Source organism: Oncorhynchus mykiss, chromosome 27 (genome assembly GCF_013265735.2).
Source record: "Oncorhynchus mykiss isolate Arlee chromosome 27, USDA_OmykA_1.1, whole genome shotgun sequence".
NCBI classification, from domain to species: domain Eukaryota; kingdom Metazoa; phylum Chordata; class Actinopteri; order Salmoniformes; family Salmonidae; genus Oncorhynchus; species Oncorhynchus mykiss.
The window spans coordinates 34,906,726-34,978,814 of NC_048591.1; the positions used below are offsets into that span (position 1 = coordinate 34,906,726).

Sequence of the window (72,089 nt, forward strand, 5' to 3'; positions counted from 1 at the left end):
AACAAGGTCCAGTTTGGATCACAGTTGTGTTTTTTTGTAAAAACAAATATGCTGTGTCTGGCCAGCCAATTGGTTGTGTTTTTCAATATGGCTCGTGCTCTCTTATTTGTCAATCAAATGTATTTGGCATCGAGAAAATGGGTGGGCAGGCAGGCAAGTTCCGATTCAGTCGTCAAAACGTGGGTTGGACAAGCAGGCAAGCTGCAGAAGGACGAGCAGGCTACTATTCCCCATCATTCATCAGTGCAATTTTGACGGCCAATGAGCTGAAAAACGTTTGAGAGGGTTTATTTAATGTTCCCTGGTTAGATGTTAGCTCATCTTGCTCTGGCTAGCATTAGTTGTTGATCTTGATGCTGTTGATGTGCATAGGTAACTGAGGGGGATAGAGCCTACCTTGTCATGGTTGTTTGATCAGTAGAATTATGAAGTTTCCAAATGTAAGAGGACTCCTATGGTATTTACACATTTGCAGAAATCAGTGGAGGCTGTTGAGGGGAGGACAGCTCATGATAATGGCTGGAATGGAGTCAATGGAATAGTATCAAACCCATAAACACTGTATGTGTTTGATACCATTCCATTGACTCCATTCCAACCATTATTAATGACCTAGCCTTTGAACAGTTACTCTGTTGCAGCTGCCTGTAAACACTCCGGCCCTGGAAAGGACAGATGTAACGGTTTTCTTCCGTCGAAGGAGAGGAGGACCAATACGCAGCGTCGTTTGTGTTCAACATGTTTAATGAAAGACGATAACGTGAACACTACACAAATACAAAATAACAACCGTGGCAAAACCCAAAACAGTCCTATCTGGTGCAGAGAACACAAAGACAGGAAACAACCACACACAAACCCCAACACAAAACAGTCCTATCTGGTGCAGAGAACACAAAGACAGGAAACAACCACCCACAAACCCCAACACAAAACAGTCCTATCTGGTGCAGAGAACACAAAGACAGGAAACAACCACCCACAAACCCCAACACAAAACAGTCCTATCTGGTGCAGAGAACACAAAGACAGGAAACAACCACCCACAAACCCCAACACAAAACAGTCCTATCTGGTGCAGAGAACACAAAGACAGGAAACAACCACCCACAAACCCCAACACAAAACAGTCCTATCTGGTGCAGAGAACACAGAGACAGGAAACAATCACCCACAACCCCCCAACACAAAACAGTCCTATCTGGTGCAGAGAACACAAAGACAGGAAACAATCACCCACAACCCCCCAACACAAAACAAGCTACCTAAATATGGTTCCCAATCAGAGACAATGAGTAACACCTGCCTCTGATTGAGAACCATATCAGGCCATACATAGAAACGGACAAACTAGACACACAACATAGAATGCCCACCCAGCTCACGTCCTGACCAACACTAAAACAAGGAAAACACAAAAGAACTATGGTCAGAACGTGACAACAGATGTTTTTATTCGGTTTTATTTACTGCAGTGTCTATTAATTGTCCAAACACACGGCTGCTTTTCTATATTGCAATAGAATTTTCACAATTGTCTCACTTTACGTCATTCTTAAACATTCTATGAATTTATGAAAAGGTCAAAATGACCATATCTAAATGCTCGCTTGTCAGAAAATGTTTAAAAAAAAAATAATAAGTAATATTCTTCCTGGGGGTGTATATATGAACAGATTTTAATGAAATGTCATGTTGCTAAAATGCTGTCAGTTCCACTTTGTCTAGAATTAGAACAATATTCAGAATGTGAATGTCACGTTCGTCGTAATGATCGGACCAAGGCGCAGCGTGGAATGCGTACTTTATCTTTTATTGAATGAACACCGAACAAAGCAACAAAAATAACAAACGAAACGTGAAGCTACACAAAATAGTGCTCACAGGCAATTACACATAGTCAAGATCCCACAAACACAAAAGGGAAATGGCTACCTAAATATGATCCCCAATCAGAGACAGCGATACACAGCTATCTCTGATTGGGAACCATATCAGGCCAACAGAAAATACAAAACCCCTAGAAGAACAAAACTAGGGCGTGACATTGAAAAGTTGGCCCAAGTCTTAATACATGGCTCTGCATCTGACTAAATGGGGTGACCAAATACAGTTACTCTGTGGGCAGGCAGTCAATCCAGTCCGTACTCTCATGTCACATTTCATACATTTTGCATGGACACTAGGTTGATCATGTGAACATAAATAAATGAAATATATGTAATTTACCTGACACTTTTATCCAAAGCGACGTACAGTCATGAATGCATACATTTTATGTATGGGTGGAATTGAACCCACTACCCTGGTGTTACAAGCACCAACTGAGCTACAAAAGGAGCCCATTGTGGATAACCTACAGCTTTGAGAGGTACAGTATGCCTCTACTTTTCATAAGAGTTTAGTGCTTTTGTGATTGTCATGCACCTATAGAACTCCAGTACTACTTGAAAAGTAGTCACTTAATTTTCTAGTTCCCTTAAAACTTCCTCTGATGATTTATCCAAACAAAATACATTTTTAGAAGAAATACTGTATATAAAACCTACATTGCTACTGTGTATAAGGGTAGATTGACGTGTTGTTTCATGTTCTTGCAAGACAAGTTTGTTAGAAGTGTACATGATTCTCAGAGGCAACCCGTCTTTCAACAACATACAACAAATTAAGTCTTGAAGGATTACTGTCTAATTAGTGTCTCTCTCATACACTAAGTTCCCTTGTGTGTGATTAGTGAGGAGCGTGTGTGTGTGTGTGTGTGTGTGTGTGTGTGTGTGTGTGTGTGTGTGTGTGTGTGTGCGCGCGTGTCTGTGTTTCTGTTTTGCTGTTATGATTTCACTATGCATGCGATAACAACTACATGTTGCCCATTTTTGTTTATCTAAAATGTATTTATTCTAATGGTGTGTGTCTTCATTGCTATCACACCACAGACTTTCAACCAGTGTTGACGCGCCCAAGAATTCTCAAATAATATTGTTTATAATTTGGGTCATAAAGAATTGTGCTAATTACAGAAGATTATACCGTATACTATGAGGTGAAAATAATATATTGCATTCTCTTATTGCATTCTCTTTTTAAAAGTCTTTTCATGTTGAAAGATAAGGTAACCAAATCATGGTGTTGGCCTTTTTCTACAGTAGCCAACTATGGTTGCTTCCATTATGGTTATGAATGGGCTATGAAAGCTAATCATGAAAGCTTACACACACACTTTGTTATTTTGGTCTGTTTACACCTCAGAACAGTACACCCCAGAACTGTCTATGGGGCTGTTACCTAATTGAATAAATTATTAATGCTGGAACCCTCTGGGGTGGGTTAAAAGACTGCTGCTGCTTTCTGTTCCTAGGGAATGTATAAATGCTTTACTAATGTCATTAGACAAGCTGGGCCTTGGGATTACAATATATTTTTGCGTTGACCCTTAATGATCCCCTGGAACAGCACTGTCTGTGAAAGGGTGACTACACTAATGAATCACATGACAAAACCTACTCACAGATATTGAAAGGTTGAGAGGGGGGGGGGGGGGGGGGGGGGGGCTCAATGGAATTCAATATTAAAAAGGTAGCAGCCTAAGTCATAATTTAAAAAACATAGTCACGACCAAAATGATTGTCACTCTTGATAAAGATGAGCAAAGAAAACTGAGCTACTGTACACTGTATGCAACAAAAAAAAATGAAAAACTATGTTTATTTTATATTAATACAATTGCTCAGAGAACAATATGTTAGTAAAAAAATATCTAAAAAGATATAGGTGTCAAAATGATTGGCACCTGTGTTTTCAATACTTTGTGCACCTTCCCCATGCGCGGATAACGGCACTTTGCCATTTTCTATAATGTTTTATTAGATTGAATAACACATTTGGAGGGATCTTAGACCGTTCCTCCTAACAGAATCTTTCCAGATTCTTGATATCCTTCGATCTGCGCTAATGGACTGCCCTCGTCAATTCAAAATACAGGTTTTCAATGGGGTTCAAGTCCTGAGACAGATGGATATTGCAAAATGTTGATTTTTGTGGTCAATTAAACATTTAATTTTGGATTTTTATATCTGCTTGGGGATATTGTCTTGCTGGAAGAGTCACTTGCGGTCAAGTTTCTTTCAAGGCCAAACCCACCACTGGTGTGCCTGGCTGAAGAGATGTATTTTCATCTACTCTGACCATAGCACCCGGTTCCAATCCAGGTGGCAATGCTGTAACTCCAGGCATTTATATGTGTTGGTTGCTACAAATAAAGGCTTTTTTAAGGCAAGTCTCCCGAACAAGCTTTCTCACTGTGCGTGTGCACAAGAAACACCTTTGTCATTTTCCAGGCAAGTTTACCACTGTTCCAGTAATCTTACACTTCTTGATTGTTGCCCTAATAGTGACAAGTGGTACAATTGGTTTTTCAATCGTTTTTTTGTACCCATTGACTGATTTCTGAAAGTCAACAACGATTTGTTTCTTGTCATTTGTGAGTTCATTGCCTTTCTTTATGGTGATGGATGACAATGGATTTTACATTTGTGTTACCTCATTTTTATACCCCAGTGAAACAGGAAGCTATGAAAGGCCAAAATACAGTTACTTAAAATGAGATTAACAGTAGGACACTAGAAGGTTAATGCAAATAACATTTTGATAACATTTTGTTAGTTGTATAAATTCTTATAAATATATAATCTATCTTTTTTGTTTTTTTGTATTACTTAAGAAAGAAAATATTTCTCTGAGCAATTGTATTAGTATAAAAAATGCACTTACAAAATGTGCATACAGTATAGCTCAGTATTTCTATGATTTATTTTATAGTCTTTTTTGCTCATCTATATCAAGGGTGCCGATAATTTTGGTTGTGACTGAATAAAGAGCAGGGGGGAAGGATGTCCTCACAGGACAAGGTCCTATCTTGAGATCTCTGCATGGAATTCACCATTGTCATCAATGCAAGTTTTATGAGAGAGATTGGGTTGTCTCATGAGGGATTTGGTGCTCTATGATTACAGTTCACTCATGAAAGGACGCAGAGCCCAATTCAACCAATTACAGATAAATAAAAACTCAAAACATGTCCGTCTTTATGTGCCTTATAGACCAATGAGCCAATCAGCATGTATGCATGTTCTAGTGTGCAGTTTTTGGAAACAAATCAGTATGTAGCTGTCTAATGAGAATCATGACGTGGGATTCCTCAAGTGGCTGAGAGAAGGTGGTTCAGAAAGGGGATAAATTCAGAGACATCCAATGCCAGTCGGTTCAGAGTGTCATCTACCAGCTGTGTGTGAAACCTGGCGCACAAGGCTGGCCTGGTAAGTGTTGAACTTAACAATACATTAACATAACTGGACCTTGTAACCAAAAGTATGTTTTCTAGATGATTCACATTATATATTTTCTGTTACAATCAATGCACCAGCTTGACAATGCAGACTGTTTTTATGCAATTATTTTCACAGATATTCCATCATGTAGCAGTAAATACAAACTGAACCGTATCAGTGACCACAGAGTTATTCTGTACTGATAGTGGTACATGGCTGTTATATTCAAGCAAGTGCTGGGAGTTGGTGATGTTGGCCGACATTGAAGAATTGTCTGGCACACTCTCCATTAGAGATTCTGCAAATCATTGTAGATCAATTTACAATATTCTGCCTCTTTTTTTGTTGTAAATTATTTTACAGGAACATGGAGCCAAACAACAGAACAACACATACAGTAACAGAATTCCTCATCACAGGATTGGATGAAGTACAACACCCAAAGGTGGTGGGACTAGCCATTTTGTTCGTCCTATTTCTCATTCTGATCGGAAGCATCACTAACATTTGTGTCATAGCATTCAACAAGCCTCTGCATACCCCCATGTACTTTTTTATTTGCTCGCTGGCAGTGGTAGACATAGTCTACACCAGCGGCATTAGTGTGACAATGCTTAACGTTCTCCTTGGTGAGGAGAGAAGAGTCCCCTATGCACCCTGCATGATACAGTGCTTCCTATTTACTTTAGGAAGCACTATGGAACCCTTCGCTATTGCTCTGATGGCTTATGATCGCCTTATTGCAATTTCATATCCTCTTCGATATCAGACTATCTTAACTAATAAAAACGTATGTTTACTTATAATAGCGACTTGGGCACTAGGCTGCATGTTTGCCAGTTTGTTTACTGGCTTGGTGAACAATTTGCCCTTTTGTGGCTCAAATAAACTCCAATACAGCTTTTGTGAATATGCAGCATTAGTAAGAGCAGCTTGTGTGAATCCTTCATATTATTTCAACGCAATATCTGCTGTGGGGACTGCTATATTATGGGTTAATTTAGCCTTGATATTCTTCTCATACATGAAGATAGTTTATGTAGTGATACAAATGTCTTCATCCAAAGACAGGAGGAAAACATTTAACACCTGTGTCTCCCACATGATAGTGGTGGCTTGCTTCTTTATCCCCAAGGTGTTGTTAATGTTGGTCACCAGGGTTGGTTTGGTTCTCACGCTCTCTCACAGAAATGGCCTAATCATTGGCTCTACTCTGGGCCCCTCTCTTGTGAACCCACTTGTGTATTGTCTCAAAACCAAGGAGATTCGAGGGCGCCTGAAATATATTTTCAAGAGATCTGAAATTAGTCCAAATATGTAATGGTTAGGGTTACCAAAGCCATTTCTTGTTTCTTGCTTGTTCCAAAAAAACGTGATTTAGTCAATATTGTTTCCATGTTATTTCATCATCATTGTAATCATGTTGAATCAATGTTGAGTTTTGATTACATTTACGAAAACTCATCAGTAGCTTGTATCTCAAATTAACCAGTCAGGTTTCAACTCTGAATCAACAAGAGTGTCAAGGTTTGGTTGATTTAGATCACAGGTGTCAAACTCATTCCATGGAAGGCAATGTGTCTGCAGCTTTTCACTCCTGTCTTTTACTGATCACGGGAGGTCACTGGTTAGTTAGGAACTCCCCTCACTTAATATTATAGGTCTTAATTGGTCACTGGTTAGTTAGGAACTCCCCTCACCTCATACTATAGGTCTAATTGGTCACTGGTTAGTGAGGAACTCCCCTCACCTGATACTCTAGATCTTAATTGGTCACTGGTTAGTTAGGAACTCCCCTCACCTGATACTCTAGGTCTTAATTGGTCACTGGTTAGTTAGGAACTCCCCTCACCTGATACTATAGGTCTAATTGGTCACTGGTTAGTGAGGAACTCCCCTCACCTGATACTCTAGGTATTAATTGGTCACTGGTTAGTTAGGAACTCCCATCACCTGATATTCTAGGTCTTAATTGCACCCAAATTGTAAGAAAATAACAAAATCCACTAGACACTAAGCCCTCCGAAAGAATGAGTTTGACACGCCTGATTTAGATTAGTTTGATGTTTTTTGACAACTTAATTAAATGTCAGTCAAAATTGATTTGATTTGACATTTTAGCCCATTAAATGTTATCTACTGTTAATTGCAATTTTATTGAAATGTCAAGTGTTATCGTAAAGCATATGTAGTAATAGACCACTATTAGATTATTGCAGTATTATCTTAAAAATATGATCTGATCTAGACAATTGACTACATTATTGTTGCAGTTCTTAAGATTGCCAGCACCAAAGGCTGCCTCAAAACCCTTTCTATCTGCAGTGGCCAGCTGATCATCATTGCCCTCTATATTCTACCTAGAATTTGTATTTATCTGTCCAGTAATACCGGCATTAGATTCAGCACTGATTTACATATTGTTATTATCATGTTGTATAGCCTGCTCCCTCCTATGATCAATCTACTGATATACTGTTTCAAGACAAAAGATATAAAACAGAGCTTGATGAAAAGATTCAAAAGATGAACTGGTCCACAGAAAGAGAGATGCCACCATTGTTCCTGTACCAAAGATAGCGAAGGTAAGTGATCTAAACTACTATCGCCTGGTAGAATTCACTTCTGACACACTTCTGACTCTGCTTTGAGAGGCTAGTTAAGGATCATATCACCTGAACCTTCCCCGACACCCTAGACTCACAACAATTTGCATACCGCCCCAACAGATCCACAGACGTCGCAATGGCCATTGCACTGCACCCTGCCCTATCCCACCTGGACAAGAGGAATACCTATGTAAGAATGCTGTTCATAGACTACAGCTCAGCCTTCAAAACCATAGTGCCCCAGGTGGTGAAGGTAGGCAGCAACACCTCCGCCATGCTGACCCTCAACACGGGGGCCCCACAGGGGTTTGTGTTGAGCCCCCGCCTGTACTCCCTGTTCATCCTTGAATGCTTGTCCACGCATGTCTCCAACTCAATCATCAAGTTTGCTGAAAACACAACAGTGGTAGGCCTAATACCAACATTGCAGAGACACCCTATAGGGAGGAGGTGAGGGCCCTGGCGAAATAGTGACAGGAACATTACCTCTCGCTCAATGTCAACAAAACTAAAGAGGTGATCGTGGAATACAGGAGACAGCAGAGAGAGAATGCCCCCATCCACATTGATGTGCCGCAGCTTAAAGTTATTTGGCATGCATGCCACTGAAGACCAGAAATGGTCCCTTCAAACAGACAAAATGGAGAAAAATGCACAATAGTGCCTCATCAACCTCAGGAGGCTGAAGAAATGTGGGTTGACCGCTAAGAACATCACAAACTTATATAGATGCACCATCGAGAGCATTCTGTTGGGCTGTATCAAGGCCTAGTACTGCAACTGCACAACCCGCAATCGCAGGTGTGGTCAGCCCAAAGCATCATCAGGGGCACACTAACTGCCCTCCTGGACACCTAAAGCACCCAGTCTCACAGGAAGGCCAAGAAGATCATCAAGGACCCCAGCCACCCAAGCCACGGCTTGTTCACTCCTCTACCTTCTGCACTGAACAAAAATATAAACGCAACATGTAAAATGTTGGTCCCATATTTAATGAGCTGAAATTAAACTTCCCAGAAATGTTTCACACGCAAAAAACACTTGTTTCTCGCCAATGTTGTGTACTAATTGGTTTACATCCCTGTTAGTGAGCATTTCTCTTTTACCAAGATAATCCATCCACCTGTCAAGTGTAGCATATCAAGAAGCAGATTAAACAGCATGATCATTACACAGGTGCACCTTGTCCTGGGGGTGATAAAAGTCCCCTCTAAAGTGTGCAGTTTTGTCATGCATTTCAATGCCACAGATGTCTAAAGTTTTGAGGGAGTGTGCAATTACTGCAGGAATGTTCACCAGAGCTGTTGCCAGAAATTTAATGTACATTTCTCTATTATAATCTGCTTCCACTGTCGTTTTAGAGAATTTGTCAGTACCTCCAACCGGCCTCACAACCACAGACCACGGGTAAACTGGCCAGCCCAGGACCTCCACATCCAGCTTCTTCACCTGCAGGATCGTCTGAGACCAGCCTCCTGGACAGCTGAAGAATTTCTGCACAAACTGTCAGAAACCATCTCAGGAAAGCTCATCTGCATGCTCGTAGTCCTCACCAGGGTCTTGACCTGACTGCAGTTTGGCATCGTAACCAACTTCAGTGGGCAAATGCTCACTTTCAATGGTCACCGGCATGCTGCAGAAGTGTGCTTTTCGTGGATGATTCTCAGTTTCATCTGTACAACTGGCAGATGGCAGACAGCGCGTGTGGAGTCATGTGAGTGAGCAGTTTGCTAATGACAACGTTGTGAACGGAGTGCCCCACGTTGGCGGTGGGGTTATGGTATGGGCAGGCATAAGCTACAGACACAAACACAATTGCATTTTATTGATGGCAATTTGAATGCACAGCGATACCGTGACGGGATCTTGAGGCACATTGTGCAATTCATCCTCCGCCATCACTTCATGTTTCAGTTTGATAATGCACTGCCCCATGTCGCGAGGATCTGCAGACCAGCCACCTGGACAGCTGAAGAAACTGTGTGTATGTACAATCAAATAATTTCTGCACAAACTGTCAGTTCCTTCCAATTCCTGGAAGCTGAAAATGTCCCAGTTCCTCCATGTCCTCCATACTCACCTGTTGTCACTCATTGGGCATGTTTGGGATGATCTGGACCAACATGCACGACAGCGTGTCCCTAGCAACTTCACACAGCCATTGAAGGGGAGTAGGACAATATTCCACAGGCTTCAATCAACGGCCTGATCAATCCATGCGATGTGTCACGCTGCATTAGGCAAATGGTGGTCACACCAGATACTGACTGGTTTTCCAATCCACGACCCTATTTTCTTCAAGGTATCTGTGACAGAGGCATATCTTTCTTCCCAGTCATGTGAAATCCATAGATTAGGGCCTAATGCATTTATTTCAATTGACGGATTTCCTTATATGAACTGCAACTGAATAAAAACTATGAAATTGTTACATATTTTTGTAAAATGTTTGTTAGATTATGTTAATAAGAATTCTGACACCTATCTTTTAGATTTTTTGTATTACTTCTGAAAGAAAATAGTTTAGTATAAAAATTGTAATTACAAAATGTGCATACAGTATAGCTCAGTATTTCTATGATTTATTTTATAGTCTTTTTTGCTCATCTATATCAAGGGTGTGAATAATTTGGGTTGTGACTGAATAAAGAGCAGGGGGAGGGATGTCCTCACAGGACAAGGTCCTATCTTGAGATCTGTGCATGGAATTCACCATTGTTGTCAATGCATGATTTATGAGAGAGATTGGGTTGTCTCATGAGGGATTTGGTGCTCTATGATTACAGTTCACTCATGAAAGGACTCCGGGCCCAAATCAACAAATTACAGTTAAAGGACAACTCAAAACATGTCCGTCTTTATGTGTCTTATGGACCTCTGAGCTAATCAGCTTGTACGCATGTTCAAGTGTGCAGATTCTACACCTGTTTTTGGATACAAATCGGTATGTAGCTGTTTAATCAAATTAAAGTTTATTTGTCACATGCGCCGAATACAACAGGCGTAGAGCTTACAGTGAAATGCTTACTTACAGGCTCTAGCCAATAGTGCGAAAAAAGGTATGTATGTGTGTGTTTGTGTGTGTGTCTAATGAGAATCATGACGTGGGATTCCTCAAGTGGCTGAGAGAAGGTGGTTCAGAAAGAGGATAAATTCAGAGACATCCAATGCAAGTCGGTTCAGAGTGTGTGAAACCTGGCGCACAAGGCTGGCCTGGTAAGTATTGAACTTAACAATCCATTAACATAACTTGACCTTGTAACCAACAGTATGTTTTCTAGATGATTCACATTATATATTTTCTGTTACAATCAATGCACCAGTTTGATAATGCAGACTGTTTTTATGCAATTCTTTTCACAGATATTCCATCATGTAGCAGTAAATACAAACTGAACCATATCAGTGACCACAGAGTTATTCTGTACTGATAGTGGTACATGGCTGTTATATTCAAGCAAGTGCTGGGAGTTGGTGATGTTGGCCGACATTGAAGAATTGTCTGGCACACTCTCCATTAGATATTCTGCTAATCACTGTAGATCAATATACAATCTTTTGCTTCTTATTTGGTAAATTATTTTACAGGAACATGGAGCCAACCAACAGAACAACACATACAGTAACAGAATTCCTCATCACAGGATTGGATGAAGTACAACACCCAAAGGTGGTGGGACTAGCCATTTTGTTCGTCCTCTTTCTCATTCTGATCGGAAGCATCACTAACATTTGTGTCATAGCATTCAACAAGCCTCTGCATACCCCAATGTACTTTTTTATTTGCTCGCTGGCAGTGGTAGACATAGTTTTCTCCAGCGGCACTAGTGTTACAATGCTTAACGTTCTCCTTGGTGAGGAGAGAAGAGTCCCCTATGCACCCTGCATGATACAGTGCTTCTTATTTCATTTTGGAAGTTCTATGGAACCCTTCGCAATTGCTCTGATGGCTTATGATCGCCTTATTGCAATTTCGTATCCTCTTCGATATCAGACTATCTTAACTAATACAAATGTATGTTTACTTATATTAGCCAATTGGGCAGTAGGCTGCATGCTTGCCAGTTTGTTGACTGGCTTGGTGAACAATCTGCCCTTCTGTGGCTCAAATAAACTCCCATACAGCTTTTGTGAATATGCAGCATTAGTAAGAGCAGCATGTGTGAATCCTTCACGTTATTTCAATGCAATTTCTGCTTTGGCGACTGCCATATTATGGCTTACTTTAGCCTTGATAATCGTCTCATACATGAAGATAGTTTATGTAGTGATACAAATGTCTTCATCCATAGACAGGAGGAAAACATTTAACACCTGTGTCTCCCACATGATAGTGGTGGCTTGCTTCTTTATCCCCAAGGTGTTGTTAATATTGGTCACCAGGGTTGGTTTGGTTCTCACGCTCTCTCACAGAAATGGCCTAGTCATTGGCTCTTCTCTGGGCCCCTCTCTTGTGAACCCACTTGTGTATTGTCTCAAAACCAAGGAGATTCGAGGGCGCCTGAAATATATTTTCAAGAGATCTGAAATTAGTCCAAATATGTAATGGTTAGGGTTACCAAAGCCATTTCTTGTTTCTTGCTTGTTCCAATAAAAAGTGGTTGAGTCAAAATTGTTCCCATGTTATTTCATCATTAATGTAATTGTGTTGAATCAATGTTGAGTTTTGATTGAATTTGTTAAAACTCATCAGTGGTTTGTATCTCAATTTAACTAGTCAGGTTTCAACTGTTAATCAACAAGAGTGTCAAGGTTTGCTTGATTTAGATCACAGGTGTCAAACTCATTCCATGGAAGGCAATGTGTCTGCAGCTTTTCACTTCTGTCTTTTACTGATCACGGGAGGTCACTGGTTAGTTAGGAACTCCCCTCACTTAATACTCTAGGTCTTAATTGGTCACTGGTTAGTTAGGAACTCCCCTCACCTGATACTCTAGGTCTTAATTGGTCACTGGTTAGTTAGGAACTCCCCTCACTTAATACTCTAGGTGTTAATTGGTCACTGGTTAGTTAGGAACTCCCCTCACCTGATACTCTAGGTCTTAATTGGTCACTGATTAGTTAGGAACAACCCTCACCTGATACTCTAGGTCTTAATTGGTCACTGGTTAGTAAGGAACTCCCCTCACTTAATACTCTAGGTCTTAATTGGTCACTGGTTAGTTAGGAACTCCCCTCACCTGATACTCTAGGTCTTAATTGGTCACTGATTAGTTAGGAACTCCCCTCACCTGATACTCTAGGTCTTAATTGGTCACTGGTTAGTAAGGAACTCCCCTCACCTGATACTCTAGGTCTTAATTGGTCACTGGTTAGTAAGGAACTCCCCTCACCTGATACTCTAGGTCTTAATTGCACACAAATTGTAAGGAAATAATGAAAATCAGTTGACGCTGAGGCCTCCAAGGAATGATTTGACACGCCTGATTTAGATTAGTTTGATGTCTGTTGACAACTCAATTAAATGTCAGTCAAAATTAATTTGATTTTACATTTTAGCCCATTCTAACCATATTTAATATTATCTACTATTAAATGCAATTTTTGAAATGTCAAGTGTTAGCGTAGAGTGTATGTAGTAATGGATCACAATTAGATTATTGCAGTATTATCTTAAAAGTGTGATCTGATCTTGACAATTGACTACATTATTGTTGCAGTTCTTAAGATTGCTAGCACCAAAGGCCGCCTCAAAACCCTTTCTATCTGCAGTGGCCAGCTGATCATCATTGCCCTCTATATTCTACCTAGAATTTGTATTTATCTGTCCAGTAATACCGGCATTAGATTCAGCACTGATTTACATATTGTTATTATCATGTTGTATAGCCTGCTCCCTCCTATGATCAATCTACTGATATACTGTTTCAAGACAAAAGATATGAAACAGAGCTTGATGAAAAGATTCAAAAGATGAACTGGTCCACAGAAAGAGAGTCTCTGCTGTATCTTAATGATTTAGCTATGTAACTACAAATAGTTTCATACAATACATTTTGTTGTACAGATGCTTAATGATTTAATATTGTTTATAAAAAAATGTATCAAAACAAAAATGAATTTAGCATCTATTTGTATCTAATATATTGATATTTTGCATTGAATTGCATTAATTTGAAAGTGCATTTTTGGATTCATAAATTAATTATATATACGCCTCAAATTCAAATCTGGACCTTGAAGTAAGTTCCATTGTTTATTTGTAGTTTTCCCCTCTAAGGAAGGAATGATTTAAACCTGGGAAATTAATGATCGGCTGCACCATCGAGAGCATCCTGACTGGTTGCATCACTGCCTGTTATAGCAACTGCTCAGCCTCCGACCGCAAGGCACTACAGACAGTAATACGAACGGCCCAGTACATCACTGGGGCCAAGCTTCCTGCCATACAGGACCTCTATACCAGGCGGTGTCAGAAGAAGGCCCTAAAAATTGACAAAGACTCCAGCCACCCCAGTCATAGACTGTTCTCTCTGCTACCGCATGAAAGGCAGTACCGGAGCGCCAAGTCTATGTGCAAGAGGCTTCTAAACAGCTTCTACCCCCAAGCCATAAGACTCCTGATCATCTAGTCAAATGGCTACCCAGACTATTTGCAGTGTCCCCACCCTCCCTCTCACCCCTCTTTACACCACTGCAACTCTCTGTGGTCATCTATGCATAGTCACTTGAATAACTCTTCCTACATGTACATACTACCTCAACTAATCGTTGTCCCTGCACATTGACTCTGCATCGGTACACCCTGTATACAGTCTCTCTATTGTTATTTTACTGCTGCTCTTTAATTACTTGTTACTTTTATCTCTTATTCTTATCTGTATTTTTTTGAAACTGCATTGTTGGTTAGGGGCTCGAAATCAATCATTTCACTGTAAGGTCTACCTGTTGTATTCTGCACATGTGACTAATACAATTTGGTCATGTAGAACAGAAAATAATCAGGCATCTGTCACGCTCGTCGTTGCATGAAGAAGGAGTGGACCAAAGCGCAGCGGGGTACGTGTTCATGATAATTTATTAAAACTGACCAGAAAATAATCAGGCTTCTATCACGCTTTTCGTTGCATGAAGAAGAAGTGGACCAAATCGCAGCGGTGTATGTGTTCATGATTATTTATTAAAACTGAACACTAGAACAAAATAACACTTGGAACAAAACGAAACAGTTCTGCCTGGTGCAAACACAAAACAGAAAATAACTACCCACAAAACACACGTGGGAAAAGGCTACTAAGTATGGTTCCGAATCAGAGACAACGATAGACAGCTGTCTCTGGCCAAAACAAAGAAATACAAAACATAGAAAAATGAACATAGAATGCCCACCCAAATCACACCCTGACCAAACCAAAATAGAGACATAAAAAGCTCTAAGGTCAGGGCGTGACAGCGCCAGACCTCGTAGGGTCGAATTTGAATAGCCCTGATATATAGCCATTGTTTCTTCAACAATATAACTTATAGATGCGTCAAGAGTTTAGTTGAACAGTCACACCACCAGCACAACCTAAATATAAGCTTGTTTTACTCCAATATTTGTAAACAATTTAAATGTAAGCAAACACTGAATAGCCTTAAAACATGGTGACAATAAAAAAAATGATATCATGGATGGTCATTCCTTGCATCCATAGTTCTGTCTATGAATTTGAGAGTGGTTGCATTTCTCCTGGCCTAAAAAACAAAACACAGGCAGGGTGTCCACTTTGATTTTGTTTCTACTAAGGATTCGATTTATAAGGTGTCTTGTTATAAGGATTCCTGAATACTCTTTATTGTTGCAGCAGTGCCATAATGGGCTGTAATTCCTTTTGTTTTCCCAATCTGGAATACATCAAATGTCGACCACATTAGCTGCCGAGAAAATTTTCTTTGGTTATTTTACCCCCAAGCCGAAACAGCGACGGCTCACATGGAACTACACTGGTCTTTGTGCAAACTGGAAATGGCATATCCTAATACGGCATTTAATGTTGCTAGGGACTTTTATAAAGGAAATCTGAGGATAATGCTCTCAAAATTCTACCAAACATATCTCCTGTGCTAGACGTGGAGAGAACCTGCTTGACCTTTGTTACTCTCCCTTCCGGGTCGGCTACAAGGCCCTCCCCCACCCTCCCTTCGGGCAAATCAGATCACACCACCATCCTGCTCCTACACATGGAAAGATGGCAGGATTCACAGAAAACATTTTTGAAAACCACTCTATTTTACCACGGTAAGGTGACTGGGAACATGGACGGGTACAGACAGATTAGCGTTGACCTCTGACCTCTGGCAAAGTCTGGCCGGAGAGTTTATGGACATACTCAATTTCCCCCTATCCCAGTCTGTTGTCCCCACTTGCTTCAAGATGTTACCATTGTTCCTGTACCAAAGATAGCGAAGGTAAGTGATCTAAACTACTATCGCCTGGTAGCATTCACTTCTGACATCAGGAAGTGCTTTGAGAGGCTAGTTAAGGATCATATCACCTGAACCTTACCCGACACCCTAGACTCACAACAATGTGCATACCGCCCCAACAGATCCACAGACGTCGCAATGGCCATTGTACTGCACCCTGCCCTATCCCACCTGGACAAGAGAAATACCTATGTAAGAATGCTGTTCATAGACTACAGCACAGCCTTCAAAACCATAGTGCCCCAGGTGGTGAAGGTAGGCAGCAACACCTCCGCCATGCTGACCCTCAACACGGGGGCCCCACAGGGGTGTGTGTTGAGCCCCCGCCTGTACTCCCTGTTCATCCTTGAATGCTTGTCCATGCATGTCTCCAACTCAATCATCAAGTTTGCTGAAAACACAACAGTGGCCTGATTATCAACATTGCAGAGACAGCCTATAGGGAGGAGGTGAGGGCCCTGACGGAATAGTGACAGGAACATTACCTCTCGCTCAATGTCAGCAAAACTAAAGAGGTGATTGTGGAATACAGGAGACAGCAGAGAGAGAATGCCCCCATCCACATTGATGTGCCGCAGCTTAAAGTTATTTGGCATGCATGCTACTGAGGACCAGAAATGGTCCCTTCAAACAGACAAAATGGAGAAAAATGCACAATAGTGCCTCATCAACCTCAGGAGGCTGAAGAAATGTGGGTTGACCGCTAAGAACATCACAAACTTCTATAGATGCACCATCGAGAGCATTCTGTTGGGCTGTATCAAGGCCTAGTACTGCAACTGCACAACCCGCAATCGCAGGTGTGGTCAGCCCAAAGCATCATCAGGGGCACACTAACTGCCCTCCTGGACATCTACATCACCCAGTCTCATAGGAAGGCCAAGAAGATCATCAAGAACCCCAGCCACACAAGCCACGGCTTGTTCACTCCTCTACCTACTGCACTGAACAAAAATTTAAATGCAACATGTCAACTGTTGGTCCCATGTTTAATGAGCTGAAATTAAACTTCCCAGAAATGTTTCATACGCGAAAAAAAAACTTGTTTCTCTCCAATGTTGTGTACGAATTGGTTTACATCCCTGTTAGTGAGCATTTCTCTTTTACCAAGATAATCCATCCACCTGTCAAGTGTGGCATATCAAGAAGCTGATTAAACAGCATGATCATTACACAGGTGCACCTTGTCCTGGGGATGATAAAAGTCCCCTCTAAAATGTGCAGTTTTGTCATGCAATTCAATGCCACAGATGTCTAAAGTTTTGAGGGAGTGTGCAATTAGCTTGCTGACTGCAGGAATGTCCAACAGAGCTTATGCCAGAGAATTTAATGTCAATTTCTCTATTATAATCCACCTCCACTGTCGTTTTAGAGAATTTGTCAGTACCTCCAACCGGCCTCACAACCACAGACCATGTGTAAACTCCACATCCAGCTTCTTCACCTGCAGGATCGTCTGAGACCAGCCTCCTGGACAGCTGAAGAAACTGTGGATATGCACAACCAAAGAATTTCTGCACAAACTGTCAGAAACCGTCTCAGGAAAGCTCATCTGCATGCTCGTAGTCCTCACCAGGGTCTTGACCTGACTGCAGTTTGGCATTGTAACCAACTTCAGTGGGAAAATGCTCACTTTCAATGTTCACCGGCATGCTGCAGAAGTGTGCTTTTCGTGGATGATTCTCAGTTTCATCTGTAAAACTGGCAGATGGCAGACAGCGCGTGTGGAGTCATGTGAGTGAGCAGTTTGCTAATGACAACGTTGTGAACGGAGTGCCCCATGTTGGCGGTGGGGTTATGGTATGGGCAGGCATAAGCTACAGACACAAACACAATTGCATTTTATTGACGGCAATTTGAATGCACAGCGATACCGTGACGGGATCTTGAGGCACATTGTGCAATTCATCCTCCGCCATCACTTCATGTTTCAGTTTGATAATGCACTGCCCCATGTCGCGAGGATCTGCAGGCCAGCCACCTGGACAGCTGAAGAAACTGTGTGTATGTACAATCAAAGAATTTCTGCACAAACTGTCAGTTCCTTCCAATTCCTGGAAGCTGAAAATGTCCCAGTTCCTCCATGTCCTCCATACTCACCTGTTGTCACTCATTGGGCATGTTTGGGATGATCTGGACCAACATGCACGACAGCGTGTCCCTAGCAACGTCACACAGCCATTGAAGGGGAGTAGGACAACATTCCACATGCTTCAATCAACAGCCTGATCAATCCATGCGATGTGTCACGCTGCATTAGGCAAATGGTGGTCACACCAGATACTGACTGGTTTTCCAATCCACGCCCCTATTTTCTTCAAGGTATCTGTGACAGAGGCATATCTTTCTTCCCAGTCATGTGAAATCCATAGATTAGGGCCTAATGCATTTATTTCAATTGACGGATTTCCTTATATGAACTGTAACTCAATAAAAACTTTGAAATTGTTGCATATTTTTGTTCAGTGTAAATGCGGAGACAGTACAGGTGCATCAAATCTGGGACCGAGAGACTGATAGATTATGAAAGAAAATATTGTTCTCCGAGCAATTGTATTAGTATAAAAAATGTATTTACAAAATGTGCATACAGTATAGCTCAGTATTTCTATGATTTATTTTATAGTCTTTTTTGCTCATCTATATCAAGGGTGCCGATAATTTTGGTTGTGACTGAATAAAGAGCAGGGGGGAAGGATGTCCTCACAGGACAAGGTCCTATCTTGAGATCTCTGCATGGAATTCACCATTGTCATCAATGCAAGTTTTATGAGAGAGATTGGGTTGTCTCATGAGGGATTTGGTGCTCTATGATTACAGTTCACTCATGAAAGGACTCCGGGCCCAAATCAACAAATTACAGTTAAAGGACAACTCAAAACATGTCCGTCTTTATGTGTCTTATGGACCTCTGAGCTAATCAGCTTGTACGCATGTTCAAGTGTGCAGATTCTACACCTGTTTTTGGATACAAATCGGTATGTAGCTGTTTAATCAAATCAAAGTTTATTTGTCACATGCGCCGAATACAACAGGCGTAGAGCTTACAGTGAAATGCTTACTTACAGGCTCTAACCAATAGTGCGAAAAAAAAGGTACGTGTGTGTGTGTTTGTGTGTGTGTCTAATGAGAATCATGACGTGGGTTTCCTCAAGTGGCTGAGAGAAGGTGGTTCAGAAAGGGGATAAATTCAGAGACATCCAATGCAAGTCGGTTCAGAGTGTCATCTACCAGTTGTGTGTGAAACCTGGCGCACAAGGCTGGCCTGGTAAGTATTGAACTTAACAATCATTAACATAACTGGACCTTGTAACCAACAGTATGTTTTCTAGATGATTCACATTATATATTTTCTGTTACAATCAATGCACCAGTTTGATAATGCAGACTGTTTTTATGCAATTATTTTCACAGATATTTCATCATGTAGCAGTAAATACAAACTGAACCATATCAGTGACCACAGAGTTATTCTGTACTGATAGTGGTACATGGCTGTTATATTCAAGCAAGTGCTGGGAGTTGGTGATGTTGGCCGACATTGAAGAATTGTCTGGCACACATTAGAGATTCTGCAAATCACTGTAGATCAATTTACAATATTCTGCCTCTTTTTTTGTTGTAAATTATTTTACAGGAACATGGAGCCAAACAACAGAACAACACATACGGTAACAGAATTCCTCATCACAGGATTGGATGAAGTACAACACCCAAAGGTGGTGGGACTAGCCATTTTGTTGGTCCTCTTTCTCATTCTGATCGGAAGCATCACTAACATTTGTGTCATAGCATTCAACAAGCCTCTGCATACCCCCATGTACTTTTTTATTTGCTCGCTGGCAGTGGTAGACATAGTCTACACCAGCGGCATTAGTGTTACAATGCTTAACGTTCTCCTTGGTGAGGAGAGAAGAGTCCCCTATGCACCCTGCATGATACAGTGCTTCTTATTTCATTTAGGAAGCACTATGGAACCCTTCGCTATTGCTCTGATGGCTTATGATCGCCTTATTGCAATTTCACATCCTCTTCGATATCAGACTATCTTAACTAATACAAATGTATGTTTACTTATAATAGCGACTTGGGCACTAGGCTGCATATTTGCCAGTTTGTGGACTGGCTTGGTGAACAATTTGCCCTTCTGTGGCTCAAATAAACTCCCATACAGCTTTTGTGAATATGCAGCATTAGTAAGAGCAGCATGTGTGAATCCTACATTTTATTTCAGTGTAGCTTCTACTGTGGCGACCACCATATTATGGGTTAATTTAGCCTTGATATTCTTCTCATACATGAAGATAGTTTATGTAGTGATACGAATGTCTTCATCCAAAGACAGGAGGAAAACATTTAACACCTGTGTCTCCCACATGATAGTGGTGGCTTGCTTCTTTATCCCCAAGGTGTTGTTAATATTGGTCACCAGGGTTGGTTTGGTTCTCACGCTCTCTCACAGAAATGGCCTAATCATTGGCTCTACTCTGGGCCCCTCTCTTGTGAACCCACTTGTGTATTGTCTCAAAACCAAGGAGATTCGAGGGCGCCTGAAATATATTTTCAAGAGATCCGAAATTAGTCCAAACATGTAATGGTTAGGGTTACCAAAGACATTTCTTGTTTCTTGCTTGTTCCAAAAAAAGTGGTTGAGTCAATATTGTTTCCTTGTTATTTCATCATCATTGTAATCATGTTGAATCAATGTTGAGTTTTGATTGAATTTGTTAAAAGTCATTTGTGATATCTCAACTTAACCAGTCAGGTTTCAACTGTGAATCAACAAGAGTGTCAAAGTTTGGTTGATTTAGATCACAGGTGTCAAACTCATTCCATGGAAGGCAATGTGTCTGCAGGTTTTCACTCCTGTATTTTACTGATCACAGGGGATCACTGGTTAGTTAGGAACTCCCCTCACCTGATACTCTAGGTCTTAATTGGTCACTGGTTAGTTAGGAACTCCCCTCACCTGATACTCTAGGTCCAGTTGGTCACTGGTTAGTTAGGAACTCCCCTCACCTGATACTCTAGGTCTTAATTGGTCACTGGTTAGTTAGGAACTCCCCTCACCTGATACTCTAGGTCCAGTTGGTCACTGGTTAGTTAGGAACTCCCCTCACCTGATACTCTAGGTCTTAATTGGTCACTGGTTAGTAAGGAACTCCCATCACCTGATACTCTAGGTCTTAATTGCACACAAATTGTCAGGAAAAAAGAAAAATCAGTAGACACTGAGCCCTCCGAAAGAATGAGTTTGACACGCCTGATTTAGATTAGTTTGATGTCTTTTGACAACAAAATATAAACGTCAGTTAAAGTTGATTTGATTTGACATTTTAGCCCATTCGAACCGTATTAAATGTTATCTACTGTTAATTGCAATTTTATTGAAATGTCAAGTGTTATCGTAAAGCATATGTAGTAATAGACCACTATTAGATTATTGCAGTATTATCTTGTAAATATGATCTGATCTAGACCCTTGACTACATTATTGTTGCAGTTCTTAAGATTGCCAGCACCAAAGGCTGCCTCAAAACCCTTTCTATCTGCAATGGCCAGCTGATCATCATTGCCCTCTATATTCTACCTAGAATTTGTATTTATCTGTCCAGTAATACCGGCATTAGATTCAGCACTGATTTACATATTGTTATTATCATGTTGTATAGCCTGCTCCCTCCTATGATCAATCTACTGATATACTGTTTCAAGACAAAAGATATGAAACAGAGCTTGATGAAAAGATTCAAAAGATGAACTGGTCCACAGAAAGAGAGTCTCTGCTGTATCTTAATGATTTAGCTATGTAACTACAAATAGTTTCATACAATACATTATGTTGTACAGATGCTTAATGATTTAATATTGTTTATAAAAAATGTATCAAAACAACATTTATTTATCATCCATTTTTATCTCATGTATTGTTATTGGAACTGGAACTGCTTAATAAATGTTTAATTTGAAAGTGCATTTTTGGACCCATAAATTAATTATATATACCCCTCAAATTCAAATCTGGACCTTGAAGTTAGTTCCATTGTTGTTTTTTATTCTTCCCATCTAAACAAGGACTGATTTAAACCTCGGAAATTAATGATCAGCTGCACCATCGAAAGCATCTGACTGGTTGCATCACTGCCTGGTATGGCAACTGCTTGGCCTCCGACCGCAAGGCACTACAGACATTAGTACGAACGGCCCTCCCTCTCTCCCCCTCTTTACACCACTGCTACTCTCTGTTGTCATCTATTGCATAGTCACTTTAATAACTCTACCTACATGTACATAATATCTCAACTAAACCGATGCCCCCGCACATTGACTCTGTATCGGTACCCCCTGTATACAGTCTCGCTACTGTTATTTTACTGCTGCTTTTACTGCTGCTTTTACTGCTGCTCTTTACTTGATTATTTTATCTCTTACTCTAATCTGTATTTTTTTGAAACTGCATTGTTGGTTAGGGGCTCGTAAGTAATCATTTCACTGTAAGGTGAACACCTGTTGTATTCGGCACATGTGACTAATACAATTTGATTTGATCAGGTAGAACAGAAAGGAATCAGGCGCCGGACCTCGTCGGGTCAGATTTGAATAACCTGATATATAGCCATTGTTTCTTCAACAATATAACTTATACATGCGTCATGATTTTAGTTGAACTGTCACACCACCAGCACAACCTAAATATAAGCTTGTTTTACTCCAATATTTGTAAACAATTTAAATGTAAGCAAACACTGAATAGCCTTAAAACATGGTGACAATAAAAAAAATGATATCATGGATGGTCATTCCTTGCATCCATAGTTCTGTCTATGAATTTGAGAGTGGTTGCATTTCTCCTGGCCTAAAAAACAAAACACAGGCAGGGTGTCCACTTTGATTTTGTTTCTACTAAGGATTCGATTTATAAGGTGTCTTGTTATAAGGATTCCTGAATACTCTTTATTGTTGCAGCAGTGCCATAATGGGCTGTAATTCCTTTTGTTTTCCCAATCTGGAATACATCAAATGTCGACCACATTAGCTGCCGAGAAAACTTTCTTTGGTTATTTTCCCCCCAAGCCGAAACAGTGACGGCTCAGAAGGAACTACACTGGTCTTTGTGCAAACTGGAAATGGTATATCTGTCACGCCCTGACCTTAGAGAGCCATTTTATTTCTCTATTTAGGTGAGGTCAGGGTGTGATGTGGGGTAGGCTTTCTATGTTTTGTTTTTCTATGATTTTGTATTTCTATGTTTTGGCCAGGTATGATTCTCAATCAGGGACAGCTGTCTATCGTTGTCTCTGATTGGGAACCATACTTAGGTAGCCCTTTTACCTCCTTTCTGTGTGGGAGGTTAACTTTGTTTTTGGCACATAGCCCTTAAGCTTCACAATTGTTTTGGATTGTTTATTGTTTTTGTCGGTGTCATTTCTAATAAAAGTAATATCTACGCTCACCACGCTGCGCTTTGGTCCAGTTCTTTCAACGGCGGTGATTATATCCTAATACGGCAGTTATTGTTGCTGGGGACTTTTATAAAGGAAATCTGAGGATAATGCTCTCAAAATTCTACCAAATACATCTCCTGTGCTATACGTGGAGAGAACACGCTTGACCGTTGTTACACTCCCTTCCAGGATGGCTACAAGGCCCTCCCCCACCCTCCCTTCAGCAAATCAGATCACACCACCATCCTGCTCCTAACCATGGATAGATGGCAGGATTCACACCAAATAAAATGTGCAGACCATTGTATTTTACAACAGAAAGGTGACTGGGAACATGGATAGGTACAAACAGATGAGCTTTGACCTCTGACCTCTGGCCAAGTCTGGCTGGAGGGTTTATGGACATACTCAATCTCCCCCTATCCCAGTCTGTTGTCCCCACTTGCTTCAAGATGTCCACCATTGTTCTAGTACCAAAGATAGCAAAACTAAGTGAACTAAACTACTATCGCCTGGTAGCATTCACTTCTGACATCATGAATTGCTTTGAGAGGCTAGTTAAGGATCATATCACCTCCACCTTACCCGACACCCTAGACTCACAACAATTTGCATACCGCCCCAACAGATACACAGACGTTGCAATGACCATTGCACTGCACACTGCCCTATCCCACCTGGACAAGAGGAATACCTATGTAAGAATGCTGTTCATAGACTACAGCTCAGCCTTCAAAACCATAGTGCCCCAGGTGGTGAAGGTATGCTGCAACACCTCCGCAATGTTGACCCTCAAAACGGGGGCCCCCAGGGGTGGATGTTGAGCCCCCGCCAGTACTCCCTGTTCATTCTTGAATACGTGTCTATGCATGTCTCCAACTCAATCATCACAGATGTCTGAAATTTTGAGGGAGTGTGCAATTGGCAGGAATGTCCACCAGAGCTGTTGCCAGAGAATTGAATGTCAATTTTTTTATAATAAGCCGCCTCCAGTGTCTTTAAGAGAATTTGTCAGTATGTCCAACCGGTCTCACAACCACAGACCACGTGTAACCTCGCCAGGTCAGGAGAAGTGTGCTTTTCATGGATGAATCTCAGTGAGCGGTTTGCTAATGACAACGTTGTGAACGGAGTGTCCCATGGTGGCGGTGGGGTTATGGTATGGTCAGGCATGAGCTACAGACAACAAACACAACTGCATTTTTTTGACGGCAATTTGAATGCACAGTGATACCGTGATCCTGAGGCACATTGTTGTGACATTCATCTGCCGCAATCACTTCATGTTTTAGTTTGATAATGCACTGCCCATTGTCGCAAGGAATCTGCTGAATGAGTGACAACATGTGAGTATGGAGGCCATTGTCAGCAGATTCCTAGAAGCTGGAAATGTCCCAGTTCGTCCATGTCCTCCATACTCACATGTTGTCACTCATTCAGCATGTTTGGGATGATCTGGACCAACGTGCACGAAAGAGTGTCCCTAGCAACGTCACACAGCCATTGAAGAGGGGTAGGACAACATTCCACAGGCTTCAATCAACAGCCTGATCAACTCCATGCAATGTGTCACGCTGCATGAGGCAAATGGTGGTCACACCAGATACTGACTGGTTTTCCAATCCAATCCCCCTACCTTTTTTTTAAGCTATCTGTGACCAACAGATGCTTATCTTTCTTCCCAGTCATGTGAAATCCATAGCTTATGGCCTAATGCATTTATTTAAATTGACGGATTTCCTTATATGAACTGTAACTCAGTAAAAACTTTGAAATTGTTGCATATTTTTGTTCAGTGTAAAAGGCGGAGACAGTACAGGTGCGTCAAATCTGGGACCGAGAGACTGATAGAATCTACCTGATGTATGAAAGTCAACAACCATTTGTTTCTTTTCGTTTGTGATTTCATTGTTATGACTTCTAGGAGTAGTGGGTGCGGAGTCAGGCTCAGAGAGCAGAGGGTAAAGGACAACTGTATTTATTCCGGAGAAAAGTAGGTCACGCCAAAACACCAGGCGCATACAATGACCGACCCAAAAACAGGACACAAACAGTCCGGAGAAATACAGAAAATATCACATCCACAAAACGAACAGAGAAACAAGCCCGCACAAAAGCCGGCGGGCTTACTGGGTTTAAATAGCCCACAATCACAACCTAAACACAAAACAGGTGCAACTAATCAGACACAACTAAATGAAACAGAAAAGGGGATCGTGGCAGGTAGTAGGCCGGCGACGACGACCGCCAAGCACCGCCCGAACAGGAAGAAGCACCATCTTCGGCGGGATTCGTGACATTCATTGCCTTTGTCTATGGTGATGAATGACAAATGGATTTTAGATGCGTGTTACCTCATTTTCATACCCAGTGAAACAGGAAGCCATGAAAAGCCAAAATCCAGTTACTTAAAATGAGATGAACTGTAGAACAATAGTTACAATATTAACAATGTTAATGCAGCTAACATTTTGAAAACATTCTGTATGACTATGCTAATAAGAATTCTGACACCTATCTTTTAGATTTTTTGTATTACTTATGAAAGAAAATATTGTTCTCTGAGCAATTGTATTAGTATAAAAAATGTATTTTCAAAATGTGCATACAGTATAGCTCAGTATTTCCTTGATTTATTTTACATTATTTTTTGCTCATCTATATCAAGGGTGCCGATATTTTTGGTTGTGACTGAATAAAGAGCAGGGGGGAGGGATGTCCTCACAGGACAAGGTCCTATCTTGAGAACTCTGCATGGAATTCACCATTGTCATCAATGCAAGTTTTATGAGAGAGATTGGGTTGTCTCATGAGGGATTTGGCGCTCTATGATTACAGTTCACTCATGAAAGGACGCAGAGCCCAATTCAACCAATTACAGATAAATAAAAACTCAAAATATGTCCGTCTTTATGTGCCTTATAGACCTATGAGCCAATCAGCATGTATGCATGTTCTAGTGTGCAGTTTCTACACCTGTTTTTGGAAACAAATCAGTATGCTGCTGTCTAATGAGAATCATGACGTGGGATTCCTCAAGTGGCTGAGAGAAGGTGGTTCAGAAAGAGGATAAATTCAGAGACATCCAATGCCAGTCGGTTCAGAGTGTCATCTACCAGCTGTGTGTGAAACCTGGCGCACAAGGCTGGCCTGGTAAGTATTGAACTTAACAATACATTAACATAACTGGACCTTGTAACCAAAAGTATGTTTTCTAGATGATTCACATTATATATTTTCTGTTACAATCAATGCACCAGCTTGACAATGCAGACTGTTTTTATGCAATTATTTTCACAGATATTCCATCATGTAGCAGTAAATACAAACTGAACCATATCAGTGACCACAGAGTTATTCTGTACTGATAGTGGTACATGGCTGTTATATTCAAGCAAGTGCTGGGAGTTGGTGATGTTGGCCTACATTGAAGAATTGTCTGGCACACTCTCCATTAGAGATTCTGCTAATCACTGTAGATCAATATACAATCTTTTGCTTCTTATTTTGGTAAATTATTTTACAGGAACATGGAGCCAAACAACAGAACAACACATACGGTAACAGAATTCCTCATCACAGGATTGGATGAAGTACAACACCCAAAGGTGGTGGGACTAGCCATTTTGTTGGTCCTCTTTCTCATTCTGATCGGAAGCATCACTAACATTTGTGTCATAGCATTCAACAAGCCTCTGCATACCCCCATGTACTTTTTTATTTGCTCGCTGGCAGTGGTAGACATAGTCTACACCAGCGGCATTAGTGTGACAATGCTTAACGTTCTCCTTGGTGAGGAGAGAAGAGTCCCCTATGCACCCTGCATGATACAGTGCTTCTTATTTCATTTTGGAAGTTCTATGGAACCCTTCGCAATTGCTCTGATGGCTTATGATCGCCTTATTGCAATTTCATATCCTCTTCGATATCAGACTATCTTAACTAATACAAATGTATGTTTACTTATAATAGCCAATTGGGCACTAGGCTGCATGTTTGCCAGTTTGTTGACTGGCTTGGTGAACAATCTGCCCTTCTGTGGCTCAAATAAACTCCCATACAGCTTTTGTGAATATGCTAACTTAATAAGAGCATCATGCGTGAATCTTTCACATTATTTCAATGCAATTTCTGCTTTGGGGACTGCTGTATTATGGGTTACTTTAGCCTTGATAATCATCTCATACATGAAGATAGTTTATGTAGTGATACAAATGTCTTCATCCAAAGACAGGAGGAAAACATTTAACACCTGTGTCTCCCACATGATAGTGGTGGCTTGCTTCTTTATCCCCAAGGTGTTGATAATATTGGTCACCAGGGTTGGTTTGGTTCTCACGCTCTCTCACAGAAATGGCCTAGTCATTGGCTCTACTCTGGGCCCCTCTCTTGTGAACCCACTTGTGTATTGTCTCAAAACCAAGGAGATTCGAGGGCGCCTGAAATATATTTTCAAGAGATCTGACATTTCTCCAAATATGTAATGGTTAGGGTTACCAAAGCCATTTCTTGTTTCTTGCTTGTTCCAATAAAAAGTGGTTGAGTCAAAATTGTTCCCATGTTATTTCATCATCATTGTAATCATGTTGAATCAATGTTGAGTTTTGATTGAATTTGTTAAAAGTCATTTGTGATATCTCAACTTAACCAGTCAGGTTTCAACTGTGAATCAACAAGAGTGTCAAAGTTTGGTTGATTTAGATCACAGGTGTCAAACTCATTCCATGGAAGGCAATGTGTCTGCAGGTTTTCACTCCTGTATTTTACTGATCACAGGGGATCACTGGTTAGTTAGGAACTCCCCTCACCTGATACTCTAGGTCTTAATTGGTCACTGGTTAGTTAGGAACTCCCCTCACCTGATACTCTAGGTCCAGTTGGTCACTGGTTAGTTAGGAACTCCCCTCACCTGATACTCTAGGTCTTAATTGGTCACTGGTTAGTAAGGAACTCCCATCACCTGATACTCTAGGTCTTAATTGCACACAAATTGTCAGGAAAAAAGAAAAATCAGTAGACACTGAGCCCTCCGAAAGAATGAGTTTGACACGCCTGATTTAGATTAGTTTGATGTCTTTTGACAACAAAATATAAACGTCAGTCAAAATTGATTTGATTTGACATTTTAGCCCATTCGAACCGTATTAAATGTTATCTACTGTTAATTGCAATTTTATTGAAATGTCAAGTGTTATCGTAAAGCATATGTAGTAATAGACCACTATTAGATTATTGCAGTATTATCTTGTAAATATGATCTGATCTAGACCCTTGACTACATTATTGTTGCAGTTCTTAAGATTGCCAGCACCAAAGGCTGCCTCAAAACCCTTTCTATCTGCAATGGCCAGCTGATCATCATTGCCCTCTATATTCTACCTAGAATTTGTATTTATCTGTCCAGTAATACCGGCATTAGATTCAGCACTGATTTACATATTGTTATTATCATGTTGTATAGCCTGCTCCCTCCTATGATCAATCTACTGATATACTGTTTCAAGACAAAAGATATGAAACAGAGCTTGATGAAAAGATTCAAAAGATGAACTGGTCCACAGAAAGAGAGTCTCTGCTGTATCTTAATGATTTAGCTATGTAACTACAAATAGTTTCATACAATACATTATGTTGTACAGATGCTTAATGATTTAATATTGTTTATAAAAAATGTATCAAAACAACATTTATTTATCATCCATTTGTATCTCATGTATTGTTATTGGAACTGGAACTGCTTAATAAATGTTTAATTTGAAAGTGCATTTTTGGACCCATAAATTAATTATATATACCCCTCAAATTCAAATCTGGACCTTGAAGTTAGTTTCATTGTTGTTTTTTTATTCTTCCCATCTAAACAAGGACTGATTTAAACCTGGGAAATTAATGATCAGCTGCACCATCGAAAGCATCTGACTGGTTGCATCACTGCCTGGTATGGCAACTGCTTGGCCTCCGACCGCAAGGCACTACAGACATTAGTACGAACGGCCCTCCCTCTCTCCCCCTCTTTACACCACTGCTACTCTCTGTTGTCATCTATTGCATAGTCACTTTAATAACTCTACCTACATGTACATAATATCTCAACTAAACCGATGCCCCCGCACATTGACTCTGTATCGGTACCCCCTGTATACAGTCTCGCTACTGTTATTTTACTGCTGCTCTTTAATTAATTGATTATTTTATCTCTTACTCTAATCTGTATTTTTTTTAAACTGCATTGTTGGTTAGGGGCTCGTAAGTAATCATTTCACTGTAAGGTGAACACCTGTTGTATTCGGCACATGTGACTAATACAATTTGATTTGATCAGGTAGAACAGAAAGGAATCAGGCGCCGGACCTCGTCGGGTCAGATTTGAATAACCTGATATATAGCCATTGATTCTTCAACAATATAACTTATACATGCGTCATGAGTTTAGTTGAACTGTCACACCACCAGCACAACCTAAATATAAGCTTGTTTTACTCCAATATTTGTAAACAATTTAAATGTAAGCAAACACTGAATAGCCTTAAAACATGGTGACAATAAAAAAAATGATATCATGGATGGTCATTCCTTGCATCCATAGTTCTGTCTATGAATTTGAGAGTGGTTGCATATCTCCTGGCCTAAAAAACAAAACACAGGCAGGGTGTCCACTTTGATTTTATTTCTACTAAGGATTCGATTTATAAGGTGTCTTGTTATAAGGATTCCTGAATACTCTTTATTGTTGCAGCAGTGCCATAATGGGCTGTAATTCCTTTTGTTTTCCCAATCTGGAATACATCAAATGTCGACCACATTAGCTGCCGAGAAAACTTTCTTTGGTTATTTTCCCCCCAAGCCGAAACAGTGACGGCTCAGAAGGAACTACACTGGTCTTTGTGCAAACTGGAAATGGTATATCTGTCACGCCCTGACCTTAGAGAGCCATTTTATTTCTCTATTTAGGTGAGGTCAGGGTGTGATGTGGGGTAGGCTTTCTATGTTTTGTTTTTCTATGATTTTGTATTTCTATGTTTTGGCCGGGTATGATTCTCAATCAGGGACAGCTGTCTATCGTTGTCTCTGATTGGGAACCATACTTAGGTAGCCCTTTTACCTCCTTTCTGTGTGGGAGGTTAACTTTGTTTTTGGCACATAGCCCTTAAGCTTCACAATTGTTTTGGATTGTTTATTGTTTTTGTCGGTGTCATTTCTAATAAAAGTAATATCTACGCTCACCACGCTGCGCTTTGGTCCAGTTCTTTCAACGGCGGTGATTATATCCTAATACGGCAGTTATTGTTGCTGGGGACTTTTATAAAGGAAATCTGAGGATAATGCTCTCAAAATTCTACCAAATACATCTCCTGTGCTATACGTGGAGAGAACACGCTTGACCGTTGTTACACTCCCTTCCAGGATGGCTACAAGGCCCTCCCCCACCCTCCCTTCAGCAAATCAGATCACACCACCATCCTGCTCCTAACCATGGATAGATGGCAGGATTCACACCAAATAAAATGTGCAGACCATTGTATTTTACAACAGAAAGGTGACTGGGAACATGGATAGGTACAAACAGATGAGCTTTGACCTCTGACCTCTGGCCAAGTCTGGCTGGAGGGTTTATGGACATACTCAATCTCCCCCTATCCCAGTCTGTTGTCCCCACTTGCTTCAAGATGTCCACCATTGTTCTAGTACCAAAGATAGCAAAACTAAGTGAACTAAACTACTATCGCCTGGTAGCATTCACTTCTGACATCATGAAATGCTTTGAGAGGCTAGTTAAGGATCATATCACCTCCACCTTACCCGACACCCTAGACTCACAACAATTTGCATACCGCCCCAACAGATACACAGACGTTGCAATGACCATTGCACTGCACACTGCCCTATCCCACCTGGACAAGAGGAATACCTATGTAAGAATGCTGTTCATAGACTACAGCTCAGCCTTCAAAACCATAGTGCCCCAGGTGGTGAAGGTAGGCTGCAACACCTCCGCAATGTTGACCCTCAAAACGGGGGCCCCCAGGGGTGGATGTTGAGCCCCCGCCAGTACTCCCTGTTCATTCTTGAATACGTGTCTATGCATGTCTCCAACTCAATCATCACAGATGTCTGAAATTTTGAGGGAGTGTGCAATTGGCAGGAATGTCCACCAGAGCTGTTGCCAGAGAATTGAATGTCAATTTTTTTATAATAAGCCGCCTCCAGTGTCTTTAAGAGAATTTGTCAGTATGTCCAACCGGTCTCACAACCACAGACCACGTGTAACCTCGCCAGGTCAGGAGAAGTGTGCTTTTCATGGATGAATCTCAGTGAGCGGTTTGCTAATGACAACGTTGTGAACGGAGTGTCCCATGGTGGCGGTGGGGTTATGGTATGGTCAGGCATGAGCTACAGACAACAAACACAACTGCATTTTTTTGACGGCAATTTGAATGCACAGTGATACCGTGATCCTGAGGCACATTGTTGTGACATTCATCTGCCGCAATCACTTCATGTTTTAGTTTGATAATGCACTGCCCATTGTCGCAAGGAATCTGCTGAATGAGTGACAACATGTGAGTATGGAGGCCATTGTCAGCAGATTCCTAGAAGCTGGAAATGTCCCAGTTCGTCCATGTCCTCCATACTCACATGTTGTCACTCATTCAGCATGTTTGGGATGATCTGGACCAACGTGCACGAAAGAGTGTCCCTAGCAACTTCACACAGCCATTGAAGAGGGGTAGGACAACATTCCACAGGCTTCAACAGCCTGATCAACTCCATGCAATGTGTCACGCTGCATGAGGCAAATGGTGGTCACACCAGATACTGACTGGTTTTCCAATCCAATCCCCCTACCTTTTTTTTAAGCTATCTGTGACCAACAGATGCTTATCTTTCTTCCCAGTCATGTGAAATCCATAGCTTATGGCCTAATGCATTTATTTAAATTGACGGATTTCCTTATATGAACTGTAACTCAGTAAAAACTTTGAAATTGTTGCATATTTTTGTTCAGTGTAAAAGGCGGAGACAGTACAGGTGCGTCAAATCTGGGACCGAGAGACTGATAGAATCTACCTGATGTATGAAAGTCAACAACCATTTGTTTCTTTTCGTTTGTGATTTCATTGTTATGACTTCTAGGAGTAGTGGGTGCGGAGTCAGGCTCAGAGAGCAGAGGGTAAAGGACAACTGTATTTATTCCGGAGAAAAGTAGGTCACGCCAAAACACCAGGCGCATACAATGACCGACCCAAAAACAGGACACAAACAGTCCGGAGAAATACAGAAAATATCACATCCACAAAACGAACAGAGAAACAAGCCCGCACAAAAGCCGGCGGGCTTACTGGGTTTAAATAGCCCACAATCACAACCTAAACACAAAACAGGTGCAACTAATCAGACACAACTAAATGAAACAGAAAAGGGGATCGTGGCAGGTAGTAGGCCGGCGACGACGACCGCCAAGCACCGCCCGAACAGGAAGAAGCACCATCTTCGGCGGGATTCGTGACATTCATTGCCTTTGTCTATGGTGATGAATGACAAATGGATTTTAGATGCGTGTTACCTCATTTTCATACCCAGTGAAACAGGAAGCCATGAAAAGCCAAAATCCAGTTACTTAAAATGAGATGAACTGTAGAACAATAGTTACAATATTAACAATGTTAATGCAGCTAACATTTTGAAAACATTCTGTATGACTATGCTAATAAGAATTCTGACACCTATCTTTTAGATTTTTTGTATTACTTATGAAAGAAAATATTGTTCTCTGAGCAATTGTATTAGTATAAAAAATGTATTTACAAAATGTGCATACAGTATAGCTCAGTATTTCCTTGATTTATTTTACATTATTTTTTGCTCATCTATATCAAGGGTGCCGATATTTTTGGTTGTGACTGAATAAAGAGCAGGGGGGAGGGATGTCCTCACAGGACAAGGTCCTATCTTGAGAACTCTGCATGGAATTCACCATTGTCATCAATGCAAGTTTTATGAGAGAGATTGGGTTGTCTCATGAGGGATTTGGCGCTCTATGATTACAGTTCACTCATGAAAGGACGCAGAGCCCAATTCAACCAATTACAGATAAATAAAAACTCAAAATATGTCCGTCTTTATGTGCCTTATAGACCTATGAGCCAATCAGCATGTATGCATGTTCTAGTGTGCAGTTTCTACACCTGTTTTTGGAAACAAATCAGTATGCTGCTGTCTAATGAGAATCATGACGTGGGATTCCTCAAGTGGCTGAGAGAAGGTGGTTCAGAAAGAGGATAAATTCAGAGACATCCAATGCCAGTCGGTTCAGAGTGTCATCTACCAGCTGTGTGTGAAACCTGGCGCACAAGGCTGGCCTGGTAAGTATTGAACTTAACAATACATTAACATAACTGGACCTTGTAACCAAAAGTATGTTTTCTAGATGATTCACATTATATATTTTCTGTTACAATCAATGCACCAGCTTGACAATGCAGACTGTTTTTATGCAATTCTTTTCACAGATATTTCATCATGTAGCAGTAAATACAAACTGAACCATATCAGTGACCACAGAGTTATTCTGTACTGATAGTGGTACATGGCTGTTATATTCAAGCAAGTGCTGGGAGTTGGTGATGTTGGCCTACATTGAAGAATTGTCTGGCACACTCTCCATTAGAGATTCTGCTAATCACTGTAGATCAATATACAATCTTTTGCTTCTTATTTTGGTAAATTATTTTACAGGAACATGGAGCCAAACAACAGAACAACACATACGGTAACAGAATTCCTCATCACAGGATTGGATGAAGTACAACACCCAAAGGTGGTGGGACTAGCCATTTTGTTGGTCCTCTTTCTCATTCTGATCGGAAGCATCACTAACATTTGTGTCATAGCATTCAACAAGCCTCTGCATACCCCCATGTACTTTTTTATTTGCTCGCTGGCAGTGGTAGACATAGTCTACACCAGCGGCATTAGTGTGACAATGCTTAACGTTCTCCTTGGTGAGGAGAGAAGAGTCCCCTATGCACCCTGCATGATACAGTGCTTCCTATTTACTTTAGGAAGTTCTATGGAACCCTTCGCAATTGCTCTGATGGCTTATGATCGCCTTATTGCAATTTCATATCCTCTTCGATATCAGACTATCTTAACTAATACAAATGTATGTTTACTTATAATAGCCAATTGGGCACTAGGCTGCATGTTTGCCAGTTTGTTGACTGGCTTGGTGAACAATCTGCCCTTCTGTGGCTCAAATAAACTCCCATACAGCTTTTGTGAATATGCCAACTTAATAAGAGCATCATGCGTGAATCTTTCACATTATTTCAATGCAATTTCTGCTTTGGGGACTGCTGTATTATGGGTTACTTTAGCCTTGATAATCATCTCATACATAAAGATAGTTTATGTAGTGATACAAATGTCTTCATCCAAAGACAGGAGGAAAACATTTAACACCTGTGTCTCCCACATGATAGTGGTGGCTTGCTTCTTTATCCCCAAGGTGTTGATAATATTGGTCACCAGGGTTGGTTTGGTTCTCACGCTCTCTCACAGAAATGGCCTAGTCATTGGCTCTACTCTGGGCCCCTCTCTTGTGAACCCACTTGTGTATTGTCTCAAAACCAAGGAGATTCGAGGGCGCCTGAAATATATTTTCAAGAGATCTGACATTTCTCCAAATATGTAATGGTTAGGGTTACCAAAGCCATTTCTTGTTTCTTGCTTGTTCCAATAAAAAGTGGTTGAGTCAAAATTGTTCCCATGTTATTTCATCATTAATGTAATCATGTTGAATCAATGTTGAGTTTTGATTGAATTTGTTAAAACTCATCAGTGGTTTGTATCTCAATTTAACTGTGAATCAACAAGAGTGTCAAGGTTTGGTTGATTTAGATCACAGGTGTCAAACTCCTTCCATGGAAGGCAATGTGTCTACAGGTTTTCACTCCTGTCTTTTACTGATCACGGGAGGTCACTGGTTAGTTAGGAACTCCCCTCACTTAATACTCTAGGTCTTAATTGGTCACTGGTTAGTTAGGAACTCCCCTCACCTGATACTCTAGGTCTTAATTGGTCACTGATTAGTTAGGAACTCCCCTCACCTGATACTCTAGGTCTTAATTGGTCACTGGTTAGTAAGGAACTCCCCTCACCTGATACTCTAGGTCTTAATTGGTCACTGGTTAGTAAGGAACTCCCCTCACCTGATACTCTAGGTCTTAATTGCACACAAATTGTAAGGAAATAACGAAAATCAGTTGACGCTGAGGCCTCCAAGGAATGATTTGACACGCCTGATTTAGATTAGTTTGATGTCTGTTGACAACTCATTTAAATGTCAGTCAAAATTAATTTAACTTGACATTTTAGCCCATTCTAACCATATTTAATATTATCTACTATTAAATGCAATTTTTGAAATGTCAAGTGTTAGCGTAGAGTGTATGTAGTAATGGATCACAATTAGATTATTGCAGTATTATCTTAAAAATGTGATCTGATCTAGACAATTGACTACATTATTGTTGCAGTTCTTAAGATTGCTAGCACCAAAGGCCGCCTCAAAACCCTTTCTATCTGCAGTGGCCAGCTGATCATCATTGCCCTCTATATTCTACCTAGAATTTGTATTTATCTGTCCAGTAATACCGGCATTAGATTCAGCACTGATTTACATATTGTTATTATCATGTTGTATAGCCTGCTCCCTCCTATGATCAATCTACTGATATACTGTTTCAAGACAAAAGATATGAAACAGAGCTTGATGAAAAGATTCAAAAGATGAACTGGTCCACAGAAAGAGAGTCTCTGCTGTATCTTAATGATTTAGCTATGTAACTACAAATAGTTTCATACAATACATTATGTTGTACAGATGCTTAATGATTTAATATTGTTTATAAAAAATGTATCAAAACAAAAATGAATTTAGCATCTATTTGTATCTAATATATTGATATTTTGCATTGAATTGCATTAATTTGAAAGTGCATTTTTGGATTCATAAATTAATTATATATACGCCTCAAATTCAAATCTGGACCTTGAGGTAAGTTCCATTGTTTATTTGCATTCTTCCTCTCTAAGCAAGGAATGATTTAAACCTGGGAAATTAATGATCGGCTGCACCATCGAGAGCATCCTGACTGGTTGCATCACTGCCTGTTATAGCAACTGCTCAGCCTCCGACCGCAAGGCACTACAGACAGTAATACGAACGGCCCAGTACATCACTGGGGCCAAGCTTCCTGCCATACTCTATTACAGGCGGTCAGAGGAAGGCCCTAAAAATTGACAAAGACTCCAGCCACCCCAGTCAAAGACTGTTCTCTCTGCTACCGCATGAAAGGCAGTACCAGAGCGCCAAGTCTAGGTGCAAGAGGCTTCTAAACAGCTTCTACCCCCAAGCCATAAGACTCCTGATCATCTAGTCAAATGGCTACCCAGACTATTTGCAGTGCCCCCCTCCCTCTCACCCCTCTTTACACCACTGCAACTCTCTGTGGTCATCTATGCATAGTCACTTGAATAACTCTTCCTACATGTACATACTACCTCAACTAACCGTTGTCCCCCCACATTGACTCTGTATCGGTACACCCTGTATACAGTCTCTCTATTGTTATTTTACTGCTGCTCTTTAATTACTTGTTACTTTTATCTCTTATTCTTATCTGTATTTATTTGAAACTGCATTGTTGGTTAGGGGCTCGAAATGAATCATTTCACTGTAAGGTCTACCTACACCTGTTGTATTCTGCACATGTGACTAATACAATTTGATCATGTAGAACAGAAAAGAATCAGGCATCTGTCACGCTCGTCGTTGCATGAAGAAGGAGTGGACCAAAGCGCAGCGGGGTACGTGTTCATGATTATTTATTAAAACTGAACAGAAAATAACGACGCTACCTATTTATGGTTCCCAATCAGAGACAACGACAGACAGCTGTCCCTGATTGAGAAACATACCCGGCCAAAACAAAGAAATACAAAACATAGAAAATAAACGTAGAATGCCCACCCAAATCACACCCAAATAGAATGCCCACCCAAATCACACCCACCAAAGGTGCGGACTCCGGCCGCAAAAACTGAATCTATACGGGAGGGTCTGGGTGGGCATCTATCCGTGGTGGCGGCATTGGTGCGGGACATAGACCCCGCTCCACCTCTGGCTTGGCCCACTTTGGTGGCGCCTCTAGTGCGAGGACCTTCGCCGCTGACCCCGGACTGGGGACCCTCGTTGCGGGCCCTGGACTGGGGACGCTCGTTGCGGGCCCTGGACTGGGGACGCTCGTTGCGGGCCCTGGACTGGGGACGCTCGTTGCGGGCCCCGGACTGGCACCCTCGTTGCGGGCCCCAGACTGGGCACCTTCGTTGCGGGCCCCGGACTGGGCACCCCTCGTAGTAGGCCCCGGACTGGGCACCCTCGTAGCGGGCCCCGGACTGGGGACCCTCGTTGCTGGAGGCTCCGAACTGGTCACTCTCGTTGCTGGATCATCACTGGATCATCACTGGAGGCCTCTTGCCATGGATCATCACTGGAGGCCTCTTGCCATGGATCATCACTGGAGGCTTCGTGCCATGGATCATCACTGGAGGCTTTGTGCCATGGGTCATCACTGGAGGCTTCGTGCCATGGGTCATCACTGGAGGCTTCTCAGCGCAGGCACACGACTCACCAGGCTGGAGAGACATTCAGGAGGCCCGTGCTAGGCAGAGGCACCGGATACACTGGGCCGTGGAGGAGCACTGGAGGTCTCGAGCGAGGAGCCTGCACAACCCGTCCTGGCTGGATTTTCACCCTGCAGATGCGGGACGCAGGCACAGGACGTACTGGGCTGTACAGACGCACCGGAGACACAGTTCGCAGAGCTGGCGCAGGATATCCCGGGCCGTAGAGGCGACCTGGCTGGATGCCCACTCTAGCCCGGCCGATTCGGGGAGCTGGAAGGTAACGCACCTGGCTGTGCATGCGCACTGGAGACACCGTGCGCTCCACCGCATAACATGGTGCATGACCAGTACGATGCTCCCTCCGGTAAGCACGGGGAGTTGGCTCAGGTCTCCAACCTCAATCTCCCCATGTGCCACCCCCCAAAGAATGTGGGAATGGCCTCCCGGTCTTTAGTGCCAGCCTTGTCCCCATGTAATCCTTGGCCCTTTTACCAGCTGCCTCCGCCATCCTTGCTGCTTCGACCTGCTCCCATGGCAGGCGATCTTTTCCGGCCAGGATCTCCACCCATGTGTAGGATCCTTTGCCGTCCAGGATATCCTCCCATGTCCAGTCCTCCTTACCACACTGCTTGGTCCTTTGGTGGTGGGTAGTTCATCACGCTTTTCGTTGCATGAAGAAGGAGTGGACCAAATCGCAGCGGTGTATGTGTTCATGATTATTTATTAAAACTGAACACTAGAACAAAATAACAAGTGGAACAAAACGAAACAGTTCTGCCTGGTGCAAACACAAAACAGAAAATAACTACCCACAAAACACAGGTGGGAAAAGGCTACCTAAGTATGGTTCCGAATCAGAGACAACGATAGACAGCTGTCTCTGGCCAAAACAAAGAAATACAAAACATAGAAAAATGAACATAGAATGCCCATCCAAATCACACCCTGACCAAACCAAAATAGAGACTTAAAAAGCTCTAAGGTCAGGGCGTGACAGCGCCAGACCTCGTCGGGTCAGATTTGAATAGCCTTGATATATAGCCATTGATTCTTCAACAATATAACTTATACATGCGTCATGAGTTTAGTTGAACAATCACACCACCAGCACAACTAAAATATAAGCTTGTTTTACTCCAATATTTGTAAACAATTTAAATGTAAGCAAACACTGAATAGCCTTAAAACATGTTATATCATGGATGGTCATTCTTTGCATCCATAGTTCTGTCTATGAATTTGAGAGTGGTTGCATTTCTCCTGGCCTAAGAAACAAAACTAAGGATTCTATTTATACGGTGTTGTCACGGCTGTTTGAGGAAGAGGACCAAGGTGCAGCACGGTAAGCGTACATTTTCTTTATAATGATCAAAACGACGCCGACAAAACAATAAACAATACAAAAACAAACTGTGAAGCTCAAAGGCAAAGTGCCATAAAGAAAGTCAACTTCCCACCATGACAGGTGGGAAAAAAGGCACCTACAGTGCCTTGCGAAAGTATTCGGCCCCCTTGAACTTTGCGACCTTTTGCCACATTTCAGGCTTCAAACATAAAGATATAAAACTGTATTTTTTTGTGAAGAATCAACAACAAGTGGGACACAATCATGAAGTGGAACAACATTTATTGGATATTTAAAACTTTTTTAACAAATCAAAAACTGAAAAATTGGGCGTGCAAAATTATTCAGCCCCTTTACTTTCAGTGCAGCAAACTCTCTCCAGAAGTTCAGTGAGGTTCTCTGAATGATCCAATGTTGACCTAAATGACTAATGATGATAAATACAATCCACCTGTGTGTAATCAAGTCTCCGTATAAATGCACCTGCACTGTGATAGTCTCAGAGGTCCGTTAAAAGCGCAGAGAGCATCATGAAGAACAAGGAACACACCAGGCAGGTCCGAGATACTGTTGTGAAGAAGTTTAAAGCCGGATTTGGATACAAAAAGATTTCCCAAGCTTTAAACATCCCAAGGAGCACTGTGCAAGCGATAATATTGAAATGGAAGGAGTATCAGACCACTGCAAATCTACCAAGACCTGGCCGTCCCTCTAAACTTTCATCTCATACAAGGAGAAGACTGATCAGAGATGCAGCCAAGAGGCCCATGATCACTCTGGATGAACTGCAGAGATCTACAGCTGAGGTGGGAGACTCTGTCCATAGGACAACAATCAGTCATATATTGCACAAATCTGGCCTTTATGGAAGAGTGGCAAGAAGAAAGCCATTTCTTAAAGATATCCATAAAAAGTGTCGTTTAAAGTTTGCCACAAGCCACCTGGGAGACACACCAAACATGTGGAAGAAGGTGCTCTGGTCAGATGAAACCAAAATTGAACTTTTTGGCAACAATGCAAAACGTTATGTTTGGCGTAAAAGCAACACAGCTGAACACACCATCCCCACTGTCAAACATGGTGGTGGCAGCATCATGGTTTGGGCCTGCTTTTCTTCAGCAGGGACAGGGAAGATGGTTAAAATTGATGGGAAGATGGATGGAGCCAAATACAGGACCATTCTGGAAGAAAACCTGATGGAGTCTGCAAAAGACCTGAGACTGGGACGGAGATTTGTCTTCCAACAAGACAATGATCCAAAACATAAAGCAACATCTACAATGGAATGGTTCAAAAATAAACATATCCAGGTGTTAGAATGGCCAAGTCAAAGTCCAGACCTGAATCCAATCGAGAATCTGTGGAAAGAACTGAAAACTGCTGTTCACAAATGCTGTCCATCCAACCTCACTGAGCTCGAGCTGTTTTGCAAGGAGGAATGGGAAAAAATTTCAGTCTCTCGATGTGCAAAACTGATAGAGACATACCCCAAGCGACTTACAGCTGTAATTGCAGCAAAAGGTGGCGCTACAAAGTATTAACTTAAGGGGGCTGAATAATTTTGCACGCCCAATTTTTCAGTTTTTGATTTGTTAAAAAAGTTTGAAATATCCAATAAATGTCGTTCCACTTCATGATTGTGTCCCACTTGTTGTTGATTCTTCACAAAAAAATACAGTTTTATATCTTTATGTTTGAAGCCTGAAATGTGGCAAAAGGTCGCAAAGTTCAAGGGGCCGAATACTTTCGCAAGGCACTGTAGGTATGGTTCCCAATCAGAGACAAAGATAGACAGGTGTCCCTGATTGAGAACCATTCCCGGCCAAAACATAGAGATAGAAATTCATAGAAACACAACACATAGAAATGCCCACCCCAACTCACGCCCTGACCAAACAAAAATAGAGACATAAAAAGGATCTCCAAGGTGAGGGCGTGACAGGTGTCTTGTTATAAGGATTCCAGAATACTCTTTAATGTTGCAGCAGTGCCATAATGTGCCTTAATTACTTTTGTTTTCCCGATCTGGAATACATCACCATCAAAAGTCGACCACATTAGCTGCCGAGAAAACTTTCTTTGGTTATTTTCCCCCCAAGCCGAACCAGCGACGGCTCACAAGGAACTACACTGGGCTTTGTGCAAACTGGAAATGGCATATCCTATTACGGCATTTATTGTTGCTAGGGACTTTAATAAAGGAAATCTGAGGATAATGCTCTTAAAATTCTACCAACACATCTCCTGTGCTACACACGGAGAGAACAAACTTGACCGTTGTTACTCTCCCTTCCGGGACAGCTATAAGGCCCTCCCCACCCTGCTTTCGGCAAATCAGATCATGCCACCATCTTGCTCCTACGCATGGATAGATGGCAGGATTCACAGCAAATAAAATGTGCAAACCACTGTATTTAACCACGGCAAGTTGACAGGGAACATGGACGGAAACAAACAGACTAGATTTGACCTCTGACCTCTGGCCAAGTCTGGCTGGAGGGTTTATGAACATACTCAATCTCCCCCTATCCCAGTCTGTTGTCCACACTTGCTTCAAGACGTCCACCATTGTTCTAGTACCAAAGATAGTGAAACTAAGTGATCTAAACTACTATCGCCTGGTAGAATTAACTTCTGACATCATGAAATGCTTTGAGAGGCTAGTTAAGGATCATATCACCTGCACCTTACCCGACACCCTAGACTCACAACAATGTGCATACCGCCCCAACAGATCCACAGACGTCGCAATGGCCATTGCACTGCACACTGCCCTATCCCACCTGGACAAGAGGAATACCTATGTAATACCTATGTAAGAATGCTGTTCATAGACTACAGCTCAGCCTTCAAAACCATAGTGCCGAAAGTCAGAAAAGCAATAAAATGAATCGCTTACTTTTGATGATCTTCGGATGTTTGCACTCACGAGACTCCCAGTTACACAATACATTTTCCTTTTGTTCCATAAAGATTATTTTTATATTCAAAATACCTCCATTTGTTTGGCGCGTTATGTTCAGAAATCCACAGGCTCGAGCGGTCACGACGGGGCAGACGAAAATTCCAAATAGTATCCGTAAAGTTCGTAGAAACATGTCAAACGTTTTTTATAATCAATCCTCAGGTTGTTTTTAAAATAAATAATCGATAATATTTAAACTGGACTGTAGCTTTTTCAATAGGAGAGAGAGAGAAAATGTCTGCTCCAAGCTGCTCGAGCATGCAAACCTCTGCTGGCACCCAGCCATCCACTGACCCAGCCTGCAATATCAGTTTTCGCCTGCAATATATTGACAGTTTTGGAAATGTTTGAGTGTTTTCTATCCTAATCTGACAATTATATGTATGTTCTAGTTTCTGGGCCTGAGAAATAGGCAGTTTCATTTGGGTACGTTTTTCATCCAAACATCAAAATACTGCCCCCTAGTATCAACAGGTTAACTGACTTGCCAGGTTAAACAAAAATATACTATATTGTAGTCATGGCTAATCCTATATAACTACTGCTGTACACACATGTTCTATTCACATACTGTTCATACTGTCTATACACACCGTTCACGTGAATATATATTTATATTCCGGACTCTGGTCTGGAAGCTGATTTCCTACAATTCTATCCATTTTGTCATGGGTTTTGTACTGTGAAATTAAATCAATTATTCTCAACATAGCTCGTTTTAATCTTTCTACTGCTGTACATAGCATTTTAGTTAGTGTTTATACTGTCGTGTCTTTACTATCATTAACTGAAGACTGATAGTTTTTATCAAAGATTCTCTGTAATTAGGATTACGTGATTAGACTGATTAATCATGTAACCGTAATTACTAGGAAGTCGGGGCACCAAGGAAAAATATTCTGATTACAAAGTTATAATTTCCTAAAATAACTTTTCAGATATTTTGTCTGATCAATTAGTCTTCAAATTAATGAATTATTTACTTTAGCTGACGTTAGTCTCATTCCAGATGTTGTAAATTGTTGGTTATCTGCACAAACCCAGTCTTCACTATGAGTCATCCATACATCAATTGTCTTAAATAATTTATTTATTACTAACTAAGTAATTCACAGAAATGCATAAACAAACAAACAAGGTAAATGTGGTTACATGAAATGATAGGAGAATGTGCCCTAGTGGGCTAAACCGGCATGGCGGCTTGTTAGACAAAAGGGGAAGTGGGGGTCGACTAAGAAGTCACTACGGAGTGATAATTACAACAATTGAAATGCTAATCCTTTTCACATGAACGCTCACTCATTCGGGAACAATTGCAATCAATATACTATATATATATTTACGCTCAGTGTGTCATCTTGATCGCTGGTGAAAAGGTTGTTTCTTTTGTAGAATTGTCCATCTCTCTCCCTCTCTCTCTCTGTCGTGATTATAGTGGCTGGTTCAGAGTGACATTCATTTGTTTCATTATAGAATGGATGTTTCGGCGGTTGTCGTTCTTCGCGTTCAATGATACCGAATTCCTAGCTGCAGACTAGTAATTAATATCAAAGACTTGTTCTTATTCTGTCAGTATCGATAGTCTAAGAGTTTAACCACGTGGTATGGTTAAAAGATTCAGCAATGGCCTACAACCTAGAGAAAAACATGATCTGCAACCTTTAGCCATCTCGTAATTGAGGTAAGCTCGGTCTGCTGATCGAAAACCCGAGTGGGGGTTTTATTCGGAATGGCAGAAAAGGGCTGTCCCAGGATGTCTGACCCTAACTGGGCTCAGGTGCGTCCTCTGATTTAGTTCAAATCCAATTCCCTTTTTGAGTTTTCCTTCATTAAACAGTCCAACATCATATTGTAAAATTGTGTAAACAGTATCATACTCACTCATTCATCTTATACAACAATTAGATGTAATATATATCTGGGGCTATTATAAAAACCGCGTTATGGTAATGTGGCCACACAGCCTCCCATGACCTTCCCCAAGTTGTGACAAACGGACCAGTTGGTAGCTGGATTCTTCACCGATCTTTTATACTTTCTCTGGAACATGAAATTTGTTCATACCTCAAGTTCTGTGAGGTGAAAGGATTTCCTTTGTCCTCTATGAAAATCTACTATCTCTATACTGTGTGTCCATGATGAGATCCTCAGGAATTTATGAAGTCTCTCTGACCACAGCAACCTAGTTGAAGGAGGAAAAAGGGAGGCAGGGAGAGGGGGATGGGGCTTGCTATACCCAAAGAGGCCAACGTCAGGACAATACCAATGTGTACGCGACCAATACACTTTTATTTGATGGTATTTAACACTCCCAGTACTTATTAGCCCCCTGTTTTTAATTCCTTGGGGGGAGTAAATGAAAGTACACGTCATGAAGCAGGGTGAGACACAGAACTGGGCTCAGATTCTACCTCATGTCTATTTTATGTAGTGTAAAAAGACAAAAACCTCAAAGGAAAGTGTAATATGTCAAAGGTAGTCTAAAGTTATGGTAAAACCACTATTTTAGACAACAAGCTATGAGACATTCAGCAGACAAAGTTAAATTAAAGGCAAAGAGGTCATCGCCATCTTGATGGTCTCCCATAGCAGCTAGCCAGATTTACAAACCAGATTAACATATTAAGAGGGCCAAATACCTATCTTTTTTTGTTGATAAGTTTAATGAAATAAAAATGTGTGTCTTTGAATACTTTGTGTTTTGTGTAGACATTTTGCATCATTACATAATGATTTAAGTAAATAAACGACAAAGAACAAGAGAAAACACTCATAAACCCTGTGGGGATCATTTACTTAGGGAGTAAGGTCAGGTGTATAATTATGTCACATGGGTATCAACAGTTATTATAAATTGGACACTGCAAGTGTCCATGTCAGACATCAGATTTGGTAAGCCCTGATTTACTTCCATGCGGATCTGGAGTTACATTGCATGTCTTAATCGCTCATGTTATGCATCTTCTTGATGTGTTTTCTGAATATATTTTGAATCTGAATGTGATGGAATATGTTCTCTAATCTTTAGATGACAACATTGGATATGTTTAGTCCATTATACAAGACTCCATTGAAAGGCTTACTGTGAGGTGCAGCTTTTGTATTGACATGCCCCACTATGGGGCGAAAATAGATTGTTCTCTGTGCGATTGCTGAATAACAGTCATTCATTATTTTTTTTATTATTCATTAAATGTCTTTATATCTTGAAATGAATATGTAGTGGGACATATAATGTGATCAATAATTTGGTATCATGTGTAATATCAATAAGATAATGTGATGTTAAAACATACCGGTGCGTTAGGAGAGATATGTACATTAACCTATATGATACATATTGCACTGATGTCCTGATACTTTCCCATGTAAAACGTTTAGTCTCAACAAGAGAAATGTATGAAGTTGTATGAATTGGTACAACCAATTGTTTTACTTAGTTTTTACCTAGTATTGTTAACCCAACTTGATTTTTTGAGCTGTGTTTTAAAAATGCAAGGCAACAGAGTAATTTAAGCTAACTAAAATCAAATTGAGATGACAAAACTTAACTTCTAGGTTTTCAGCTAACATATTCATTTGGATTTAAACAAAGTATTCAATAATTATTCTAATCTGTTACTTTCACAGGTTGCTGTCTCTACTAGACCATCATCATGTCAGTGAGGAATCACAGCTTTGTGACAGAGTTTGTCATCGTTGGTTTCCCTGGACTTCAGCCAGAGTTCTACGGTCTTGCCTCAGCTGTATTATTGATTGTTTATTCTTGCACTTTAATAGGAAATTTTGCTGTTCTTATCTTGTTTGCAACTCCTAACATTCTCCAGAAACCGATGTATATTATCATTTTGAATCTGGTCGTGTCAGACGTGCTATTCAGCACCACCACTTTACCAAAGATTATTGCCAGGTATTGGTTTCAGGCAGGGGCAATTTCTTTCATTGGTTGTTTTTTGCAAATGTACTTAGTTCACTATTTTGGATCCGTAACTAGCTTTCTCCTATTGATAATGGCTTTAGACAGATATGTAGCAATATGTTTCCCACTCAGATACCCAATGATTATCAAAAACTCCACTATTCATATACTCAATGCTACTGCATGGATTGTTGCAAAAGCCTGCCCATTGATGTTGGTAATTAGGGCCTATCCTCTTCCTTACTGTGACTCAAACACAATCTCGCAGTGCTTCTGTGATCATATTTCTATAACAAAGCTTGCATGCACTGATAGGGCCCCTTATAGTTTTCCTGCTTTTGTTACAGCAATGGTGGTATTACTGGGACCGCTAGTCTTTATTATATTCTCATATTGCTCTATTATTGTGGCAGTTCTTCAGATTGCGAGCCCCCAAGGCCGCCTCAAAACCCTTTCTACCTGCAGTGGTCAGCTGATCATCATTGCCCTGTATTATCTCCCCAGGTGTTTTATTTATCTGTCCAGTAATATCGGCATTAGATTCAGCACTGATTTACATATTGTTATTATCATGTCGTATAGCCTGCTCCCTCCTATGATCAATCCACTGATATACTGTTTCAAGACAAAAGATATGAAACAGACCTTGATGAAAAAATTCAAGAAGTCAACTGCTCCATAAAAAGAGAATGTCTTTGCTGTTCTGTTATTATGTTTAGAAATACTTGTCCCTACAAGAATACCAACTGAGTACCATATCCTAAATTGACATCCAAAATGGACATATAAAGGGAAAGGAAAAGGGGGATACCTAGTCAGTTGCACAACTGAATGCCTTCAATTGAAATGTGTCTTCTGCATTTAACCCAACCCCTCTGAATCAGAGAGGTGCGGAGGGCTGCCTATATAAGGCCCTGCCTCTGTGTAGCAGTAGATAACTTCCTTGTTAGATTGGCACAGATATAGCATTTAGTGTTTATTGTTGGACAAAGATTATTATGTATTTAGTTATTTCAAATATAGTTGTTTCTGATATTGTCTTTAGTACAACCACATTACTCAAGATTATTGCCAGTTATAGCCAATGATTACATTTGTTTTGAATCAGTTTCTTTTATTCATTTCAGAAGTTCCTACAACAATATGAACTGATTACCAAATCTTACCTTGAAATTGAAAACTTACATTCAGTACCTTTAGAAAGTCTACACACCCCTTTACGTTTCCCACACTTTGTTGTGTTACAACCAGGGGGGGGGGGGGGGGGTCACTGGCCTACACCATACCCCATAATGTCAAAGTGGACTTATGTTTTTTGAAATATGTACAATAAAAGCTGTAATGTCTTGAGTCAATAAGTATTCAAACCCTTTGTTATGTCAAGGCTAAAACAAGTTCAGGAGTGAACATGTGCTTAACGAGTCACTTAATAAGTCACATGGATTCACTCTGTGTGCAATAATAGTGTTGAGCATGATTTTTGATTGACTACCTCATCTCTGTACCCCACACATACAATTATCTGTAAGGTCCCTCTGTCAACACACAGATTCAACCCGAAAGTGCAGGGAGGTTTTCCAATGTGTTGCAAAGAAGCGCACCTATTGGTAGATGGGTAAAGAAAAGCTGACATTAAATATCCATTTGAGCATGGTGAAGTTATTAACTACACTTTGGATGGTTTATCAATACACCCAGTCACTACAAAGATACAGGCAACCTTCATAACTCAGTTGCCGGAGAGGAAGGAAATCGCTCAGGGATTTCACCATGAGGCCAATGGTGACTAAAACAGTTACAGGGTTTAGTGGTTGTGATAGGAGAAAACTGAGGATCGATCAACAGCATTGTAGTTACTCAACAATACTAGCCTAATTGACAGAGTGAAAAGAAGGAGGCATGTACATAATACAAATATTCCAAAACATGCATCCTGTTTGAAACAAGGCACTAAAGTAATACTGCAAAAAATGTGGCAAAGCAAATAACCTTTTGTCCTGAATACAAAGTGTTATGTTTGGGGCAAATCCACTAAGTACTACTCTCCCTATTTTCAAGCATAATGGTGGCTGCATCATGTTTTGGGCATGCTTGTTATCGTTAAGGACTGGAGAGTTTTTCAGGATAAAATAAATGTAATGGAACTAAGCACAGGCAAAATCCTAGAGGATAACTTGGTTCAGAATGCTTTCCACCAGACACTGTGAGATGAATTCACCATTCAGCAGGACAATAACCTAAAATACCAAGCTAAATTTACACTGGAGTTGCTTACCAAGAAAACAGAGAATGTTCCTGAATGGCCGAGTTACAGTTTTGGCTTAAAATTGATTGAGAATCTATGGCAAGACCTGAAAATGTTTGTCTCGCACTTGCTAGGTTTCCAATTGGTGAAAGAGTTGCATGTGAATACTCTTAAATCCGCATGAAAACGATCTGCACATTTTCCCACCAGAGATGTTTCTATGGCATAGTGCACATGAAAACGATCTGCACATTTTCCCACCAGAGATGTTTCTATGGCATAGTGCACATGAAAACGATCTGCACATTTTCCCACCAGAGATGTTTCTATGGCATAGTGCACATACAATACCCTTTGAGGTTAAATTCCCATCTACCAATCAAATAAATACAAGTTAAATGGGTTTCCATGGCATTTTCAACTCTTCAGATGATTTTGTTATATAGTGAGTGTGCTATACCAATCTGTGCACTTTTGGCTAGAGTGCACATACAGCCTACATGATGAGATTATTATTATGGACAAAAGAGCAAGATCATTTTTACTTGTCAAATGCCAGCTAAGCATCAATTATCATGTCACCAGAATAAGACCCTCAATATTTTTGGGAAAGGAGAATCAAGCTCCTCATCTTGCACTTTCACCTCCTTGTGAAGTTCATCATCATTTATTTAATCTGTAGCCTAATTGTCACGTTCGTCATAACGAGGAGACCAAGGCACAGCGTGATAAGAATACATACTTTTAATAAAGAAAGAACACAAAATAAACAACACAAAATGAGCCGCTATATAAACCAAGTGCTGACAGGCAACTACACACAGACAATAACCCACAAACCAAAATGGAAAATGACAACCTAATTAGGATCCCCAATCAGAGACAACGATAAACAGCTGCCTCTGATTGGGAACCAATTCAGGCCACCATAGACCTACATATACCTAGACATACAAACCCCTATAGATATACAAAAACCCTAGACAGGACAAAAACACCATGACAATACAAAAAATAAACCAACCACCCTTGTCACACCCTGACCTAACCAAAATATTAAAGAAAACAAAGATAACTAAGGTCAGGGTGACACTAATAAACTGCATGCTTTCCGGACTAGTCGCAGTGTGAGGTCCACACAACAAGTCATCATGTGACTCCAAGTTTACTTCGATATGATGGTTATTATAACAATATTTACGCATAAAAGCGTTTCCACAGACATTTCTCGCATAATTCATTTTACTGACTCAATAGAATCTGACAAAAAATCCCACCCGTCTAGAGTACTTTGTTTTGTTGCATTTTGGAAAGTTTACCGAAAATTATTCCAGGCCTGTCATGTGTCAATATATTACTTATCTGACATGTACTTTACTTGCATAAGAATTTTGGATGGAAACATGGTTGAAGAATGAAGAATTTTGGATGGAAACATGGTTGAAGAATGAAGAATTTTGGATGGAAACATGGTTGAAGAATGAAGAATTTTGGATGGAAACATGGTTGAAGAATGAAGAATTTTGGATGGAAACATGGTTGAAGAATGAAGAATTTTGGATGGAAACATGGTTGAAGAATGAAGAATTTTGGATGGAAACATGGTTGAAGAATGAAGAATTTTGGATGGAAACATGGTTGAAGAATGAAGAATTTTGGATGGAAACATGGTTGAAGAATGAAGAATTTTGGATGGAAACATGGTTGAAGAATGAAGAATTTTGGATGGAAACATGGTTGAAGAATGAAGAATTTTGGATGGAAACATGGTTGAAGAATGAAGAATTTTGGATGGAAACATGGTTGAAGAATGAAGAATTTTGGATGGAAACATGGGCAAATGTTGCACAATCCAGGTGTGGAAAGCTCTTAGAAACTTACCCAGAAGACTCACAGCTGTATTATCTGCCAAAGGTGCTTCTACAAAGTATTGACTCAGAGGTGTGAATACTAATGTAAATTAGATATATTTCTTTATTCCATTTTCAATATATATATATATTTTTAAAAAGCTTTGTCATTATGGGGTGTTGTGTGTAGATGGCTGAGAAAAAAAAACTAAAATCAATTTTTAATTCAGGATGTAACACAAATAAATGTGGAATAAATCAAGTGGTATGAATCATTTCTGAAGGAACTGGACAGGGCCCTGATTCTGTGTAACCTGCTCACTTGGGAATACATGTAGTTATATTGAAACCGATACAGCATCTACAGTTTATTGTTGTAGAAAGAGTACTGTGTTAACTCAATAGGTAGTTTTTCCCCTTGTTGCTTTGCCCTCTACAGAACTTGTCAACGTTATCATAAATGATTCGGTCACTAAATAGATCAATTGTAAGCATACAGATCATTGGTATACGTCAAGTTAGGATTCGACACTACAGTACATGAACAATACTAGGTTTGATTTGGTATGACAAAAACCTGATAAAAATACTTCTGCTGCTGTAGGTTGTAATGATGATTCATTTAATGTTCATTTCTTCCAGTGTGTTGGTTCTAAGAGAACTCCACATCACCATTGTCTGAGGGGAATCACAGCTTTGTGAGAGAGTTTGTCATCGTTGGTTTCCCTGGACTTCAGCCAGAGTTCCACGGTCTTCCCTCTGCTGCATTATTCCTTGTTGATTGTTGAACTTTAATAGGAAATGTTCAAATCAAATCAAATTGTATTAGTCACATGTGCCGAATACAACAGTTGAAATGCTTACTTACGAGCCCCTAACCAACAATGCAGTTTCAAAAAATGCAGATAAGAATAAGACATAAAAGTAACAAGTAATTAAAGAGCAGCAGTGAAATAACAATAGCGAGACTATATACAGGGGGGTACCGATACAGAGTCAATGTGCAGGGGCACCAGTTAGTTAAGGTAGTATGTACTGGTGGTAGAGTTATTCAAGTGACTATGCATAGATGACAACAGTGAGTGGCAGTGGTGTAAAGGGAGGGGTGGGGGGGCATGGCAAATAGTCTGGGTAGCCATTTGACTAGATGTTCAGGAGTCTTATGGCTTGGAAGTAGAAGCTGTTTAGAAGAATCTTGGACCTAGACTTGGCACTCCGGTACAGTTTGCCGTGCTGTAGCAGAGAGAACAGTCTATGACTAGGGTAACAATTTTTAGGGCCTTCCTCTGACATCTCCAGGTATAGAGAAGCTTGGCAGGAAGCTTGGCCCAAGTGATGTACTGGGCCGTTCTCACTACCCTCTGTAGTGCCTTGCGGTCGGAGGCCGAGCAGTTGCCATACCAGGCAATGATGCAACCAGTCAGGGTGTTCTCGATGGTGCAGCTGTAGAATCTGTAGGATATGAGGACCCATGCCAAATATGTTCAGTCTCCTGAGGGGGAAAATGTTTAGTCGTGCCCTCTTCACGACTGTCTTGGTGTGCTTGGACCATGTTAGTTTGTTGGTGATGTGTACACCAAGGAACTTGAAGCTCTCAACCTGCTCCACTACAGCCCCGTCGATGAGAATGGGGTATGCTCGGTCCTCTTTTTCCTGTAGTCCACAATCATCTCCTTTGTCTTGATCAAGTTGAGGGAGAGATTGTTGTCCTGGCACCACACGGCCAGGTCTCAGACCTCCTCCCAAAAGGCTGTCTCGTCGTTGTCGGTGATCATGGGCGAACAGGGAGACCAGGAGGGGACTGAGCACGCACCCCTGAGGGGCCCCCGTGTTGAGGATCAGCGTGGCGGATGTGTTGTTACCTACCCTTACCAACTGGAGGTGGCCTGTCAGGAAGTCCAGGATCCAGTTGCAGAGGGAGGTGTTTAGTCCCAGGGTCCTTAGCTTATTGATGAGCTTTGAGGGCACTATGGTGTTGAACGCTGAGCTGTAATCAATGAATCACATTCTCACATAGGTGTTCCTTTTGTCCAGGTGTGAAAGGGCAGTATGGAGTGCAATAGATATTGCATCATCTGTGGATCTGTTGGGGCAGTATGCAAATTGGAGTGGGTCTAGGGTTTCTGGGATGATGGTGTTAATGTGAGCCATGACCAGCCTTTCAAGGCAGGTTACCTTAGTGTTCTTCGGCACAGGGACTGTGGTGGTCTGCTTGAAACATGTTGGTGTGTGTGTCCATCCTAGTAGCACATATTAACTCCATCCTAGTAGCACATATTAACTCCATCCTAGTAGCACAGTGGACCAATTCTAATTCTACTCTCACTGATGCCGTGTCACAAGAAAATAAAAAATATTTTTCCATGATTAATGCCTAAGGAAATGAATTTCCATGTGTCCTATCTGTGATTTTTTTTAAAGTTAACCCACACAAAGCTAGAAGTGTTATTGAAAGTCATTAGAGCAGCCGAGGCACCAACACCACGGACAATCGGACAAGTTTTATTCAACATTTCAGCTTGTAGAGGACCATTTCCAGAATCGAACACTGTCACACGGCAGGTACTGGTAGCCTAGCAGTTAAGACCAGGAACCGACAGGTCGCTGGTTGGAGTCCCCGAGCCGACTAGGTGACGTGCCCTTGAGCATGGCATTTAACACTAAATGTTCATGTAAATTGCTTTCAATAAGAACATCTGCTGAATTACACAAAGTGTTCCAGGTGGTGTATTAGAAATTCACCGTCTGGTCCCCAGGCAACCAATCAACCAACTGTCAGTGGCTGTGCAGGTATGAGTCACTGGCTGATGGCTGTTGTTTAACTTGCTTGTCTTTCATTGCAGAAAGCCCTGAGGCACAGGAGAGTGAAGCATTATGGTTACTAGTTTCGCTACAACAAAACAACATTGTGGACAAAAACAAACCGTTACCTGGAGGTGTTTGTGTCTCTCAGTCCCTATGACCATGATTGCAGTGTTGGAATATACTCTCAGTGAATATACTCTCAATGTTTGTGGTCCTGTTCCCAGGTCTTCTCCAGGTGTGTGTCCCTGTGCTGGAGAAGTGTGTGAGGCACAGACACACAGACGTCATGCCAGACCAGCTGACTGTGAACCAGTACCATTCTGGACAAGTTGAGTGTAATCTCATCTCATCCAGCAGCTGTAGTACTCTCCTTAACCACACAGAGGCAGCAGAGCTCTGCATTCAGAAAGTAGAGGGCAGTAAAGGCAGTATCAATGCTGTTGTGGAATCAAACTAGTGTGTTGAACTGGAAATGAACAGTTATTCAGAGGTCATTTACAAACCATTATACTTGTTGGTGTTTGGATAACTAATGTTAGTAGTGCTGATGTTTTAAGGTATACCATTAAGGCAATGGTTTATTTGTGTTCTTGTTGTCAGGTATTCCTCCTCATGTGGACATTCACACTGCCTTTGAAGACCTCTCCCTCAGCCTGGGGGCTATGGTACATCTACATTGTGTGTGTGTGTGTGTGTGTGTGTGTGTGTGTGTGTGTGTGTGTGTGTGTGTGTGTGTGTGTGTGTGTGTGTGTGTGTGTGTGTGTGTGTGTGTGTGTGTGTGTGTGTGTTGAGTGGACCGGGGGACAGGGACAGTGAGGGTAGAGTTGGTGATGGGGGATGGGGACTGTGAGTGTAGGGTAGATGATGGAGACGGGGGACAGGGGCAGTGAGGGTAGGGTAGATAATGGGGATAGTGGAAGGGGACAGTGAGGGTAGGGTAGATGATGAGGGTAGGTAGATGATGGGGACGGGAGGACGGGGACTGTGAGGGTAGAATAGATGATGGGGACGGGGGGGACAGGGGCTGTGAGGGCAGAGTAGATGATGGGGACGGGGGGACAGGGGCTGTGAGGGCAGAGTAGATGATGGGGACGGGGGGACAGGGGCTGTGAGGACAGAGTAGATGATGGGGACGGGGGGACAGGGGCTGTGAGGGCAGAGTAGATGATGGGGACGGGGGATGGGGGACGGGGACTGTGAGGGTAGGGTAGATAATGGGGAAGTGGAAGGGGACAGTGAGGGTATGGTAGATGATGGGGATGGGCGGACAGGGACAGTGAGGGTAGAGTAGATGATGGGGACAGGGGGACAGGGGCTGTGAGGGCAGAGTAGCTGATGGGGACGGGGGATGGGGGACGGGGACTGTGAGGGTAGGGTAGATAATGGGGATGGGGACTGTGAGGGTAGGGTACATGATGAGGATAGGGGGACGGAGACAGTGAGGGAGGGTAGATGATGAGGGTAGGGTCGATGATTGGGGCGGGGGTACGGGGACTGCGAGGGTAGGGTAGATGATGAGGACAGGGGAACTGGGACTGAGGGTAGGGTGGATGATGGGGACGGGGGACGGGGACTGTGAGGGTAGGTTGGATGATGGAAATGGGGGACGGGGACTCTGAGGGTAGGGTAGATGATGGGGACGGGGGACAGGGACAGTGAGTGTAGGGTATATGATGGGGATGGGGGACTGCAACAGTGAGGTAGGGTAGATGATGGGGATGGGGGACTGGGACATTGAGGGTAGGGTAGATGATGGGTATAGTGGAATGGGACAGTGAGAGTAGGGTAGATGATGGGGATGGGGGATGGGAACAGTGAGGGTAGGGTAGATGATGGGGACGGGGGGGGACAGTGAGGGTAGGGTAGATGACGGGGACGGGGGGGACAGTGAGGGTAGGGAAGGGAGAGATGGGGGAAGGAGTGAGAGTGACGGTGGATGGAGAGAAGGAGAGAGAGAAAGTTGGGGAGGGAAAGAGAGGGATAGGATGGAGAGAGAGATGGGTGAAAGAGAGAGATGGGAAGGGAGAGAGAGAGAGAGAGAGAGAGAGAAAGAGAGAGATGGGGAGGGAGAGAGAGAGAGAGAGAGAGAGAGAGAGAGAGAGAGAGATGGGGCAGTAGCAAGATGAGGGATGGAGAGAGAGATGGGTGAAAGAGAGAGATGGGAAGGAAGGGAGAGAGAGAGATGGGGAGGGAGAGAGATGGGGAGGGAGAGAGAGAGAGAGAGAGAGAGAGAGAGAGAGCGAGAGAGAGAGAGAGAGAGAGAGATGGTGAGGGAAAGAGCAATGGGAAAGGGAGCGAGAGAGAGAGGTGGGGAGGTAGAGAGATGGGGGGAGAGAGAGAGAGAGAGAGAGAGAGAGAGAGAGAGAGAGAGAGAGAGAGAGATGGTGAGGGAAAGAGCAATGGGAAAGGGAGCGAGAGAGAGAGGTGTGAGGGGGAGAGAAAGAGAGGTGGGGGGATAGAGAGATGAGGGATGGAGAGTGATGGGACAGACAGCTGGGTGTGGGAGAGATGGGGAGGGAGAGAGAGTGATGAGGGATGGAGAGAGGGAGAGATGGGGGATGGAGAGAGAGCGATGGGATGGAGAGACCTTGTCCATAGACGGTTTACAAGGTAAGGAAACCAATATCATTTTGTAATTTGGGTGATGAGGAAAAAGAGCTGGGGCAGGGAGAGATGGAGAGGGAGAGAGAGACCAAGATGAGGGAGGGAGAGGGAGCGGGAGAGGGAGAGGGATAGACATAGAGCGAGATGGGGAGGGATGGAGAGACCTATGGACCCACATGTACGAGAGATGGAGGGGGAGATGAGAATGGAGTAACAGAGAGAGATGGGGAGGGAGAAATAGAGCTGTGGAGAGAGAGAGAGATGATACTTTTGGACTCACTGTTAAGAGAGAGATGTAAATGGAGAGAAGGAGAGACAGAGTTGGAAAGAGAGTGGGGGTAAAGGTTTCAGGATTTCTGCCACAAATGTTAGTATGTGTAAACATTGCCATGGACACCAAGTCATGGATTGGATTAACTCCATGGAGATTGGAGCGGGAGGGCCTGGAGGTGGAACCAACAGGGCCCATTCTGGACGCCCGCGGGCAGCCAGCAGGTTGTCTAGTCGGATGGACATGTCAATAAGTTCGTAGAGGGAGAAGGTGGTGTCCCGACAAGCTAGCTCCCTGCGGACGTCCTCCTGGAGGCTACAGCGATAGTGGTCCATCAGGGCCCTGTAGTTCCACCCCGCCCCGGCGGCCAAGGTCCAGAACTGCAGGGCAAAGTCCTGTTGTTCCACCCCGCCCCGGCAGCCAAGGTCCGGAACTCCAGAGCAAAGTCCTGCACTCCTCGTCTCCTGAAGCAGGTGAAACAGCCATTCACCCGCAGCTCGGCCCTCCCGTGGGTGGTCGAACACGGCCCGGAACCTACGGGTGAACTCAGGGTAGTGGTCCCTCGCCGAGTCTGGGCCATTCCACACTGCGTTGGCCCACTCCAGGGTACGGCCCGTCAGAGAGGAGACGAAGACGCTAACGCTCTCCTCCCCCGAGGGAGTCGGACAAACGGTAGCCATGTACAGCTCCAGCTGTAGTAAGAACCCCTGGGAACCAGCCGCCATTCAATCGTACTCCCTGGAGAGCACCAGACGCAGAGCACCGGATCCGGATGCTGGAGGAGGGGTAGGTGATGCTGGCAGAAGGGGAGCTGGGGGTGAGGTAGGGAGGCCACTCCTCTCCCATCGGTCCATCCTCTCCATCATCTGGTCCATTGCCGACCCAATACGGTGGAGAATGGCCGTATGGTGGAGGACTCACTCCTCCATAGATGGGAGAGGAGGTGCAGCTGCTCCTGCTGACTCCATTTGAATGGTGCGGGATTCTGTCACAATCGCCTGGAGTGGTGGGTGCAGAGTCAATTGCAGAGAGCAGAGGATACTGGGAAAAACTGTCTTTACTGGGATTCCCACACGAACGCCCAAAATCATAGGCGATAAACAGACTAACAGAAAATAATACCGCACGGACATAGGCGGGCCTAACATAAATCAAGAAAGGGACAGGTGCAACCAATAAGACCAAACGGACAGAAAAGGAAAAAGAGATCGTTGGCGGCTAGTAGACCGGCGACGACGACCGCCGAGCGCCGCCCGAACAGGCAGGGGAGACACCTTCGTCGTGACAATACATCTTGTGTCTGAGCCGTTGAATTGCGACTCCACTTTGTCCCTGTACCGGCATTTCACTTGGTTGATTGCCTTGCGGAGGGAATATCTACAATGTTTATATTCAGCCAATTCCCAGACCTCTTTCCATGGTTAAATGCAGTGGTTCCTGCTTTCAGTTTTGCGCAAATTCTGCCATCCATCCACAGTTTCTGGTTAGGGTAGGATTTAATAGTCACAGTGGGGTACAGCATCTCCAATGCACTTCTTTACAAACTCACTCACCGAGTCAGCGTATAGGTCGATGTTGTTCTCTGAGGCTGACTGGAACATATTCCGGTCCGTGTGATCAGAACATTCTTGAAGTGTGGATTCCGATTGGCCAGACCAGCATTAAATGGTACCACTGGTACATCTTGTTTGAGTTTCTGCCTATTAGACAGTAGGAGCATGATGGCATCGTGGTCGGATTTGCATTACGAAAGTTAGAGTAGCAGTGATCGAGTGTATTACCCCTGTGCATAGTGCAATCAATATGCTGATAGAAATTCCTTGTCCATAGACTGCTTACAGGGTAATGAAACCAATGGAATTTTGTAATTTCGGTGAACTATCCCTTAAAATGTGTGTTTTCTGTGGTTTTTACATTTGAGTAATTTAGCAGACACTCTTATGCAGAACGACTTCCAGTAGTAAGTGCATACATTTTCATATGTGTTAGTACTGTTCCCCCGTGGGAATTGAACCCACAACCCTGGTGTTGCAAATGCCATGCTCTACCAACTAATAACCCCCAGAAAGTTTGATGTGGTGCCAGCCTGTGACTCAGAATCTCCTGCTGCAGTGACCTCTGGCCTCATTAACCATAGTAACCTCACCCTTAGAGGAGGGGCACCAGGACCTCTCTCACCTTTGTAAGTTGTGCCGCACACCATGTGACTGCAGTGAGCTCCTTGATTTGTAAAGGAGATGGGATTGATGTTTTTGTGTGTCTCTGTGTGTACTGACTGACGCCTGCCATATGGAGGCGGAAATTGGTCACATGTACAAGGGGATCGCTGGTCCCTTCAGCATCACTCGACACTCCCCTTAGCCATGCGTGTGTCACTTCCTGTCTTCCATTGAACCAGAAACCATTCTCGCTGATGTGGGCTCTGGGAATGGAAACTACCTGGGCATCAACCCTGAAGTGATTGCGGTAAGGTGGTCTGTGAGGGTAGTTTATAAATACTAGCATCTTTAAACACTATCAATGGAGGAGAGTGAGTTCTGTTTATTGACCATGCGGCTCTCTCTCTTCTCTCAACTCAATTAGCCTACCATACAAGCTTTTCACAGACTCTCTTTTTTGCTAAATGTTCTCAGCTTTGCGAACCCTGATGAAGGCAATTTACAGTAATAAACGCTACACTATTTTTGTGAAAATGGATTAGGATACCTGCAGATACTCTTCTCCCCCTCAGCCACTCTTATAGTGATAACTTCACTACTTTGAATTGAATGTGAATGTTGACCTTTGTGTGTCTGTCTCTGTGTATAAGCAAGAGTGAATGTACATTTTTGGTGTGTGTGTGTGTGTGTGTGTGTGTGTGTGTGTGTGTGTGTGTGTGTGTGTGTGTGTATGTGTTTGTGTGTGTTTGTGTGTGTTTGTGTGTTTGCACTTGCGCATGATGAAAGAGACTATATGAAATTCTCCTCCAGCCCTGCCCCAGATCCCTCCTTATAGGCTAGAGCGAATTACTCATAGAGCTTAATTACATTTCTCCCCTGAACAAGAGTTTTATTGAAAAAATTATTACTGCTATCAATTTCCCCACTCTCTCCTCTCCTACTCTGCTGTGAGTTATTGTGGCTCGCTAATCTGACTGTAATTTGTCCACTGCTGGTTTTCATTATGTGGAGTAAATTGGATGGCTTTGATAAGGATGAAAATGTCTTCATGAATCTCTCGATGAGGCTTGTGTACAGGCAGGCCAGTAATGGGGAGCTTTATAATCAGTAGTTGTGTCCTTTCCTTTCATTATTTAATCTGAAAACTGTGTAAAAGGAGTAATTACTCCCAGCCCTACCCCCAGCCCCAGCCTTATTCCCAGCCCTACTAACAGCTCTACCCCAAGCTCTACCCTCAGCCCTGCTCCCAGCCCTAACCCAGCCCTACCCCAGCCCTTCTCCCAGCCCCAGCCCTACCCCCAATCTTGCTCCCCAGTTCCAGCCCACCCCCAGCCCCGCTCCCAGCCCTAACCCAGCCCTACCCCAGCCCTTCTCCCAGCCCCAGCCCTACCCCCAATCTTGCTCCCCAGTTCCAGCCCACCCCCAGCCCCGCTCCCAGCCCTAACCCAGCCCTACCCCAGCCCTTCTCCCAGCCCCAGCCCTACCCCCAATCTTGCTCCCCAGTTCCAGCCCACCCCCAGCCCCGCTCCCAGCCCTAACCCAGCCCACCCCCAGCCCTTCTCCCAGCCCCAGCCCTACCCCCAATCTTGCTCCCCAGTTCCAGCCCACCCCCAGCCCCGCTCCCAGCCCTAACCCAGCCCACCCCCAGCCCTTCTCCCAGCCCCAGCCCTACCCCCAATCTTGCTCCCCAGTTCCAGCCCACCCCCAGCCCCGCTCCCAGCCCTAACCCAGCCCACCCCCAGCCCTTCTCCCAGCCCCAGCCCTACCCCCAATCTTGCTCCCCAGTTCCAGCCATGCGCCCAGCCCTAACCCAGCCCTACCCCCAGCCCTACCCCAGCCCCAGCCCTGCTCCCAGCCTTACCCCCAGCCCTGCTCCCAGCCTTACCCCCAGCCCTGCTCCCAGCCCTACCCCAGCCCCGCTCCCAGCCTTACCCCCAGCCCTGCTCCCAGCCCTAACTCAGCCCACCCCCAGCCCTGCTCCCAGCCCTAACCCAGCCCACCCCCAGCCCTGCTCCCAGCCCCGTGTTTCACCGCTACTACCATGTGTTCCAGAAGGGGGAGCTAGAGCTGTTGTATTCGGCACATGTGACATATCAAAATGTGATTTGATTAGAGGAGCTCTGTGTCAGGTTTAGAAGGGTGACCATACAGAGCAGCTACCATGACCAGGTGTGTCATATTGGGGAAAACTGGAGACAGATAAACAAACAGTATCAAGGTTTGAATGAATTAGTTCCCTAAACTGAAAAACATTGAATTCAGAAATAAATTCGCTTTTCACCTCATCAGATAAAGGCAAGACAATTATACGAGGCAATGATGCGTTTTATTGTCTCTGATTATTGTAAATAATAAAGATTGAAAAACATAATGGCCTTCAAATTAATGAGGAAAGTGTCTGTTTGATTTCCTTCACTCCAAATGTATGTATTTAGTTTTAAGTGTTAGAAAAAGCCCCAGGATGTTGAAAGGGAATGGTAACCTTGAAATACACTACATGACCAAAAGTATGTGGACATCTTATTCCAAAATCATTGTCATTAATATGGAGTTGGTCCCCCTTTGCTGCTTGGGAAGGCTTTCCACTAGATGCTGGAACAGACTTGCTTCCATTCAGCCACAAGAGCATTAGTTCAGGCACTGATGTTGGTGGATTAGGCCTGGCTCGCAGTCGGCGTTCCAATTCATCCCACAGATGTTGGATGGGGTTGAGGTCACGGCTCTGTGCAGGCCAGTCAAGTTCTTCCACACCAATCTCGACAAACTATTTCTGTATGGACCTCACTTTGTGCATGGGGGCATTGTCATGCTGAAACAGGAAAGGTCCTTCCCCAAACTGTTGCCACAAAGTTGGAAGCACAGAATTGTCTAGAATGTCATTGTATACCTTCGCATTAAGATTTCCCTTCACTGGTACTTAGGGGCTTAGCCCGAACCATGAAAAACAGCCCCAGAACATTATTCCTCCTCCACCAAACTTTACAGTTGGCACTATACATTCGGGCAGGTAGCGTTCTCCTGGCATCTGCAAAACCCAGATTTGTTCGTCGGACTGACAGATGGTGAAGCGGGATTCATCACTCCAGAGAACGCGTTTCCACTGCTCCAGAGTCCAATGTCAGCAAGCTTGACACTTCTCCAGCCGACGCTTGGCGTGGGGCATTAAATATCTTAGGCTTGTGTGCTGCAGCTCAGCCATGGAAACGCATTTTATGAAGCCCTCGACGAACAGTTCTTATCCTGAGGTTGATTCTAGAGGCAGTTTGGAACTCGGTAGTGAGTGTTGCAACAGAGGACAGACGATTTTTACGCACTACACGCTTCAGCACTCGGCGGTCCCGTTCTGTGTGCTTGTGAGGCCTATCACTTCGCGACTGAGCCGTTGTTGCTCCTAGATGTTCCCACTTCACAATATCAGCTGTTACAGTTGACAGCTCTAGCAAGGCAGACTTTTGGTGAACTGACTGGTTGTAAAGGTGGTATCCTATGACGGTGCCACGTTGAAAGTCACTGAACACTTCAGTAAGGCCATTTTACTACCAATGTTTGTCTTTGGAGATTGCATGGCTGTGTGCTCGATTTTATACACCTGTCAGCAACGGTTGTGGCTGAAATAGCAGAATCCACTAATTTAAAGGGGTATAGTGTATTTGTGTCTTTGTAACATCTGAATAGTTCACTTTACAAAGGTTTCATACCTCCCTTAGACTGAAGAATTTGGTGTTATAGAAACTTTCGTTTTGGGGTAAACTATTCCTTAAGTACCCTTCATTGCCAAGCTGAGTCACTGTAAGTTCTGGTATTTTTAGTGCAGTGTGTTGGTCTGCTGCTGCTGCCATTGCTTCCCAATGCCAGACTAATTCATCTCAATGAGGGCGGTACCAGACAATCACAGAGAGAGGGGCCCCAAATGTCCAGCTGATCAAAAACTGTATGCTCCTCTCTCTCCTCTCTGTCTCTGTCTCTCTCTTGCTCGCTGTCTCCATCTCTCCTCTCCGTCCCTCCCCTTTCTGCTGTTTACTGGGATTGTCGTGGTCACTACACTGCCTCTCTATCACTTTTCTGTTCACTGTTCTATCACTGTTTACTGGGATCGTCGTGGTCACTACACTGCCTCTCTATCACTTTTCTTCCCTCTCCCATCCTCCTCTGTCTTGCTCCTTACTTCACTCTCCCTCTCATTCCCCTATCACTCCCCTCCATATCTGCTACTGCATGGTCCCTGAGCAGCCTGAGTATCAGTATTCAGGAACACATTTGTGCTGTCAGGGAGTCTGGCTCTCTGTAGACAGCACCTGAAATGGACATACGCACCCAACACACTCACACACCCCAATCATAATGAGATAAGGTCCAACAGACAAGTTAAATAGCTGAATGGATCTCGGGGTAATGGGCTCTTGTTCGTGGCAGTGACGGTATCTCAAAGCAGCCCCGTGATAATTGAGAAATGGCTCCCGGTAAATTACCTCTGGGACTGTCTGAGTCCACCGGGACTGAAAAAACAGTTATGTAGTTAAAAGGAGGCTGGAGTCTACCATACCTAGTGTTTTATCTGGCTATTGATTGTTGTGCTGCTGCTGTTGTCTGCCTCAGATAGGCACTTGACATTTTCAGAAAATTAAAGGTGGTTAGATGTCTGCCTGCCCACAGTGTATTGATCAAATAGATAGTGACATCAAGACAACATCATTGCAATACATTCCTATTCATTATAGGCCATTTTGCATCTTGGCCTTGTCATAGGCAGGCCAATACTGTATAGTCCCTTTTCCTTTAGCCTACCCAGCATAACACACTGGAGCCACCACAGAACGAGAATTACATTTTAATTATATGAGAGCTACACTATATCCCATCTCTCAAGTAGTGCTCTGCAGACACAGTGAGATTGAGAACAGAGAAAACGTTAAATGAAGGCCTAAAAGAGGGGGGATTGAACCTTGCAGTTATTCGATGAGTGCACTGCCCTACTACCTGTACAATAATTTTCCAGGTAATCCAGGTTGGTTTTTATATCGGTTTGTTCACACGTTCACAAAATACAACTGTATTTCTATCTATTTAAAAAAAAACTTTTTATTTGTTTGTACGATCCAATGCAGTGGACTACATTAACCAGAAACAATGTATTTTCAGGTCTCGTAAATATTTTTGCGACAGTTGATGGAAGCACATTTAACGGCAGTGTTATGGCGACGCACGGAGGCAGTTTTGAAAGTGTTAACAGCATCGAAGTCCGAAAAGAATACAAACGTAAAGCCAGGGAGGAGGTTATTCAGAAGGTACATATGTGTGCTTTATAATTAGATACTAGTCTACATGCGCAATGTAAGATACGTTGATATAACGCCAGTACAAAAGCCAAGTGTATTGCTGCAACGACTAGTTGAATGCTAACAAATAGCTAGCCTGAAGGTCTGCCATACGACTTAGTTAGCTAGGTTTGTGATGCATTTTCTACAATATTTGCAATTGGTACATATACGTATGTTCAATATTATACAGTGATAATAAGTCGTTTGAATAATGCTATTACATACTAGCTAGTACAGCATATATGTGTAGCTAGCTAGCTAGCTATCTTAGCCAGTTCGCTAGCAAACATCAAAACAGTGAGAGGAAGTCACATGGTCCTTGCTAGTAGGGATCATTGGGACGTCTCCCCACCCCACTCACTGAAGTTGAACATTAAAATGGGTTAGGGACTTCCGAAGGAACCCGGATAGCACGAACCAGAGTCACATGGCTGGCTGGCTAGCTACTGTACCTATTTCGTCTTAGCTAAGCTAACTACCTTTAAACGTGTGTTAGAACTATACAGTCGAACACTGCTGACTTAAGTATTTGTAGAAACTAGTTAACATTACTTGCATTCATTTTCAATTCCTTCCCAAGTACATTAACTTGTCCCCTTTTCCCCCCATGGTGGCTTTGCTACAGTACAATGCTGTTATTCTCTCTCTGGTGGTCAGTCAGGTGTGATGTGAATATGGCAAACACTAGGTGGCGAGGTTGTACATAACAGAGCTGGTGCATGCCTCTTTCTGCCTCTATCTACCCACCTCAGGTGATCAAATCAAATGTTATTGGTCACATATGTAACCGATGTGAAATGGCTAGCGTTTCAATCGGTGACGTCACTCGCTCTGAGACCTTGAAGTAATTGTTCCCCTTGCTCTGCTTCGAATGTGGCTGTTGTCGATGTGTGCAGAGGGTCCCTGGTAAGAGACCAGGAAGGGTGAGGAGAGGGACGGAAGCTATACTGTTACACATACACATATTTAGCAGATGTTATTGCTGGTGTAGTGAAATGCTTGTTCCTAGCTCCAACAGTGCAGTAATATCTAACAATTCACAACACTACACACAAATCTAAAAGTAAAGTAATGGAATTAAGAAATATATAAATATTAGGACGAGCAATGTTGGAGTGACATTGACTAAAATATAGTAGATTAGAATACAGTATATACATATAAGATGAGTAAAGCAGTATGTTAACTTTATTAAAGTGTATAGTGTTACATTTTTAAAGTGGCCAGTGATTCAAAGACTATGTATATAGGGTAGCAGCCTCTAAGGTGCAGGATTGGGTAACCGGGTGGTAGTCGGCTAGTGATGGCTATTTAACAGTCTGGTGGCCTTGAGATAGAAGCTGTTTTTCAGTCTCTCAGTCCCAGCTTTGATGCACCTGTACTGACCTCATCTTCTGGATGGTAGTGGGGTGAACAGGTCATGGCTTGGGTGGTTGTTGTCCTTCATGAGCTTTTTGGCCTTCCTGTGACATCGGGTGCTGTAGGTGTCCTGGAGGGCAGGCAGTGTGCCCCTGGTGATGCGTTTGGCAGACCGCACCACCCTCTGGAGAGCCCTGTGGTTGCGGGCGGTGCAGTTGCCGTACCAGGCTGTGATCCAGCCCAACAGGATGCTCTCAATTGTGCGTAAAGGTTTGTGAGGGTCTTAGAGCCAAGCCACATTTCTTCAGCCTCCTGAGGTTGAAGAGGTGCTGTTGTGCCTTCTTCACCACACTGTATTTGTTACTTTTATTTCCTATATTTCTTAAAACTGCATTGTTGGTTAAGGGCTTGAAAGCAACTATTTCACTGTTGTATTTAGCGCATGTGACAAGTACAATTTGATTTGGTTTGTCTGTGTGGGTGGATCATTTCAGATCGTCAGTGATGTGTAGGCCGAGGAACATCAAGCTTTCCACCTTCTCCACTGCGGTCCCAGCAAAGTGGATAGGGGCGTGCTCACTCTGCTATTTCCTGAAGTCCACGATCAGCTCCTTCATTTTGTATGGTGTAAGGTGTTAAGATCACTTTTACAATAGATTACTAGGGAGAAATACAGAGCAAATGACGCTGTGCTCTCTGAGGACAGGAAGGAAATGACAAGGCGGGTGGAGGCTTGCATCAATGGAAGCAGATTGTTATTGTTTACAGTGGTGTGATTGATCGAGGCACACCATAGTGTGTGTGAATATGAGGTGTCGTCAGTCAGGTAATGGCGTCTGAAGGGGATGGCAGGACAAACACTGCTGCAGGGAGATAAGGGCTGTGACGCAACCACTCCGGATTCATTTTAACATGGTTAAATTCCTCTTTCAGAACACACATACAACCACTTAATAACACCTTACACCATACATATGCATGTCATGCACACAAAAACATCAACACAGAGTAGTGGGGTCCATGTTATCTCCTGAGCAGCTGTGTTGACTATATAAACACAGTGTGAGGTGTTTGAAATGGTGACACACCTGAACTCTCTCCATTTATTTCTCTTTCTCACCTCATCTCTCCCTTCTTCCTCCCCCTCTCTCACTTAATCTCCCCCTCCCTCCCTCAGGCTAAGCAGCAGTATGAGAAGGAGGAGAAAAGGAAGGAGCTGAAGAGACAGCGAGGAGAGGACACATGGATGCTCCCTGAAGTTGACCTCCGACTGCAGCAGCTAGAACAGGTCAGCAGGTCGTTGCGTTGGTAACCCCATGACCTTTTAAGGAGGTAGTTCGTGTGACCTCCCTATCCTCTGCATGGCCTAGTAGTATGGTTGACCCCGAAGTCAATATGTGGTTGTCATCCAGTAACAGTAGACCTAGAGCTGAGCTGTTTTTCATACTGTCATCTTTTTTGTAGCTCTAGCTTATTGATGTTTCCAAACCCTTTATCCTATCTATCACGTCTTCATACTGATCACTTCGTTTTGCATATTTTAATCAGGCCCACTCATTTCTGTCACCTTCAGGAGGTTTCAGGCAAGAAGAAGAAAGAGAAAAAGGCCAAGAAGATTAAGAAGAAGAGGAAGAAGGAGAAGAAGGAGAAGAAGAGAGCTGAAGGAGGAGATGGGTCCAGCTCAGAGGTAAGTGTCATTGGACTGGCATATCTTTGTATTGCACCCCCTACTGGCATATCTTTGTATTGCACCCCCTACTGGCATATCTTTGTATTGCACCCCCTACTGGCATATCTTTGTATTGCACCCCCTACTGGCATATCTTTGTATTGCACCCCCTACTGGCATATCTTTGTATTGCACCCCCTACTGGCATATCTTTGTATTGCACCCCCTACTGGCATATCTTTGTATTGCACCCCCTACTGGCATATTTTTGTATTGCACCCCCTACTGGCATATCTTTGTATTGCACCCCCTACTGGCATATCTTTGTATTGCACCCCCTACTGGCATATCTTTGTATTGCACCCCCTCCTTTCCTTTCACCTTTCTTTTCCTCTCACATCTCACATTCCCTTTCATTCTGATTCCCTCTCTTGGGCTTCCTGTCCTCTGTCCTGAACATACAGTGCCTTCAGCAAGTATTCACACCCCTTGACTTTTTCCACATTTTGTTACAGCCTGAATTTAAAATGGATTAAATAGCGATTTAAAAAAACAACAATAATAATAATACTTTTTATCACTGGCCTGTACACAATACCCCGTAATGTCAAAGCTGAATAATGTTTACAAATTAATACAAAATTGAGAAGCTGAAATGTCTCAAGTCAATAAATATTCAACCCTTTTCTTATGGCAAGTCTAAATAAGTTCATTTGCTTAATAATTTGCATGGATTCACTTTGTGTGCAATAATAGTGTTTAATGTGATTTTTGTTTAATGACTACCTCTTTTCTATACCTCACACATACAATTATCTATAAGGTCTCTCAGTCAAGCAGTGAATTTCAAACACAAAGACCGGGGAGGTTTCCAATGCCTCACAAAGAAGGGCACCTATTGGTAGATGGGTAAAACAAAACAAAAGCAGACATTGAAAATCCCTTTGAACATGGTGAAGTTATTAATTACACTTTGGATGGTGTATTGATACACTCGGTCACTACAAAGATACAGGCGTCTTTCCTAACTCAGTTGCCGTAGAGGAAGGAAAACGTTCAAGGATTTCACCATAAGGCCAATGGTTACTTTAAAACAGTTACAGAGTTTAATGTCTGTGATAGGATAAAACTGAGGATGGATCAACAATATTGTAGTTACTCCTCAATACTAACCCAATTGACAGAGTGTAAAGGAAGCCTGTGCAGAATACAACTATTCCAAAACAATTCACTTTTTGTCCTGAATTCAAAGTTCTATTTGGGGAAAATCCAATACAGCGCTTTACTGAGTACCACTCTCCATATTTTCAAGCGTAGTGGTGGCTGCATCATGTTATGGGTATGCTTGTAGTTGTTAAGGACTGGGAAGTTTTCAGGATAAAATTAAACTGAATGGCACTAAGCACAGGCAACATTATAGAGGAAAACCTGGTTGTCTGCTTACCACCAGATACTGGGAGATGAATTCCCTTTTCAGCAGGACAGTAACTTAAAACACAATACCAAATCTATACTGGATGGCTTACCAAGAAGACAGTGAATGTTCCTGATTGGCCAAGTTAGTTTGGACTCAAATCTACTTGAAAATCAATGACAAGATCTGAAAATGATTAACAACCATTTGACAGAGCTTGAAGAATAATGGGCAAACATTTTACAATCCAGGTGTGTTAAGCTCTTAGACTTACCCAGAAAGACTCACAGCTGTAATCACTGCCAAAGGTGCTGCTTTTTATTCTTTTTATTTTATCCAATTGTCCCATCGCTGCAACTCCCTTATGGGCTCGGGAGAGGCGAAGGTCGAGAGCCGTGCCTCCTCCGAAACACAACCCAACCAAGCTGCACTGCTTCTTGACACAATGCCCACTTAACCCGGAAGCCAGCCACACCAATGTGTCGGAGGGAACACCGGTACACCTGGCGATCGTGTCAGCGTGCTTTGCGCCACAGGAGTCGCTAGGGTGTGACGGGACAAGAACATCCCTGCCACCCTCTCCTAACCCGGACAATTGTGCGCCGCCCCATGCGTCGTCCTGGTTTGCGGCCAGGCTGAGACAGAGCCTGGAGTCAAATCACTCGGGAGGCTGACAACGGTGCTTCTACAAAGTATTGATTCTAGGGTGTGAATACTATGCAAATGACATTTTTTCTTTATTTAATTTTCAATGTTTTTGTAAACATTTTCAATTTGTCATTATGGGTTTTTGTAAGGCTTGATCCTAGGCCCCACGCTCAATTTACATCAACAACCAAGCTCAGGCAGTAGGAAGCTCTCCTATCCATGTATATGCAGATGATACAGTCTTGTACTCAGCTGGCCCCTCCCTGGATTTTGTGTTAAATGCTCTAGAACAAAGGTTTCTTAGTGTCCAACAAGCTTTCTCTACCCTTAACCTTGTTCTGAACACCTCCAAAACAAAGGTCATGTGGTTTGGTAAGAAAAATGCCCCTCTCCCCACAGGTGTGATTACTACCTCTGAGGGTTTAGAGCTTGAGGTAGTCCCCTCATACAAGTACTTGGGAGTATGGCTAGACGGTATACTGTCCTTCTTCAGCACATATCAAAGCTGCAGACTAAAGCTAAATCTAGACTTGGTTTCCTCTATCGTAATCACTCCTCTTTCACACCAGCTGCCAAACTAACCCTGATTCAGATGACCATTCTACCCATGCTAGATTACGGAGACATCATTTATAGATTGGCGGGTAAGGGTTCTCTAGAGCGGCTAGATGTTCTTTACCATTCGTCCATCAGCTTTACCTCCAATGTTCCTTATAGGACACATCACTGCACTCTATCCTCCTCTGTAAACTGGTTATCTCTGTGTACCCTTCACAAGACCCACTGGTTGATGCTTATTTATAAAACCCTCTTAGGTCTCACTCCCCCCTATCTGAGATACCTACTGCAGCCCTCATCTTCCACATAAATCACCCGTTCTGCCAGTCACATTCTGTTAAAGGTCCCCAAAGCACACACATCCTTGGGTCTCTCGTCTTTTCATTTCGCTGCAGCTAGTGACCGGAACGAGCTGCAACAAATACTCAAACTGGACAGTTTTATCTCAATGTCTTCATTCAAAGACTCAATCATGGACACTCTTACTGACAGTTGTAGCTGCTTTGTGTGATGTATTGTTGTCTCTACCTTCAAAAAATCGAATCAAAGTTTGTCACGTGTGCCGAATACAATACTTACAGTGACATGCTTACTTACAGGCTCTAACCAATAGTGCAAAAAAGGTATTATGTGAACAATAGGTAAGTAAAGAAATAAAACAGTAAAAATACATTTTCAGTGGAGGGGCTATATACAGTGGAGGGGCTATATACAGTGGAGGGGCTATATACAGTGGAGGGGCTATATACAGTGGAGGGGCTATATACAGTGGAGGGGCTATATACAGTGGAGGGGCTATATACAGACATCGGTTAGTCAGGCTGATTGAGGTAGTATGTACATGTAGATATGGTTAAACTGACTATGCATATATGATAAACAGAGAGTAGCAGCAGTGTAAAAGAGGGGTTGAGGGGGCACACAATGCAGATAGTCCGGGTAGCCATTTGATTACCTGTTCAGGTGTCTATGGCTTGTGGGTAAAAACTGTTGAGAAGCCTTTTTTGGCACTTGGCACTCCGGTACCGCTTGCTATGCGGTAGTAGAGAGAACAGTCTATGACTGGGGTGGCTGGGGTCTTTGACAATTTTTAGGGCCTTCCTCTGACACCGCCTGGTGTAGAGGTCCTCTGGTGTAGAGGTCCTGGATGGCAGGCAGCTTAGCCCCAGTGATGTACTGGCCCGTACGCATACCCTCTGTAGTGCCTTGCGGTTAGAGGCCGAGCAATTGCCATACCAGGCAGTGATTCAACCAGTCAGCATGCTCTCGATGTCGATTCTTGCCCTTTGTGCTGTTGTTTGTGTTATGTTTTGTGCTGCTACCATGTTGCTATCATGTTGTTGTGTTGTCACCATGCTGTGTTATGTGTTGCTGCCTTGCTATGTTGTTATGTAGTGTTGTCTCGTTGTGATGAGTGTTTTGTCCTGTATTTATTTTTAATCCCCTTCCCCGCAGGAGGCCTTATGCCTTTTAGTAGGCCGTCATTGTAATTAAGAACAAATTCTTAACTGACTTTCCCAGTTAAAAAAAGGTTCAATTAATTAAAAACAAATATATATTGTGTGTAGATGGGTGAGGGGGAAAAAACCATTTGAATCCATGTTGAATTCATGCTCTAACACAACTAAATGTGGAATAAGTCGGTGTATGAATACTTGCTGTAAGCACTGTATTCATTTTTGCCCTCTTTTCTGGCTCTCCAGGGGACAGGAAATGAGTGGGTTGAGGCCCAGCCCCAGACAGAGAGCTCGGCTAAAGCCTGGAAGATTCCTGCCAAGTCCGAGGCCAAGCCCACAGACAACAGCCCTACCCCACCCGAGAACAACCAGGTAGCACCCCCATCTTTCCCCCCTCCACAGCACCGGTAAACCCTAAGACAGGGATCATCAACTGCATAGATTCAGCCGTGGGTAAAAACAATTCTTGAGCAGATGGTCAGTGGGTCAGAACATAAATCAAAAATGATTTGTGGACTGATATAATATTTAATTAAAGCATAATAATGTCAAACCTTGCTTACATTTGTAAACAGTTACCCATATACATGTCATTGTGCTAACACTAGTTAGCATTTGCTTGTAAAAGTACCTCCTAACTTCCTTCATACTGGACACAGAGAAATAAAATGGTATCCAGAAGTTCATCTGACTCTGGGGAAGTAAATAAAGGGCATCATTGTCAGAATCCCACAGTATCCCTTTAACCATTCCTGGGTGCTTTTTGATGCGTGTTTTGGGGTCATTGTCCTGCTGGAAGACCCAAGAACTTCAACAGAGACACAGTTTTTGGACACTGTGTTGAATATTGGACGACAAAACACCTGATAATCTTCTGATTTCACTAAGCCTCCCCCGCGGCATGATCAAACCTCCCCCGCGGCATGGTCAAACCTCCCCCGCGGCATGATCATACCTTCCCCGCGGCATGATCAAACCTCCCCCGCGGCATGATCAAACCTCCCGATCTTTCATTGATGCCCAAA

General features: G+C 42.6%; 7 protein-coding genes across 7 annotated transcripts in view; all 7 read left to right on the top strand.

Annotated features, from left to right (window-relative positions):
* The first annotated feature begins 5,691 nt into the window (after positions 1–5,691).
* On the top strand, positions 5,692–6,797 carry LOC110507206 (olfactory receptor 51E2-like). The gene is made up of 2 exons (XM_036965031.1): positions 5,692–5,983; positions 6,242–6,797. Exons 1-2 carry the CDS (start codon positions 5,692–5,694, stop codon positions 6,643–6,645), a joined length of 696 nt encoding a protein of 231 aa, XP_036820926.1. The 3' UTR covers positions 6,646–6,797.
* Positions 6,798–11,281: 4,484 nt separating this feature from the next.
* Positions 11,282–12,479, top strand: LOC110507207 (putative olfactory receptor 10D3). Its single transcript, XM_021587098.2, has one exon. It carries the CDS (start codon positions 11,526–11,528, stop codon positions 12,477–12,479), a length of 954 nt encoding a protein of 317 aa, XP_021442773.2. The 5' UTR covers positions 11,282–11,525.
* Positions 12,480–19,983: 7,504 nt separating this feature from the next.
* LOC118944681 (olfactory receptor 139-like) lies at positions 19,984–21,045 on the top strand. The gene is made up of 2 exons (XM_036965032.1): positions 19,984–20,308; positions 20,534–21,045. Exons 1-2 carry the CDS (start codon positions 19,984–19,986, stop codon positions 20,935–20,937), a joined length of 729 nt encoding a protein of 242 aa, XP_036820927.1. The 3' UTR covers positions 20,938–21,045.
* A 6,272-nt stretch (positions 21,046–27,317) lies between these two features.
* Positions 27,318–29,380, top strand: LOC110507208 (olfactory receptor 480-like). Its single transcript, XM_036965033.1, has 2 exons — positions 27,318–28,109; positions 29,055–29,380. The coding sequence occupies exons 1-2, from the start codon at positions 27,318–27,320 to the stop codon at positions 29,334–29,336; spliced, it is 1,074 nt and encodes a 357-aa protein (XP_036820928.1). The 3' UTR covers positions 29,337–29,380.
* A 5,148-nt stretch (positions 29,381–34,528) lies between these two features.
* On the top strand, positions 34,529–35,482 carry LOC110507209 (olfactory receptor 472-like). Its single transcript, XM_036965034.1, has 3 exons — positions 34,529–34,790; positions 35,166–35,320; positions 35,423–35,482. The coding sequence occupies exons 1-3, from the start codon at positions 34,529–34,531 to the stop codon at positions 35,480–35,482; spliced, it is 477 nt and encodes a 158-aa protein (XP_036820929.1).
* A 10,939-nt stretch (positions 35,483–46,421) lies between these two features.
* rtor1 (odorant receptor-like) lies at positions 46,422–47,409 on the top strand. The gene is given in 1 exon segment (NM_001124239.2): positions 46,422–47,409. A coding segment is annotated over 1 exon segment (945 nt). The 5' UTR covers positions 46,422–46,444; the 3' UTR covers positions 47,390–47,409.
* A 16,385-nt stretch (positions 47,410–63,794) lies between these two features.
* cwf19l2 (CWF19 like cell cycle control factor 2) overlaps positions 63,795–72,089 on the top strand; it is a 39,285-nt gene continuing 30,990 nt past the window's right edge. Inside the window, exons 1-4 of the mRNA XM_036965014.1 lie at positions 63,795–63,926; positions 66,496–66,606; positions 66,892–67,005; positions 71,311–71,436. Coding sequence (XP_036820909.1) covers positions 63,834–63,926; positions 66,496–66,606; positions 66,892–67,005; positions 71,311–71,436 — 444 coding nt within the window. The 5' untranslated portion in view covers positions 63,795–63,833. The remainder of the gene's footprint in view (positions 63,927–66,495; positions 66,607–66,891; positions 67,006–71,310; positions 71,437–72,089) is intronic.

Bases quoted from the DNA above. Each gene is read 5' to 3' on its own strand.
- LOC110507206 (XM_036965031.1), top strand. From the start codon at position 5,692: ATGGAGCCAAACAACAGAACAACACATACAGTAACAGAATTCCTCATC. The intron at 5,984-6,241 runs GCATGATACAGT...GTGAATATGCAG, and splicing joins AAGAGTCCCCTATGCACCCT to CATTAGTAAGAGCAGCTTGT.
- LOC110507207 (XM_021587098.2), top strand. From the start codon at position 11,526: ATGGAGCCAACCAACAGAACAACACATACAGTAACAGAATTCCTCATC.
- LOC118944681 (XM_036965032.1), top strand. From the start codon at position 19,984: ATGGAGCCAAACAACAGAACAACACATACGGTAACAGAATTCCTCATC. The intron at 20,309-20,533 runs GCACTATGGAAC...GTGAATATGCAG, and splicing joins CTTCTTATTTCATTTAGGAA to CATTAGTAAGAGCAGCATGT.
- LOC110507208 (XM_036965033.1), top strand. From the start codon at position 27,318: ATGGAGCCAAACAACAGAACAACACATACGGTAACAGAATTCCTCATC. The intron at 28,110-29,054 runs GTTGGTTTGGTT...GATCTGATCTAG, and splicing joins TGATAATATTGGTCACCAGG to ACCCTTGACTACATTATTGT.
- LOC110507209 (XM_036965034.1), top strand. From the start codon at position 34,529: ATGGAGCCAAACAACAGAACAACACATACGGTAACAGAATTCCTCATC. The intron at 34,791-35,165 runs GTGAGGAGAGAA...GGGTTACTTTAG, and splicing joins AATGCTTAACGTTCTCCTTG to CCTTGATAATCATCTCATAC. The intron at 35,321-35,422 runs GTTGGTTTGGTT...CTCAAAACCAAG, and splicing joins TGATAATATTGGTCACCAGG to GAGATTCGAGGGCGCCTGAA.